Consider the following 71,383-nt stretch of genomic DNA (forward strand, 5'->3'; position numbering starts at 1 on the left):
CTCTCATTTGCTTGATTTGAAAACCAAGTGTCGGTGTCACAAAAACTACCAACTAGTGAATTTATGTTTGCGCATCGGAATCTGATGGTGAGACAAGAGACACAAGGTTTATACTGGTTCGGGCAGAATGATCCCTACGTCCAGTCCGAGCTCACGGTTGTGTTCTTTATCTCAAAACTTGTAAGGGGGTGTATAAGCGCAGCGAGAGAGAGAGAGAGAGATTCTCAGGTCTCGATGCAAGGGCGTTTTCGGGTGTTCTTTCGTGGGATCCCCTGAGAGCAGCCCGACCTCTCCCTTTTATAGTTCAAGGGGAAGCTCGGTCTTTACATGTCGCAGAGAGAATCGGCTAAGTCTTGAATGCTTTATTCCTTGTGCCCTTGTGCTGATATTCTCTTTGGCGAGGTCATTTGGCCTCCGTGTCGGGTCCGTAGCTGTTCCTTCAGTGGGGGCCTGGGCACGTGCTGCCCCCAGGTTATCCCAGGGCCTGGGTGCTGTAGGGGCCGACGTTCTCCAAGTCCACTGTTGGTATGGGTCCTGCCCTCCCTCCAATTCATCATCGGTCAGGCATCTCCCTTCTGCGATCATCATTTCGGTGGAGCGGGTTTCCCCTGCACGTCGGTCGGTAGGCATCTTCGTCCTATGGCCATTATCCTGACGGGGTTTGGTTAGAGTGCATGCTCGTGTGATGCTTCGTGGAGTGGCCTTGTACGACCCAGGTAGGGGCTGGGTCTTCGCTGTTCTCCCATACCTGGAAATTCCGTAGATCCCCGTCCTTTCGGGCAGGCGCTCTCAAGTCAATCTAGGGATTCCTTCATTATCCTATGACGTGCGGTGCAAAGTCAACTATACCGTTAGGCATGCCCGTTGTGCGCCACAGTTGCTAGGCGTTCAGGGCAGATTCTCCCAGCGGTAGGATAAGTCCGGGTCCTGGGCCTACCTCTGCTCTGGGTGTTCAGAAGTCGTACATTGCCCCACATCGGGCGGTACGGATTCCCTCTGCATGCGGTTCCTTGCCGGGTAACCCGCCCGACGTCGGATTTGGTTCCCACGTCGGGCGAGGCGGATCGACGTCGGGCGGGAGGCGACGCCAGCTTGAGTGGGCTCTGGGGTCCTCTTTGGTCATGGGTCGCGAGGCGATGGGGCCTGTCTTTGTTGTCGAGGCCTCCCTTCGGTGGGGAGGCCTGGCCCAGTTGAGAGCGGGTTTTAGACCCTTGCCTTAGCGGCGCGGTCGGCTTCCGTCCCTAGACGAGGGGTCCCAGATATGAATCCCCGACAGCAGCCCCGGAGATTTAGGAAGGTATTTTTACCTTTCTGAAGTTCTCCTTGCTGGGTCGTGTCCTACTTTGTCTAGTCCTTTCCTGGTGGGTGCGCATGAGCGCACCCGTCGGGTGTAGCTCCTGAGCCTGTGGGAGGGAGTTCTTCCTTGTGCAGGCTAACGGTCGTTTCTACGGCGTCTTTTTTCACCGCTACCCAAATCTTCGTAAAGAGCGACTTGGGCTCTCGGACGGCCATTTAGCAGATGGACCGGGGCCCGCTGCTTGGCGAACCTGGCTCAACCAGTGCGACATGGGCGTGGGCCCGATGGAACACATAGTTTTGAGGCATTGTTCCTGTTTATGACGGCCGTAAATGTTCGCCGCTCGACCATCGCCGCGTGGCAGAATCAGGGGGTCTAGAGGAGACGTCCTCTTGCGGCGTGGCTTACTGTGGATGTGATTTGCGCAGTCTCGCGCCCATCCCTCTTCTTGGGGCTGCCGTAGGCACTTGAGTGGATGGCCACGATGGGCCCCCCACGACGACGTGTCCCTATCGCTTCCCAAAGCGTTTTGTGGGTATGCGATCAGTCGGTCGTAGTAGATCATCAATGCGTGGCCCATCGAGGCGGGTGGCGCTTGGGGTTTTGCCGCGGCCTTCCTAACCCCCTATTTAAGGTGGCAGGGTTTAAGCAGTGCCACACCACCCTCACTTCTCTATCCTCATAGTGTCCCCCTGGTGTTTCCGAGATGGAGCGTGGCAAGCGCTTGGCCAGCGAGGGCTCAGGCTTTGGCGACGATTGCCCTCTCCGTCGTCTCATGCTGTCGGAGGGATGGTAAGCAATACATCCTTTGGCATTGACCTCTTCCTTATGGCAACGGTTTCTGACATCTTTTCTTATCTTTGTAGGACGTTCTCCTCCTCCGGTCAGCCGACGATCCATCCCTCGGTGCCTACTTCGGGATTTTGGGTGGTTCCCGTGGCGACCGCGCCCCCATCATCGGGAGGGATGACGTTCTCACCGACTCCGCATCTGAACGTGGCATTGTTGGTGGCTTTGGGAGCGGCGCCGAGGCCTGGAGCCATTGCCTCGATGATAGCGGCGTCTGTTAGATTGATCTCCCAACAAATAAGCCCAACGGCCTATTGGGCCTTGGTCACGTGCCCTGATCAGGGGCGCCCAACCCTACATGGTTGGTGGGCCCCCGTCGCACTGCGCTATATAAAGAGGTGGGGGCCGGTGGCTCAAAGCACGAGGTTCGCCGTGAGCCGCAAACCCCACCGACAAACCCTAGACCGATCTAAGAGGGCGTGCAGCCAACAACGGGAAGCTCTGCTGACTCTCGCCGTCGTCACTGCTACGCCCTGTCGACGAAATATGGTCGGCAGTCTACCTAGGGGTATGCCCAAGGTAGTAGATTATCGGCAGACAGATGTGCAAGCCCCAAACAAGACGGTGACGCAAGACAGACACGAGGTTTTATCCAGGTTCGGCCGCCAAGAAGGCGTAATACCTACGTCCTGCGTCTGATTTGTATTGCTGTATGTCAATGAGAGATGTTTTTTAGAGGGGTCCCCTGCCCGCCTTATATAGTCCGGGGGGCAGGGTTACAGATCTGGAAACTAATCCTAGTCAGTTACAATTGCCATATGTGGCCGGATAAGGATTCCTATTCTAACCGACCAGGATCCTGCTTGGTCACCAAATCCGCCTTGATTCCTTGTGCGGGACTCCGACCAGGTTAACTGGGCCGCACGTCGCCTTTTGGGTGGACTGAACCCATCGATCCGGGCCATCCCAAGCTTAGCCATAAGGGTATAGGGGTTAATACCCCCACAGCTAGTCCCCGAGCATCATGTATTATGCTGCGACACGCCATTTTAACCTTCTCCGACAAACGAGGCTTGAATCCTTGACGCCTCCGACCACCGTCATCACCGGAGAAGTAGGTTGTCCGAAGAATGTATGGTGCTCTTTAAGAAAAAAGAAAAAGATTTCTGTCCTGAGAAGTGTGCCCACTTGTATTTCTGAAAAGAAATGTAAGTGCGTCTTGAAGCGTAGCGTCCTTGAACATCATAAGCGTAGAGGTCAAAAAACAAACACATTCACCGCAAGGTGAAGTGTGCCCACTTAGTCCCCGAGCCTGGTAGTAGGTGACTTAGGCACGTGGTGCCAGGGTCTAAAAAGAATTCCCAGTTAAATTGAGAACCCAATCGTCGTACAAGCGATATGAAATGCACCGACAGGTGCATCGTACCGATGTAGTCCCCGAGCTTGCTGGAAGGCGAGGTATGAACCTTGTAGCAAGGTCTAAAGAAATGTCTCTTAACTGTATGTGAGTATAAATCACATGTAGCCAAGGAGAACCAATATTCAAGCAGTGGTCGGGGCAGTCCCCGAGCATATTAATAATCCGTATAATAATTCAGAGCACAGGGATCGATTTAAACAAACACATTCACCGCAAGGTGAAGTGTGCCCACTTAGTCCCCGAGCTTGCTGGAAGGCGAAGTATAAGCCTTGTAGCAAGGTCTAAATAAATGTCTCTCAACTGTATGCGAGTACAAATCACATGTAGCTGAGGAGAGGAAAACCATAAGAAGTGGTCGGGAGAGTCCCCGAGCACGGCGGTGGTCATAGTAGTTCCCGGGCACGGCCGTGGTCGGAGCAGTCCCCGAGCACAAAAGTGGTCTGGGAAGTATCCAAGCACAGTAGTGGTCTGGGCAAATCCACGATCACTTGCGCTGCTTGTACTATTATTTGGTGTACTTATTTTTCTATTCTTTGCCAAGTCCAGTCTGACACGTCTGGTCAAAAAAGTAAATAGGTATAGTACGTCATTCTGTCTCTTTTTTTTTTTGCAAATAGTCGGTTGACACCTGTATTAAGGTGTGTCAGTGTGGGCCCTCTTACACCATCAACGAAGAGGCGCGTACACTGTTAACGAAGGAGCGCGTTTATTGGCGCAGATTTCGAGGTTGTGTGAACAACCGTCTGCGGCGCGTGCGCACGACTCCCAATATTCTCGGGTGGACGAAACGACGGTGCTCTTTGTTTTATATAATGTAGATCTGGTAAGTTACTCACATCGTTCCCCATTGCCATCCGCCGCCACAATCTTCTTCTTCCTCCTGCCGAAACCCTATTCCCCCAAAAATCATCACCAATCCCCTCGGTCTCCTGCATCCACCCACTTAGTAAGGACGAACTAATGGCGAAGAGAGACGCCCAGAAGAAAGGCGGGGTCATGGTGAAGGAATGGTGGAAGTCGCGGAGCAACGAGCAGACCATCGAGGACCTCGTCGCCATGGGAGTGCTCCACAACAAGGCACTTGCGGGATGGCGTGCGCCGGAAGGAGAAAGCTTCCCCGATCCACAACCAGGTGAGATTGTGGTCTTTGAAGACTTCTTCAAATGAGGTTTTGGGATTCCAGTGCACCCTTTCCTTCAGGGTCTCTGCTTGTACTACGAGATTGGGATTTCCAATCTGCATCCCAACTCGATTCTCCTTGTCTCTACCTTCATCCATCTCTGCGAGGCTTATGGTGGCTTCCAGCCCCATTTCGACCTCTTCCGCCACCTGTTCTGTCTTCGGAAGAAAGGAAGCGGTGGCTCAAAGATCGCCGGAGGCGTCTACCTGAACCTACATGACGGCATGAAGGCTCAATACCTGCACTACCCCTGGAACACCTCACTGGACGAGTGGTACAAGAAATGGTTCTACATCCATGAAGAGCCGAAAACCATCACTCTGTGCGATGTGGGGCTGATTCCAGAGAAGAAAAGTAGCTGGTCGGAGAAGCCCAAAAACTTGGAGCAGATCGCCGAACTGCTTGGGATGATCCCGTGGGGAAGGCTTGATGGCCCGAGCGTGGTCGGCAACTTCATCAGCCGAAGAATTCAACCCTGCCAGAAAAGGATTCATCCTGGCTTCGAGTACCAAGGAGGCGCTGATCCAACGAGGACCAGGAAGGAGCCACTCGACAAGATGGAGATCAAGGCCAGGATTGGAGAGCTGTTCAACCTGGCCGATCCCAATTATGTTGCACTGAGCGCCATCGAGCACGCCTTCAAGCTGGCTCGTCCTCCCCCAAAGGTAAATGATGCCTCCTTTTAACTGTAGAGTCATGTTGTGTCAAGAAAATAACTGTCTTTTCCTTCATTTTGTGTCTCAGTGTAATGGCCGTGACCGAGCAGAAGTGTTCGTGTCGCCTCCCCCCGGTGTAGAATGGCCGCAAGCTACCGGCCTAGCCGCCCAGACCAGCGCCAGGACAGACGACGTTCACTGGGCGGTTCTCGAGACCGTAGAGGATGCCTTGACCAGAGCCGCTGGCAAGTGTCCTGCTGCCAGCAAACGACGTCAGGCCATCTTCCCCCTGTCGGATGACGAAGCAGAGGATGCGGACATCTTCCGGCTCGTCCCCCGAAAAAGGAGAAGGCAGGTGGGACCGTCGGAGCAGGGTGGCTCCTCTGGGCCAGCAGTGGTCACAGCACCGACCACTGCGACACAGAGGACAGATGAAGGAAACATGCCACATCATACTCCGACGCTCGTACCGAAGGTTAAACAAGTCCCGGTGGAAACTGCCGAGCAAGCGGAGCAGGGGCGGTCGAGGAGACGTTCCTTCGCCACATCCTTCCGCAAGTCGAAACTGTAAGTATCTATATTTTTTATGTAAGCTTTGCATTTTGCATTGGATGCTATTGTCTTCTAAATTTGTCTCTGAATTCATCAGATCGGCTTCCACCGAACGCCCCGACCAGCTAACTGGGTGCGGAACGTCCTCGCCAACAACAGCAGGACAAACTGCTCAGCAACCAGCCATGGAGGAGCCCATGGCAAGGACTCCGCCTGAGCCTCAGCAGGCGAACGACTAGACGCCAGTCCCCGAGCAGCTGGTCGGGAAGACAATCGAGCAGAATACAAGTGCTCCAAGCACGAAACCTGCTGAGGCGGATACCACGGCACCCAGGAAGCTGGATTTAGCCGAGGGGCAGCAGCCAGAAGTTGCCCAGAACATGGTTGCCGACGCGACGGCCCGTGGGAAAGCCCTTGTGGTCGTGGAGTCTGAGAACTCCAGACCAGTGCCACCTCCCGAACAGGAGGCTGAAGAGGAAGAAGTGGAAGAAGTCCTGGGCCGTCCCCAAGATAGGCAACAACATATATATGTGTCGCGCTATCAGAACGACGAATGGGTCATGCACGAGGAAATCCCAGAGGTCGAAGAGACCTTAAGAGTCGAACGGGCGGCCAAGCATCTGGTGACGGAAGTCCAGGTATATTTGGCTTGAGTCCTTTGACCCTATTGTGTAGTTGAACTGCCTGACGTAGCTTGTCTGAATGCAGGACTTGATGAAAACTACCAGATATCGAAAAAGGTGCTTCGACTAGATAGAAGGAATCACGACGACCAATAAGGAGCTGACGGCTGAAGTGGAACGCCTACGGCACCAACTTGAAGCCGCCGACCAGGAGAGGACAGTCCGAGAAGCACAGAACCAAAACCTGGTCGGCCAGCTCAAAAACAAAGAGCAGGAGAAAACAGGTAAGTGTTCACCGTATCATAACAAGTGCGGGACTTTGTGTTATTTTGTTCTTGACAGTAATAGCTGTAATGTAGGTTTAGAAGCTGAAGTGACCCGCCTCCAGGGGGAGAACAGCCGTGCGCTTGCAGAATGTGGTCGCCTGAAGGAGGACAACGAGAAACTGGCAAGCCGCCAATCGGAACTCCAAGACCACAATAACAGAATGAAGGACGACCTGAAAAGTAAGCACTCCAGACCACCTTTCTCATTCAATTGCCCACATTGCCTTGTCGTGTCATCACGTTTGATGTCTTGTACTGTTTTCAGTTTTGAAAGTCAATGCCAAGAGGCACCTTGAGGCCGTGATCAAGGAGCGTGACGACTGGAAAGCACAATGCCTTAAGGCCACCGAGGAGCGGGACACATGGAGCAAGCGGTGCCAAGAAATGGCAACTGGCATTGTGCCCGTCCTCGACCTTATCGACCCAGCGCTCACAGAGGAAGAGCTAAGGACGCCTCAGCTCGGACTGGTCGAGAGATGCAAGCAAGCATGGGGATGGTTCCAAGACTTCATGAAGGAGGCGGGTGAGTACACGGGTGCCCATGTGCTAAGCATGGTGCGTGCTCACTACCCCCTGATCGATCTCAAACGCTTGGAGGCTGGGTACCCGAAGGAGATAGACCCAGACAAGGCCGAAGAGCTTCGGACGGCCCAGCTGGACTTGTCGTCAAAAATAATTGGCGATATTAACCTGTGCGGAGGTGGGACAGCACCTGTGCAGGGTATGCCATCGACAAGCCAGCTGGAAATGCCACCAGCTGCAAGCCAACCAACGAAGCCTGCGGTCTCGACCAGCCAGGCATCGGCGGGGCCATCCCCTTCAGCTTGACTAGCTCTAGAGTCCTCGAGACTCGAGTAGGGTATCAGAGGCGGCGAGCAGTAAATGCCATGCGCCCCGACCAGCCAATGTAATAGGCTTAGAGCTGTAGAAGGAGGACATAGTTGTGTTATTGTAAACTTGAGCCTTTTCAGGCAAGCTTGTAATAACGTAACTGTATATCATTATAAGCTTGTTTGTTTTATACAAAACGCACTTTAAGCTTGAAATTTTTTATTGGTGTAACTAAGTGGGAACGTGTTAACGTTCTGTTTAGTTGTACCATTTTGCTCGACACGTCATCCTGAAAAGTTTGTGCGGCCTTAGTCTGGCATGTGGTCGGAGTATGAGGTACTATGACCTGTGCACATGTGGACGCAGACAAGTCAAACCAGTGGGGACCTGCCGATCACCCGCAACGTAGAGAGCGGATCCCGTGCACGTGTTGGGAGGAACCGGAGACAGGGCCTGCTCCAAAAACCGTAGAAGGAGTGGTGGTCGGCTTGTACTGGCTGTAAGACGTTGGACGTGTGACTTCCTTGATCATGAAGGGTCCCTCCCATGGGGTTGCGAGTTTGTGGACACCGGCCTGGTTCGTCTTCCACTTCAGGACTAAGTCCCCGACCACGAAGAAACGCTCTTTAACGTTCTTGTTGTAGTACCTGCGCAAAACAGCAAGGTATTTGGCCGTGCGTACGCAAGAATCAAGCCTTTTCTCTTCTGCGCTGTTAACTTCTAGCTCCCGTACTTCGTTGACCTTGCCTTCGTCGAAGTTTTCTACCCGTGCTGATCTGAAAGCTATATCTGGTGGGAGGACTGCCTCAGCGCCGTAAACCATAAAGTATGGTGAGACGCCGGTGTTACGACTGGGCTGAGTTCGGAGGCCCCAGACAACGGCTGGTAACTCCTTGAGCCATCTTCCAGGAGCTTTATCGTTTTCTCTGTACATCCTCTTCTTCAATGCGTCCAAGATCATGCCATTTGCCCGCTCGACTTATCCGTTAGCCCTAGGATGCGCCACCGAGACGTATTTTACAACTATGCTCCTTTCATCGCAGAAGTCCCAAAAAGCGTTCCCGGTGAACTGAGTTCCCAGATCAGTAATGATGCTGTTGGGCATGCTGAAACAGTGGATGACCTGGTCGAGGAATGTGACAGCTTTCACTGAAGATGCCTGTACCAGAGGCATGTATTCTATCCACTTAGAAAACTTATCAAGTAACACGAAGACGCATGTAAATTTTCTAGGAGCTGGTTTGAAAGGCCCGATCATGTCCAGTCCCCAGCATGCGAAGGGCCAAGAGGCTGGAATCGTCTGGATCTCATGTGCTGGTACATGGATTCTCTTGGAGAAGAACTGACAACCCTCGCAGCGGCGGACTAGCTTCTCTACGTCGGCCACTGCTGACGGCCAATAGAAACCTGCTCGGAAAGCCTTACCGACCAGTGTTCTTGAGGCCGCGTGGTTGCCGCAAGAGCCAGAGTGGATTTGGTCTAGGAGATGCTCGCCCTCCTCCTGGGTTATACACTTCATCAAGATTTCCTCCTTACCGTTTTTGCGCCATAACTTGCCATCGACGAGCAGATACTGCTTACTACGACGCATCAGGCGCTCATTTTCTGTTCGATCGACATAACCGCTACCATCTATCAAGTACTTGATGAAAGGCGTTCTCCAGTCCAGCTCATTAGTGGTCAGAAGCGGCCCGGTTGTGGTCGGCGCCGGAACCGTAGCCACTAATTGCTGGTCTGAAACTTTGTCGGTTGTTGAATCTTCGTCTTCAATGGAAGGCGCGAGCAGGTCTTGGACGAATACGCCATGTGGGATTTTGGCTCGGGATGATCCTAACTTTGACAACGCATCCGCTGCCTGGTTTTTGTCCCGAACCACATGTATGTACTCGATGCCATAGAACCTGCCTTCCAGCTTTCTTATCGATTTGCAATATGCGTCCATCTTTTCACTGGTCGTGTCCCAGTCTTTGTTGAGTTGGTTGATGACCAGAGCCAAATCTCCGTAGACATAGAGACGTTCAACTCCAAGCTCAACCGCAATGCGTAGACCATGCAGGCATGCTTCATACTCGGCGGCATTATTAGATGCTGGGAAATAAATCCTGAGGACGTACCGGAGCTGCTCCTTGGATGGTGATACGAAAAGAACTCCTGCTCCCGCACTGTCAATGTTGAGGGAACCGTCGAAGTACATCGTCCAATATTCGTCGGATCCCGGAGAGGCGGGTGTGCTTAAGTCTGTCCACTCGACGATGAAATCGATGAGTGCCTGAGACTTGATTGTAGTACGGCTTGCAAATTCCAAGGAAAAGGGGCATAGCTCCATTGCCCATTTGACGATGCGCCCATTCGCATCCTTATTGCGAATGATGTCCCCCAAAGGATACTCGGTCATGACCACCACACGATATCCGTCGAAGTAATGTCTCAACTTTCGGGATGTTATCAGTATGGCATAGAGCAGTTTCTGAATCTGCGGGTACCTGGTCTTGGATTCGTTGAGTACCTCACTAATGAAATAAATTGGCCGCTGTACCTTGTAGGCGTGGCCTGGCTCGTCGCGCTCGACCACCATTGTAGTGGAAACCACCCGATCGGTTGCCGCAATGTAAAGTAGGAGAGTTTCGTCTTCTCTGGGAGCAGTAAGTACCGGAGGTGACGTGAGGTATTGTTTCAGCCGCGTGAAGGCAGCGTCTGCTTCCTCCGACCACTCAAACTTCTCGGACGATTTGAGCAGTTTGAAGAACGGTAGTCCTTTTTCGCCTAATCTTGATATGAAACGGCTTAGAGCAGCCATGCAGCCGGTGAGCTTCTGGACATCCTTCACCTTTTTTGGGGGCTTCATGTCTAAGACAGCTTTGACTTTCTCCGGGTTAGGGCGTATGCCGTCGTAACTGACGACGTTGCCGAGCAATATGCCAGAAGGGACACCAAAGATGCACTTCTTTGGGTTTAATTTCCATTGGAACGTATTAAGGGCTGCGAAGGTGCGTTCCAGATTGTCAACAAGGGTATGTGCTTCCTTGGTTTTGACAACTACATCGTCGACGTAAGCCTCGACGAGGCCGTCTTTTATCTCGTTGTTGAGGCAGGCCTGTATAGCGCGTTGGTAGGTAGCACCGGCGTTTTTGAGCCCGAACGACATGGTCATGTAGCAGTAGGCGCCAAAAGGCGTGATGAAAGATGTCTTGATCTGGTCGTCCTTTTTGAGAGCGATCTGGTGATAACCAGAGTAGCAATCAAGAAAGGAAAGCAGCTCGCAACCGGCGGTTGAATCTATGACCTCGTCTATGCGAGGTAAGCCAAAGGGGTCCTTAGGGCAGTGTTTGTTGAGATCAGTGTAATCAACGCACATTCTCCATTCATTATTCTTTTTGCGAACAAGAACCGGGTTGGCTAACCATTCCGGATGATACACTTCTTTGATAAATCCGGCTGCCAAAAGCCGTGTAACTTCTACCCTAATCGCCTCCTTTTTGTCGCGAGCGACCCGTCGTAGCTTCTGCTTGATTGGTTTGGCTTTGCTGTTGACATTTAAGGAGTGCTCAATCAAGTCCCGAGGTACACCGGGCATGTCGGAAGGTTTCCATGCAAACACATCCACGTTGCCCCTCAAGAACCTGACGAGCGTGTCTTCCTATTTGGGATCCAGGTCGGCCCCGATGAGGGCCATTTTGCTGGGATCGCCCTTGACCAGCTAGATCGTCTTGTGCTCCTTGGATCTGATGTTCTTGCGTGGAGCCTTGAACTCTGGGATCTCCAAGTGGTCGGCCGGGGTCTTCTTAGCGTCGAGCATGGTCTCGGCCATGCGAATAGAGAGGTCGTGGGCCTCTGCTATTTTGAAGCTGTCGTCCTCGCAGGTATAAGCTGCGTATACGTTGCCCCTGACGGTTAAAACTCCTTTCTCAGTAGGCATCTTGAGCACCAGATACCTGTAATGAGGTATGGCCATGAACTTGGTGAGCGATGGTCGACCAAGAATAGCATGGTAGGTGCCATCAAAATCAGCGACCACGAAGTTGACGTAATCGGTGCGGAAGTGGTCTGGAGTCCCAAACTGCACAGGTAACGTGATCTGCCCGAGAGGTGTAGAGCTCTGTCCGGGGAGAACGCCCCAGAACTGTGCCTCGTACGGCTTCAGGTCCGCCTGGGCTATTTTCAGAGCGGGCAGGCTGTTCTTGAACAGTATATCGATGGAGCTGCCGCCGTCGATCAGTACCCTGTCGAATTGAACCTTGTTGATACAAGGATCGAGGACCAGGGGAAAATGCCCTGGCTCGGGTATGGTGGCCCATTGGTCCTTCCTGCTGAAGCAGATTTCACGGTGAGACCACGGAGGAAGCCGTGGATCGGTGAGAAGGTTGTCGGTCTTTGTCACGTTCAAGCAAGCGTGGGCGAGCAGCTTGCGTTCTCGTTTGGTCTCAATGGACACCTTGCCGCCGATGATGGTGTGCACGCGATCAGTCGGCTTGACGTATTTATGACGAGGATCTGCATCATCGTCGTCGTTGTCCTCGTTGCGCTGTTCCCCCGCGTCGTTAGGCTTGTCGGACGTATCCGGAGCCTATTGACACGTGTAGATAGTCTTGAGGACGCGGCAATTCTCCATGGTGTGGTTCGACTTGGGATGGAGCTGACAGGGTCCCTTCAATGCTTTGGCGTAGTCGTCCTCGTAGTTTCGACGTCCGCTGCCCTTTTTCACGGTATTGACCTCGCCGTCGTCTTCCCGAGCGCGCTTGCTTCTGTAATCGTCACGGTGGTTGCGCCGCTGATTACGTTGATCACGGTGGTCGCGGGAGTCGTTGCGCTGGTTGCGGCAGTCAAAATTGTCGTTCCGACCACGATTGCTGCGGTAATCGTCGCGGTGTGGAGGGTGGTCGGAGTGTGGAACCCTTGCTGCTTCTTCAACGATTATCTTTTTAGCGTCGTCAGTGTCCGCGTATTTCTTAGCGGTGGCCAAAAGCGCTGTGACTGATTCGGGTCTCTTCCGGAGGAGCTTGTCTCTTAGGGCGTCGTGGAAGCGGAGGCCGGTGACGAAAGCCTCGATTGCTTCATTGTCGGAGATTGATGGGACCTTGATGCGCATCTCCGAGAAACACCGAACGTACTCGCGCAGTGGTTCATCCTTCCGATCTCGGATCCGCTGCAAATCGTACTTGTTGCCGGGTTGTTCACAAGTAGCGATGAAATTGTCGATGAAGGCCTGCCTGAGCTCCTGCCAAGAGTCAAAATAGTTCGCTGGCAAGCTAACTAGCCATTGGTGACCTGCATGACCAACGGCGACTGGGAAGTAGTTAGACATGACGTGCTCGTCGGCCATGGCTGAGCGGCACGCAGTTTCGTAGAGCATGACCCATAATTCGGGGTTTTCCTTGCCGTCGTACTTCTGGAGCTTCTCGAGCTTGAAATTCTTGGGCCATATGACTTGGCGCAGGTGTGGAGTGAACTGCTTCAGACCCGATGGACCGTGGGCGGTGTCATACTCCATACGGCGATAGCTTTCATGGGATGCACGATCGTCGGCTCTCTAGTTGATGCGAGCACGCAGATCACGTCCGCCGAGGTAATGGCGGAGATCGTTATTGCCGTCGCGGCGATCTCGATTGCCATCTGGATTAGCCCTGCGACCGTGGTTATCACGGCGATTGTCGCGGTTATCTCGACGGTTGTCGCCTCGAACGTTGTGGCGGTTATCCTCCCGACGGCGGTTGTCGTCCCGACCACCATCATGACCACCGTTTCCGCCTTGACGGTTGTCTGACGGGTCGTTATTGCGCGAGCCACGTTGGTTGAGTGGTTGTGAGCGACTCGAGTATTGGCGGCTATGGCTTGATTCGACAGAAATGGATGGAGCCCGGGCTTGATTCATCTCTGCGGTCTGAGCCATAGCAGCTGTCAGATAAGCTTGTATGTCATCACGGACTGCTTGTGTCTCGGGAGTGTTGGGCAACCGCTGCATTGTCGCCATGGCGATGGCTACGTTGGCGCTTGGGGTCTTGAAGACTTGTTTGTCCCCCACCCTGTCGAAAGCATTGTTGAGGTCACGAGGTCGGAGCCTTATGCATCGTGCCTCCTGGTCTGCTTCAGCTTCGATTTGCCGGCGATTAAACCGGTCAATATTGCGTGCTTCGCATGCAGTCTTTTCTTGTTCTATTTCGCCAACTGCTGGCGGCTCGTCGTTGCTGACAACATGGATCAAATCCCCTCGTCTTGGCGGGAAAGACGGAAATTGGGGGAAACCCGGGGCGTGGTCTGGAAGATCCAGATCGTATTTGATGCCTTCATCTTCGTGACGCTAAAGCTCGGTGTGGATGGATGCGTTGGATGCGACACTGGATGAGGAGCTGGAGTCACCCTCTCGGACTGTGCGGACGGATCCTTCTTGATAATCTTCAATCCGGACCATGTTGACAATGTTGCATGGCTTTGGCCGAGATCGGTGGATAGGACATAGGTTTGAGCGGCGTCGTAGGTTGTACGCGTAGCTGGAGGCAGCGTTTCGCAGGCCATAGGGCTGGACCTGGTGGTTCTCTGTCGGGACTTCGTACTCGCAGAGTCGGAGACCCATCGCGAAGGCTGGCTGGCGACGAGCGGAGCGCCCCTCAGGAGTAGATACGACCACAAGATCTGTTCCAAACCGTGCAGGACGACTGGCCCGAGCTGGTCAGATAGATCTGTTGTGGGGAGCTGTTACCTGCTCATTAGGTTGGCTTTGAATCGTACTTACCAGAGCTAGGGTTTCAGCGAGTTTGATGCCGACCCGATCGATGGGGTCGTGCGGGTTGGTGTCGTCGATCTGCTTTCCTCTGTAGCGGGGAAGCGGATGACGGGTTGTCGGCGTGGCTGTGGGCGTGGTTGGAGCCAGATGTACCATGGTCGGAACCAGATTCATCGTGGTCGGAGCCGTGTTCGTCGTGGTCGGAGCCGTGTTCACCGTGGTCGGAGCCGCGTTCACCGTGGTCGGAGCCGTAGCCGATGCAGGTGAAGTAGTCGTCGGCGCGGGTTGAATCCACGCCTCCTCCGCGGTCATGGTGATGGAGACGCCAGGGCCGGTGGTCCAAGTGATCTGGCCGATGGTGAACGTGAAGCCGTTGGGCATAGCCATGGAGCCAGAGATGATGACCATCTTGTTTGCTTGGAGAGCAGTACGCACACCCCCTACCTGGCGCGCCACTGTCGATGAAATATGGTCGGCAGTCTACCTAGGGGTATGCCTAAGGTAGTAGATTATCGGCAGACAGATGCGCAAGCCCCAAACAAGACGGTGACGCAAGACAGACACGAGGTTTTATCCAGGTTTGGCCGCCAAGAAGGCGTAATACCTACGTCCTGCGTCTGATTTGTATTGTTGTATGTCAATGAGAGATGTTTTTTAGAGGGGTCCCCTGCCCGCCTTATATAGTCCGGGGGCAAGGTTACAGATCTGGAAACTAATCCTAGTCAGTTACAATTGCCATATGTGGTCGGATAAGGATTCCTATTCTAACCGACCAGGATCCTGCTTAGTCGCCAAATCCGCCTTGATTCCTTGTGCGGGACTCCGACCAGGTTAACTGGGCCGCACGTCGCCTTTCGGGTGGACTGAACCCATCGATCCGGGCCAGCCCAAGCTTAGCCGTAAGGGTATAGGGGTCAATACCCCCACACGCCCCATCTGCACTGCATCGACGTCCGTGCAACCTCTACTCCACCCATCGCTGCCCGTGTGCTGCCTCCATCAATGAACCAGCGATGGCCAGCTTAACCACGACTTCATCTGAAGACTTAGGTTCAACACCAGCATCTCTACCCTATCTCCCACACTCTGCATGTTCTAGTTCATCATGTTCAACAGCAAACCGTCTAGATCTACCCTAGTCGATCCACAGAATTCAATAATGGTATCGAAGACTTTTTCTAGCGGTAGATCTGGATCGGGGAAAGAAAGAAATCGAACCCTAATCCTCAATCGGGTACGGGAAAAGTGCGAACAGATTGAGACATGGTCTCGACATCCAAACCCTAACCCTAACCTAGGAAGGGGACTGACTGAGAAACAAAAGAACCACGCCGGGATCCGGCGACCGCTCGATGACTGACTGAGAAGGGAAAAGAACCGATTTCAAATCGGAAAAGCAAACCCTAACCCTAATCGTCAAATCGGGTCAAATCCGAACAAACCAATCAATCAAAAGAAAGAGGAAAGAGGATGGCCTACCTCGGCGTCTGTGCGGCACTGCAGTCATGTCGGCGCGGGGGGAAAAGAAAGGTCGGCCGAAGGGGGCATGGCTCGTCGGGATCCGGCCACAGGGGCGCCACGGCCAGGCCGCTCGACGGCGGCGCGCTCACCCGCTGGGGAGCGCGCACGCCGGCGAGGGGGCCGACGATGGCGCCGGGACCTCGCTGCTTCGTCGTTGTCGCTCGCTCGGCATTTGACTGAGGAGAGAGGGGGGAGCAGTGAGGCGAAGAGAGAGAGTATGCGAATGAAAATGAAGCTAGGGTTGAGGGAGGCGCGGTCGGCCGGGGTTTTTGATGCCCCAAGCTGCGCGCTCCACCATTCGATCTGGATGGACGGACGGAGATGATCGGGCCAGCGCCGCAGCCCAGGCGGGAAAGGGCGCGAGGCCGAATTCCTGGCCTAGGCCCAGGTTGCGGCCAGGGCGCGGGGGAGCGCTGGCGCACGCGGCTGGGCCACGGGCAGCTGGGCCGGGAGAGTTGGCGCGCGTGGCTGGGCCACGGGTAGCTGGGCCGGGTGCGCTGGCGCGCGCGCGTGAACAGGCCATGGGCCGCATTTCGCTGGGCCACGCACGCTGATTGCTGGATCGGGCCGAAATGGCCAAATAAATAGTAAAGTCACAATTTTGTTTTTTTCTTATTTTCCAGAAAACAATTTGATCAATTTGAATTGAATTTTTGTGATAATTTTCTGTACAAAATTTATCCAATGATAATTTTGTTCAGTAAATAGTATAGTTGCTTCTGGAAAATAGGAAAATGATTATTGAATGTTAATGTTTCCGCTGCGTATTTAAAGTAATTATGGACTTTTAGTTAAATTCGAACCAACGGGAGAATTTGATTTTAAGAGCCAAGAGATAAAAATGAGTTGATTATGATATTGTTATTTTTTGACCAACGTTGTTAATAGCAATATTATAATTTTAATGATTATGCATTATTTCTATTCCTGCCCAACGGTGATGTAGATTTAATGTATAAAATAATTATATGTTTTAATTTTGACCAACGTTAAACTAAGGCATGCAATTATTGTTGTTATTTCTGTTCTCACACTATTTGAATTGTGTTTTTAGGAGGATACAACTTGATGAGTTGTATCAAAGAGATCCCCACTCTAAAAGATGATAACTATAGTGAGTGGAAGAAAAAGATAGACCTGGCTTTTATCCTCGCTGAGGTGGACTGGGTTATCACCACACCATGTCCCAGAGAACCTGTGGCACCCGTGAGAGAGACAGATGAGACTGATGCTGCATGGCAGAACAGAGAGCGGGATTTTGCTCCCGTAAAGATGTCCTATGACCTTGAGCATAGGAAATGGGTCACTGCCAACAAGAAGTGTTTGGCAGTGATAAAGAACACGATTGAGCCTATTATTGTGGGCTCAATTCCAGACTGTGACACGGTCACAGAGTACCTAGATAGAATAAAGAGTCAGTTCACTGGCTCTTCAAAGACATATACAACCCAGCTGATCAAGCAGCTGGTTACAGAAAGGTACTCTGGTGGCGGCAGTGGCATTAGAGAGCACATACTGAGAATGAGCAATCTGGCATCTAAGCTCAAACCAATAGATTTGGCACTCAAGGATGAGTTTCTTATTCATTTGATTTTTGCTTCTTTGCCCAAAGAATTTGACACCTTTGTTGTTAATTACAACATACAGCCTGAAAAATGGGATTTAGAAAAGCTCATAGCCATGTGTGTGCAGGAGGAAAGAATAAAAGTTTCACAAGGTGGTTCTGTCAACTACCTAAAAGATAAGAAAAAGAACTATAATAACAGCTCTTCCTCCAAGTCATCTGGAAAAGGTCCCATGCAACAGTCTCAGAACTAGCAATTCCCAGTGGCTAAAGACCAGTGTCTCCACTGCAAGAAGACGGGACATTATAAAAAGAATTGTCCTGATTTCTGAAAGATGATTATGAAAAATAAAGGTGAGAACATCATTACATTTGTAAATAAATCCTTGTATGTAAAGTTCTCAAAATCTACTTGGTGGATTGATTCAGGTGCAACTATTCATATTGCTAATTCATTACAGGGATTCCGTTCGATGAGAACTTTGCAAAGAAGTGAAAGTTTCATTAAAGTCGCAAATGGAGTACAAGCAGATGTTGAGGCCGTTGGTGATCTTCCGCTAGAGCTTGCTGATGGCTTCATACTTTTTCTTAGAGATGTTCTTTATGTATCTTCTTTGCAAAGAAACTTGATTAGTGTATCAAAGTTGGACCATGATGATTATGATTGCCATTTTGGAAATGGCAAATGTCAGATATTGTTTAATAATAAATATGTTGGTCTTGCCTTCCGACAAGATGAGCTTTATTTGTTATCACTTCGTGAAAATGTAAATTCCGTATGTGATGTGAATGAAAATGTATCCTCATCGAACAATGGAAACAGAAAACGAAAGAGAGCTCACGATGCGTTGTCGAAATTATGGCACTGTCATTTAGGCCATATTTCGAGGGGGAGAATAGAAAGACTAGTTAAGAATGATATTCTTCCTCCATTAGAGCTCTCAGAGTTAGAACAATGTAGAGATTGTATAAAAGGAAAGTATGTAAAGAAAATTAAGAAAGATGCCAAACGAAGTGTAGGAATTCTACAGATTATTCACACAGACATATGTGGTCCTTTTCCTATGAAAAGTGTGGATGGTTATGATTCATTCATAACATTCACAGACGATTACTCTCGCTTTGGCTATATTTATCCAATTAAAGAAAGAACAGAAGCGTTGGATAAATTCAAAATATTTAAAGCAGAAGTTGAAAATCAGCATGATTTAAAGATTAAGATAGTCAGGTCTGACCGTGGAGGAGAGTACTACGGTCGGCATACCCCATATGGACAAGTTCCTGGACCTTTTGCAAGGTTCTTATAGGAGAATGGTATAGTCGCCCAATATTCAACACCGGGCGAACCTCAGCAGAATGGAGTAGCTAAAAGGCATAACCGTACCCTGATGGATATGGTGCGTAGTATGATAAGTTACTCCACTTTACCGATGAGTCTGTGGATGGAGGCGTTAAAAACCGCCATTCATATTCTCAATAGAGTACCAAGTAAGTCGGTGCCCAAAACACCGTATGAGTTGTGGATAGGAAGAGTACCCTCACTTAACCACTTGCGTGTGTGGGGGAGCCCTGCTGAGGCTAAAGTTTTTAACCCAAACATTGGGAAGCTAGATCCCAAAACAGTGAGTTGCCATTTCATTGGCTACCCAGAAAAGTCAAAAGGGTTTCGTTTCTACTTTCCTAATAGACATACAAAGTTTGTGGAAACGAGACACGCTGTCTTCCTAGAGGATGAAATGATTAGGGGGAGCATGGTAGCTCGAGAAATTAACCTTGAAGAGAAGCGGGTGTATGCACCCACTTCGATCATTCATGAGCCATTTTTCTCACTACCTGCTGTTGCTGCACCAATAGTACAAGACACTATGGTGCCAGCACCTGTTGTTATCCCGCCTATGGCAACAATGAATGATGATGAGGAACCTGTGCCTCAGGATCCTATAGAACCTATTGCCACACATAAGGGGGAGCAATAACAGCCTCAAACAGAAAATGTGCCAATTGAGGAGGCCCCTAGAAGGTCTCAAAGAGTTAGAAAATCAGCTATTCCTGCTGATTATGAAGTATACAACACTGAAGAATTTCAAATGGAGGATGATCCCACCTCATTTGAAGAAGCTATGAAAAGTGATCATTCATCAAAGTGGCTTGAGGCCATGGAAGATGAGATGAGATCAATGAATGCAAATAAAGTTTGGGATTTAGAGATAATTCCTAAAGGAGCCAAAACAGTAGGCTGTAAATGGGTCTACAAAACAAAACTTGACTCTCAAGGGAATATAGAGAGATATAAAGCCCGACTTGTGGCAAAAGGCTTTACACAAAGAGAAGGGATTGATTACAATGAGACCTTTTCTTCAGTCTCATGTAAGGATTCCTTCAGAATCATAATGGCATTAGTGGCACATTACGATTTGGAATTACATCAGATGGATGTAAAGACGGCATTTCTCAACGGAGACTTAGAGGAAAATGTTTACATGGCACAACCAAAAGGTTTTGTCATGGAAGGAAAAGAATGTTTGGGATGCCGCCTAAAGAAATCTATTTATGGATTAAAACAAGCTTCGAGACAGTGGTACTTGAAGTTTGATCAGACAATAAAGAATTTTGGGTTTAAAGATAATGTTGAGGACAATTGTGTCTACGCAAAGTTTAAGAATGGGAAGTTTATCTTCCTTGTCCTGTATGTGGATGATATCTTACTTGCTAGTAGTGATATCAGTCTACTACTGGAAACAAAGAAGTTTTTGTCCTTAAAATTTGATATGAAAGATCTTGATAAAGCTTCGTTCGTTCTAGGGATCGAGATTCACCGAGATAGAAGTAAAGGGGTATTAGGACTGTCACAAAAGGCATACATAGAAAAAGTCTTAAAGAAATTCAGTATGCACAAATATAGTCCCTCACCTGCTCCTATAGTCAAGGGCGACAGATATGGGGATTTTCAATGCCCTAGGAACCAATATGAGATCGATCAAATGAAAGTGGTTCCATATGCTTCAGCTGTCGGAAGCTTGCAATATGCTCAAGTGTGTACGCGCCCTGACTTGGCATTTGTTACCGGGTTACTTGGCAGATTCCAGAGCAATCCTAGAATAGAACACTGGAAATTGGTAAAGAAAGTCTTGCGTTATTTGCAAGGAACGAAAGGCCTCATGATGACATATAGAAGATCTGATTCACTCCATATAGTGGGATATTCAGATTCTGATTATGCGGGAGATAATAGAAAATCTACGTCTGGATATGTGTTCACTCTCGCAGGGGGAGCTATTTCATGGAAAAGCTCAAAGCAAACCGTCACTACATCGTCCACAATGTATGCCGAGTTTGTAGCATGTTATGAGGCAACGGGGCAGGTGAACTGGCTAAAGAAGTTCATACCCGGTTTGAAGGTGGTTGATGACATCAATAGACCACTGAAATTATACCGCGATAATAATCCAGCAGTACAGTATGCTCACAACAATAAGTCAAGTGGTGCTGCCAAACACATTGACATAAAGTATTATATTGTGAAGGATAAAGTCCGGGATCAAATGATAAGTCTTGAGCATATAAGTACCGAAAAGATGCTCGTGGATCCGCTTACAAAAGGCTTACCACCCAACGTGTTCAGAGAACATGTAGCTGGCATGGGTTTAAGGGAAAGCCTATGATTCTTGGACTATAAAGGGCCCAAAAGTTAAAGTAACTATTTCAGATCAGAGACGTGCATTGTAGCTGTTAAATCTATCGGCGATTGACCGTGACGATGAGACATGCTCTATGCATCATCTGTGAAGAAATGAGTAAGGATAAAAGGATTGAAGTTTAAAGTTTAAAGATAAAAGTAATAATAAGATCAAGGGGGAGAATGTTAGATTGATCTTCCAACCAATAAGCCCAACAGCCTATTGGGCCTTGGTCACGCGCCTGATCGGGGGCGCCCAACCCTACATGGTTGGTGGGCCCCCGTCGCACTGCGCTATATAAAGAGGTGGGGGCCGGTGGCTCAAAGCACGAGGTTCGTCGTGAGCCGCAAACCCCACCGACAAACCCTAGACCGATCTAAGAGGGCTTGCAGCCAGTGACGGAAAGCTCCGCTGACTCTCGCCGTCGTCACTGCTACGCCCCGTCTGCACTACATCGACGTCCGTGCAACCTCTACTCCACCTGTCGCTGCCCGTGTGCTGCCTCCATCAACGAACCAGCGATGGCCAGCTCAACCGCGACTTCATCCGAAGGCTCAGGTTCAACACCAGCATCTCTACCCTATCTCCCACTCTCTGCATGTTCTAGTTCATCATGTTCAACAGTAAACCGTCTAGATCTACCCTAGTCGATCCACAGAATTAAACAGCGTCGACACCATCGGTGGCGGCGGGTTCTCTTCCGGCGCTCTTCGGGACGCCGGTCGCGCATCTCCGCCAGCTACATGTCCCGGACATGCTCTGGGAGAACATTGATACCATCCGGGAGGCGTTGATGGAGTCAGAGGTGGCCGGCGGTCGTCTTCGCGCTTAGTTGGTTTTTGCTGACAGCCATGTCCTTGTTAAGCGCGCCTTAGCTTGTCGTTATACCTGGGGCTCTTCGTTTGCTGACGTTCATCTTTCAGTGTTGGAGGGAGAGCTGGAGACGCTTCGCCCGGCGGTTGGGGCGGTTGTTGATTTAGTGCGCGCTCGCGGCGGTTCTCTTGCCGAGCGTGTTCAGGAGGTCCCAGCGCGTATCCACGCCATTGCTGATCGAGGGGTCCTGCGCGGCGCGTCGATCAGTCTGGCCGCGATCCAGCTTCAGTCCGGATACGATCTTCGCGGCTTCATCGGCTTCCCAGAGGGTCAGGGCGCGGCGCAGCATGGATCTCTTATCGATGGTTTCAAGGAGGCTGCCGAGGCCGTCGCTGCGGAGGTGCCGTCGATCGAGGTCATAGAGGGCTCATTCTGAGCTCCCCATTCCGCCACCCGTTGTTTGCCGATGGTGAACACATCGCTCATACAGGCGGCAAGTCGGTGCCCAGGCGCATCCTGATTGTTGTCTTTCGTTGAGTGTCCTTAGTTCTTCTTCTAGGTCGTGTCGTCATGTACCCTGGGTTGGTGAAACATCCTCGATTTTCCACGAAGGGAAAATCCACATAATGAGTTACAATGCGAAACCACATTGTCTTATAACAGTTGATAGTCAATTCCATACATCGAATTAAACGAAAGAATACGATAGAGGGGTTTACATTACTCATTACATCGCCACCTGGCGAAAACAATGGATCACGTAACATCCGGAATAGCTTGAGAAGGCGGAAACGTATAGCGGAAGCAGCTTCAATCTCCAACTTGAGTGTAGGCACGAGATCTTCTAATCCTCCTAATCTCAACAACTCTGAGAAGCAGGAAATCTACACACCGTCAGATGTGTGTAGGCCATGGTCAGCACCGATGAGCTTTAGTGGAAAAGAGAAAATAAAGGAATCTGGCCATCCTATAATTTGGTTGTGGTTTGCAACCTTAGCGCATGCGAAGCAGCAACAAGTGATAATAATAATAATCAAGTTTTAATCTTCCTCATTCCCACACACACACACACATCCATCCACCATCCCATTCATCCCATCCACACGACTCCACACCCCACATCCCACCACGCTCTCACGTGGCCAGCAAGATAACTCTCCACTCATCTTGCCTCAGCGGCCTAGGCCCCCGTGGCCTACGGCCGGAAAACCCAGATCCCAAGAAAGGTAGAAGACTCATTTCCTAGTCTAGCAAGCATCACACATGACAGGTCCATAGCCGACATGTCGGCATATGTATCGATCGATCAACCATACACTCTGCAGAGGTTTCACTATTCCACAAGATAGCCATCATAGGTGCACTAGTTCACCTAGGCAGATGCCGATCGCCATAAGCCTAGAGCAAATACCATCCTGCCACTCGACCCTGGCCGTCGAGAGTGTGAGACATAGTACCAGGCCAAAGGGGTCACTATGTTGGTTAAGGAGGGTGTGAGCACTCCGGCCCGTACCTCCCGACACATCTGCTTACACCAAGCAGTGATGGCATTCGTTCTACCAAATGGTTAGACCGTCTCCCCCCCATGGAGAGCGAGTGGAAAGCAAGGCGTCCAATGATCCGGTCACTAGCACACAAGTCCTTAGGTGTTGGCCAAACAGGGATATCTTCTCTTTAAGGGTTTCCACTTAACGTGCCACCACAGCACCTCTTTCCCGGAGCTCCACCCCTCAGGGGCTCACACCCCGGGACCACCTCAGTCACCACATGTTACCCGCCACAGGTACTCAGTAAACGGGGATACCCAGGCCGTACCCCCTCGGCAAGACTCGCTCGAAGCTCGTCGTGATCCCTGTCCAGCCGACTCAACCCTCACCACGCACCCAAGACACACGCAGCACGCTCTCCAAAGCCCAGTCCACCAAGTCCGGCATCCCAAGCCAAACCATTCCCAGGGGTTCACCACCAGCATCACATCCCGGATATAATGCGAAGTGGAGTTAAAGTAAGTATAGTAAAATATAGTGCAAGCAAGCAGGTATATATATATATATATATATATATATATATATATATATATATATATATATATATATATATATATGAGTAAGAGCGCAAAGCTGGGTGTCATAGTGGAGTGGCTTCAATCAAGGTAATTAGCGGCTCAGGCAATATTCATGCATCATATACTAGCAAAGGAATAAATATAAAGCGCTAGCAATTCTATTATGCAATGTCTATTAGGGTTCTCTAAAAGAAGGTGCTGCCATGACACCTGCGATGTCGAGGTAGTAGTGGTACAAGTCTTCCTTCGTTGGATGTAGTCGATCAGCGGGATCTCCTCCTCGTGTTCGTAGTCTCCTTCCTTAGGTCGCTCCTCCTCGACTTGTCTCTGAAATCGAGACATAATAGTCGCGTTAGCAACTCCTATAGAATCCACAAAGAACCAAATGAACAGCAAAAAGATCCAAATGCACTCAAACATAGACTCATGACGTAGAGCTCGATTTATAGAAAATTTAGACGCTTGTTTCATATTTTTTCGAGTTCGTATGAATTAGTTATGAATTTTTGAAGTTTAATTCGTATTCTGAAAAAGATAAAAGGCTGGATTATTATGGAGATGACACGTGGCAGCCTGGGATTGGGCCACGTGTCGATCTATGATTCATCGGGGCTGTTACAGCGCATGATAGGCGGGACCAGGATGACGTCATGCTGACGCGTATGGTGATGTCATCACGGGCGTGAGGGTCCAGCTGACGTGGCACGATTACTGATGTGGCGATGATGTGGCCAACACGTGGCAGTGATGTGGCGGATGCGTGGCACGACGTGTTGATGACGTGGCCGAAACATGGCGAACGCTGGCGTCAGCTTGACGTCATGATTACGTCACTGTTGACCACGGTCAAGCCCAAATGGGCCGATGGAGGGCCTTTAACGGGCCAGATGGGCCGGACATGGGTTGGGTCAAGCCTTACACGTGGCACGTTCTGGTGAAGCCACGTCGTCAACTGGATCCCTATCGGGCTCAGATGGGTCCATGTTCACGAGTCTACGGTCCATGCTGGACTGTTATCAGCGGCCTACAAGTCATACTCCCAGCTCACGTACACCGTGTCCATAGGCAAGGCTGGGGTTCATGTGCTTGGTCCATGATGGTCAGACAGCCGTGGGTCGGCTTGTCAGCGGCTCAGGTTCGGTGGACCGCGTCCACCTCTTCCCCACCAGGCTATCACCACCCTCTCCTTCCCCAATTCCTCTACTCCACCGCGGCGGTGCTCGCCGACGGCGAGTTCAGCCAACAGGGTGTTACTGGCGCTATCCGATGGCATAGACTAGGGAAAAGGGGCTCATCTCAGCTTGGCAAAATGGGGTAGGCTTCACCAGCAAGGCAGAGTGGCTGGAGGCGGCTAGCGCACTAGCCCCGGTGGACTTCGCCGGCGAGGCCCGCGACGAGGAGTCTTCCAGGGCTGGTTTTAAGGGTGCGCTAGCACCGTGGTGACTGGGCGAGCTTATCAGGGACTACGACGGTGGCTGCGAGGTGCCAAACGCGGCCGGCCACGGTGATGGCGGCACGGCGGCGCGGGCGAGCATCAAAGTCACGGCTACGGTCTCAACTCGGGTAAATTGGCGCATCATCCAAGCAAGGAAGGTCTCCAGGGGGCTATTCGACTCATCGGCGGTGACCAAATCGCCCGGTGGCGCCCGCGCGAGAAACGGGCTCGCGGCAGAACTCCGACGAGAAGGGCAGTAACACGGTCAAGGCGATACAGGGGGTTCTGGGTCTCATCTTTCGGTCGGGTAGGGCAACACGAGGCGAAACTAGGAGGTTCACTTGTGCAGCGTGAGGCGACCGGAACGGTGCAGGGTAGGCGCGACGCGGCGGTGCTCTAGATCACGCACCGCGGCGACAAGGTTCATGGTTCGGGGCATCTAGTGGCCAAATTTCTGGTCTAGCGTGCGCACGGTGCTTGCCACGACGGCGCGCAGCAGCGCGTGGCCATATCCCAACTAGGGCGGTCCAAGGGGCAAGGCTCGGCCCTGAGCTCTCCCGAGTTGGGAGAACGCAGCGGCGACCAGGGCTAGCGCGGTGATCAAGGAAAGGCAGAGGGAAGCAGGGAGCTCACCGTGGGTTCGTGATGGCAGGTTGGTGATGCAGAGCATCGATGGCGGTGTGGCCGTGCAGGGCGAGCGGGTTCGTAGGTGTAGCCGATCATGACGGTGATGTCTCCTCCGGCGAGTGTGGCCGGCGGCTGCGCGTCCTCGGCGGTGTTCAGCGGCGTCGGGGTATGGGCGAGGAAAAAAAGTGCAGCCATGGAGGTCGTGGGCTCCAAGTCGGTGTCATGGGTTCATGGCGAGGGTGAGGGTGTGGATGTCATTGCGGCGTTCCCGTGCTCGGCGTAGCTCCGGCGGCAGCGGTACACTCCGGCGGCGTGCTCCGTCTTCTCTGCTCCTCTTCCTTCCTCCTTACCTCCCTCCTTCTCCCTTCCTTCGTCTCGGGGCAAATGGTGGAAGGCCGCAGGGTGGCAGCGTGTGGTTTGGGAACCCCAGGGTGCTCTGGTGTGGGATTTATAGGCGGTGGCGCCATGGGAAGGGGTACGGACGGCTGGTGATACCGCCCAAGGCGATCCGGCGGTCGAGGTGCTCCTGTTCGTGATCGCGAGCGTCGCACGAGGTCCAGTTGTCAGCGAGGGGCTCCAATTCATGGGTGCAGGAAAGATTTCATTGGGTGCAAGGCCGCGGCATCATCACGCCTCTACCACGGCGGTTGCGAGCTCTGACAGGGTCACGCGAATCGCGTGATCCGTGGGACCCGCGGTGGCGACGTGGAGGGCGCGGAGCCAAGCGAGGGGCGCGAAGGCGGGAACGGGGTGCCATAGAGGTTGCGTGAAGAATCTGTGGATGCGAGGGCGGGTACGTGTGCTCTGTCTCTCGTGAGGCAGAGGATAGGGGAGGTGGAGATCATGACAGGCGGGCCCGCATGGTCAGTGGCTGTGACGGTGTTTGTCGTTTCCTGGGGGCGGCTTGTCTGATGTGGTTACGGGCCGCGGTTGCTGGCTCGCGTAGCAGGCCGTGTTCATGGGCCGCGGCGTTGTGGCCGGCCTAGCGCGGGCGGGGGATGGGGAGCAGGCGTGTCCATGGGCCGCAACGGGCCGATTCTGCTGGTTCGGGCCGGAGAAGAGAGGAAAGGAAGGGTGAGGTAACAGGCCAGGCTGGGCTGGTTGGGCTGGTTTGCCTTCTCCATTTCTTTCCCCTTCTCCAAAACCTTTTCTGTTTTGCTTTATGATTAATTAGCTTAAGCCATGGCTTATTATGTGGTTAGGGTTCTGTTAATTAAGTTAGTTGTCATGGTAAGCATATACCATAGTTTGGGGTCCAATCCCCAATATTTATATATTGTGATTTATATATTTGTTATTTATTGGTTTAATCTAATGTAGGCACTTATAATTAGTATTAAGGATTATTATGACAAATATTTAATAGAGGCTTTAATAAATATTTAAAGGTTTACTTTGGCATCACAAAAATCCAAGGAAGATCCAACTCATGATCTAAGGCATATTGCATGTTATAGTTAATTATGCACATGGTGATGTATGCTTTAAGAATTTTAAAAGCATGAAAGGATATGTGTGCATCTTAAGTTTAGTCCCAACTCATATAAGCCATTTGTTAGTGAGTAGTTGGGCAGGGTAGGATTCCTAGGGTTAGCACTGGATACACTTGTTAGGTTGGTTAGATTAAGTCATCAGGATACATGTGTTCAATTTAAGATCCTGATCTCATGTGGCTTAAGAAATATATTAAGACACATGTGATGATGGTGCAACTAGGTAGGGTTTTCTACATGCCAAGCAACAATCATGGGTTTGTTTTGAAAAAAAAATTGTTGGTTGCATTTTTCGGTGTTTGTAATTTTTAGGGTTGTTACAGTTGGCGTTCCTCCTATGGTGAGGCTTTTTTTTGTAATGGTTACTTTATGTAGTGCGCCATCCCTGGGCTGGTGTTCAAGCCCCCCGGGCATCAGGAATTTCCTTTTTAGCAGGTTGTCCGCCTTGCTTGTGTAAGCTTTGTATGTTCTAGAATGGCACTCGAGCCCCCGGGCCTCGTGAAACCTATCAAAATTAACCTTGTGTCACTCGTTGTTCCAGAAAGGTGTCCAAACTCCCGGGGGTTTAAGAGTAATCCCCCAGTATTCGTCGTGCGAGGCCCGAGCCCTTCGTGATTTCTCCTGCACGTTCCCGTCCGACCGAGAAGCAGGGGTGAGCCGCCCTTCATTTTTCCTCATTGGACGAAACAGGACCCTCAGCGAGCTAATAACGGGTAGTTCGAGTGAAACCCCGGTGCCCCCCCGTGGGCGCTATCCGACGTAGATCCGCTGGGGATCGGTTTCAGCTTTTTGCCAGTCAACAAGTCTAGTTCCCGATCACCGTTCGTTAGGTGTCGAGGGCCCATTGCCTTCCACCGTGGGACCAACCACACGTACTGTTATCTGACAAAACTCGAACGCGCATCAAGGTGCCTCCGATGTGAAGACGTCAGAGGTACTGACCGCTGGGGTCCACCCATCAGCGCCCCTCACTCTTCGTTTTTTGCCAAGGCGGCTGTCGAATCCCTGCGGTGGGACCAGCTCTCGTACCTCAGTGAGCGCATGTCAAGCTTCCCCCGATGTGGAGACGTCGGGGGTACTTACCTCTGGGTCCTCCTTTCGGCGTCCATTCGAGCCCCCAGGCCTCGTGAAACCTATCAAAATTAACCTTGTGTCACTTGGCGTTCCAGAAAGGTGTCTAAACTCTCGGGTGTTTACGAGTAATCCCCCAGTATTCGTCGTGCGAGGCCCAAGCCCTTCGCGATTTCTCCTGCACATTCCCGTCCGACCGAGAAGCAGGGGTGAGCCGCCCTTTGTTTTTCCTTGTTGGACGAAACAGGACGCTCAGCGAGCTAATAACGGGTAGTTCGAGTGAAACCCCGGTGCCCCCCGTGGGGGCTATCCGACGTAGATCCGCTGGGGATCGGTTTTAGCTTTTTGCCAGTCGACGCGTCTAGTTCCCGATCACCGTTCGTTAGGTGTCGAGGGCTCGTTGCCGTCCACCGTGGGACCAACCACACGTACTGTTATCTGGCAAAACTCGAACGCGCATCAAGGTGCTTCCGACGTGAAGACGTCGGAGGTACTGACTGCTGGGGTCCACCCATTAGCGCCCCTCACTCTTCGTTTTTTGCTAAGGCGGCTGTCGAATCCCTACGGTGGGACCAGCTCTCGTTCCTCGGCGAGTGCGTGTCAAGCTTCTCCACGTCGGGGGTACTTACCTCTGGGGTCCACCTTTTGTCGTCCCCTGCTCTTTGTTTTTGGGTGTTTCGAGTTTGGCGGGCTTTCTGTTGGAACATAGCTCGTGCCCATTCCTAGCCCCCGAGCAAGGTTTTTCCCTGCACATTGGTAGGGATGAATCTTGACTACGATAACTTTTTTTACAGAGTCGTTTACATAATTGGTTCCTGTATGGGATTGAGGTACAGGGTCGTGATGGCTAAATTAGGGATAGAAACGTCGCAGGTGTTGAATGTTCCATGCGTTGGGGAAGATGCGATGGTCCACGAGGGTCTTGAGTCGGTAGGTACCTGGTTTTATCACTTCATGGACGATGAATGGTCCTTCCCATGGCGACGTGAGCTTCTTCCGGTCTTTGGTACTCTGTATTCGACGCAGCACGAGATCCCCTGGTAGTAGCTCCCTGGGCTTTATTCGCCGGTCATCGTAATGGCGCAACGCTTGCTGATACTTGGCCAAGTGTAGGAGGGCGGCTTCCCATGCTTCGTCTATTTGGTCAATAGCATCTTCGAGGAAGCTTTCGACCTTCTTTTTGTCGTAGGCTTCCACCCTTGGTGACCCATATTCGAGATCGGTGGGGAGAACGGCTTTAGACCCATAGACCATGTAGAAGGGGGTAAACCCTGTGGCTCTACTTCGGGTTGTTCTGAGGCTCCAAACGACGGCGAGAAGTTCTCTAAGCCATCTCTTCCCGTACTCCTTCAGTCGGCTAAATATCCGTGGTTTGATTCCTTGTAGGATCATTCCATTTGCCTGTTCCACCTGTCCATTCGACTTTGGGTGTGCGACTGACGCCCAATTCACGCGGATGTGGTGGTCGTCGCACCATTCCAAGAATTCGTTGGCCGTGAAGTTCGACCCATTGTCCGTGATAATGGAGTTCGGTACTCTGAATCGGTGGATGATGTCAGTGAAAAACTTGACGGCTTCCCGAGCTCTGGTGTTGGTAAGGGGGCGGACCTCGATCCATTTTGTGAATTTGTCCTCCACGACGAATAGATGAGTGTAGCCCCCGGGTTCCCTCTCGAGGGGACCCACCATGTCGAGGCCCCAGACTACGAAAGGCCAGGTGATGGGTATTGTCTGCAGGGCCTGGGCCGGCAAATGAGTCTGCTTGGCAAAGAACTGACATCCCTCGCACTTGCGTACCAGGGCTATCGCGTCGGCTACCGCCGTCGGCCAGTAGAAGCCTTATCAAAATGCGCTCCCTACTAGAGACTTCAGCGCAGCGTGATGACCGCAAACCCCGCGATGTACGTCATCTGGCATTTTTCTTCCTCGTTCGATGGGAATGCACCGTTGTAGCACGCCCGTGATGCTGCGTCGGTACAACTCCCCTTTGGTGAGGACGAAAGACTTGGCACGTTGGGCCAGACGTCGCGCCTCTGCCTGATCCGAGGGGAGGATGCATCGAGCTAAGTAGTCAATGTATGGCTTCCTCCAATCCAGCTCAGTCTGGGGTGGAGCTTCCTCTTCTATGTCCATGACGTCGGCACCCTCGTCGGCGGTTGGTCCCGATGTCGATTCTTCTGTCTTCGGGGTGGTTCTGGTCTGGGCCGCGCCTTTTGCTTCATTGAGCCAGAACGAGGGAGCCTCCTAGTCATTGGCGAAGACGCCTGGAGGGGGCAGTTCCCATCCTGAAGCCGCCTTAGCCATGGCGTCGGTGGCTTCGTTCTACCGGCGTGGTATGTGATTGAGCTCGAGGCCATCAAACTTGGATTTGAGTTTGCGGACCTCCTGGTAGTAGGCTGCCATCCTTGGGTCGACGCAGCTCGATTTTTTCATGATCTAGTTGACCACGAGTTGCGAATCTCCCCTGACGTCGAGTCGTCGGACTCCGACGTCGATCGCCGCCCGTAACCCGTTGAGGAGGGCTTCATATTCTGCTTCGTTATTGGAGGCCGAGAAGTGGAGACAGACCATGTATTTCATCGGCACTCCCTAGGGAGTGACCAGGACGACCCCAGCCCCCACGTCGGTTTTCATAAGAGACCCATCAAAGTACATGGTCCAATATTCTTGGTTAACCGGCATGGCGGGGAGCGTCATTTTGGCCCACTCGACAAGGAAGTCGGCCAACGCGTTGTCGGTGAGCCTAGGCTTGGACGGGATGTGCCATGCTGCGGGGGGGCCTCGAGGCACGGAACAGTGCAGGATAAGGTGGTACAGTGCCCTGTCAGCCCTTTCCTATAGCAGTTGGAGTGCACGGCTCCGTGCTGGCTGAGTCGAAGCAGCACAGCAATGAAGCAGGGACAGATGTTTGTCCCGATATGCAATGTCTTGGTATGCGACGCAGGAATCGCGCTGATCCGAGGCTGGGTCGAGACTGCAGGAGTCGATGCTGAGCCCAGGCGCATGGGAGCTTGGATGGAACGGGTCATGCAGGATAAGGTGGTGCAGTGCCTTGTCAGCGTCCGCACGACCTCATCATGAGCAAGGAAAAGTTGATGGGACACCGGTCTTGTCAGCCCTGTAGCGGTACTGTGCCCACGTGAGTTGGTAGGGGGGATGGCCGTTAGGGAGGGTTGACCGGGCTCGAGCCCGCCTCGTGTGAAACGGAGATTTTCCGTAGTCGAGGGGGTGTCGTACGAGGCGGAACATTGCTCGATATGGGGGCAACAGTACCATGTAAATCGTCATAGTACTTTGCTCCTGTTGGTGTCGCCGTAGCCATGAAGGTACGAGGTGGTTGGCAATCGCATTAAATGCCTCTGATTTCGTCCGCAGGTAGGTGATTGAGGGGAGTCGGGGTGAGTTGTCCTGGGGTCGTTCGCTCCTGAGGCCCTTCCGTAACTCGAGGCACCTCATCGAGGGGGGTTGGGCGGATCGACCCGGGGTCGTTCGCACTCGAGGTACTTCCGTAACTCGAGGGTCCCTGTCGAGGGGGCCTTGTACGGACTGAGTCGTTCCGTTCGTGAGCCGACTCAGTGCAGCCCGGCGGCTGGGCCTGTTTTGGTGATATCTCATGGATTTTTGGGCCGTGTGCTCCTTGAGGATTGGTTGTAGGATCCTTTAAGTGGAGTTTTTAGGATACGGTTTTCTCGGGGGTTTGTTGCTTTTAACCGGTGGTTTTGGGTACCCCTAATCTATGTACTTGACAATCTGGTATCAGAACCGATCGATCACGCGCAACGCGTCGAGTTTGATCAACCATGGGTGATTGCAGGAGCGGCGACAGAGGAGATGGCGGCAGCTGGATCCAATACCCACCTCTGACCTCTACCAACTACACAAGTTGGAGCATCAGAGTTTAGGCGATTATGGAAGATCAGGGCATGTGGGAGGTGGTTGAGCCGGTGGGGGAGCTATCGGATGAAGGCGCGATGGCGATTGCAGCGAGGAAAGCGAAGGACATGAAGCGCGGGCGCATCTGCTCCAGTGCCTGCCCGATGACTTGCTGATGCAGGTTGCCACGAAGCAGACCAGGAAGGAGGTTAGGGATTCGCTCAAGGCGAGATTTGTGGGGGAGGAGCGTGTCAAGGAGGCAAGGTTGCAGATATTGAAGAGTGAATTTGATGGATTGAGGGTGAAGGACGATGAGTCGATCGACAGTTATGCTGGGAAACTGATGAGTATGTCAGTGAGATATGCTAACTTGGGTGGATCGCTTGATGATGCTGCGTTGTTGAAGAAGATGTTTGACACCGCGCCAGAATGTTACATCAATGTTATCGCCGGGGTCGAACGGTTCTATGACCTCCAGAAGATAGCCTTCGACAAAGCAGTGGGTCAGCTCAAGGCATTCGAAGAGAGGACTAGCAGGGAGCAGAGGATCTCAGTCAGAACAGGGCCAAGTGCTGCTGACACAAGCTGAGTGGGAGGCTCAGCAAAAGAAAGCCACTGGAGAGGGTTCTGTTGGTGGGAGAAGCCATGGTGGTCGCCGTGGACGGGGTCATGGCCACGGTGGAGGGAGCAGTGGCTGAGGTAGTCAATCTGATGGTGGCAAGGATGGCGCGAGGAAGCATGACAAGAGCCACATCAAATGTTTCAAGTGCAAGGACTATGGACACTATGCCAACAGGTGTCCTAGTGAGAAGAAGGAAGAAGAAGCGCATCATGTCAGGAAGGTGGAGTATGAGCCTACGGTTCTGATGGCTGAAATGGTGGAACCAGGACATGGCCTATTGTCAGAAAAAGTTCAGACTTAGGGGGAGCTGTTTCTCAATGAGCTGCATATTGATTCAGAATTGCACTACACTGATGATGGGAAGTCAAGTGGAGATGTGTAGTATCTGGACAATGGCGCCAGTAACCATATGACAGGTGATATGCAGATGTTCAGAGACATCGACACCACCGTTGGTGGCAAGGTATGTTTTGGAGATGGATCAATAGTAGAAATACATGGTAGAGGCTCTATTTTGTTCCAAGGTTTGTCAGGAGAACAGTGGATTTTGTTTGATGTTTAATTCATTCCAAAACTGAAAAACAATGTCATTAGCTTGGGTCAGTTAACTGAGATAGGATACAAAGTAGAAATGGATGAAGACTTAATTGAGGTGACAGAGAAAAGAACAAGTAGAGTAATCATGAGAGTTCAAAGAATAGTTAACAGAATGTACAAGATTTCTTTGAATGCTGTTGAACCAGTTTGCCTTCTTGCAAATACTAGTGATCAGTCATGGCTTTGGCACGGTAGGCTAGGTCATGTAAATTTTCACTCTATAAGAATGTTGGTGGAAAAGGAGATGGGTGGGGGTGTACCTATGATTGATCATCCAGATCAGGTATGCCATGCTTGTCTAGCAGGAAAGTAGACAAGAAAATCATTTCCACAGTGTGCCAAGTGGAGAGCAGATGAGCCTCTAGAGTTGGTGCACATTGACTTATGTGGACCAATAACACCTGAAATAGCTGGTGGAAACAAGTACTTCATGCTGATTATGGATGATTGTAGTAGATGGATGGCAGTTTATATTATGAAGACAAAAGACCAAGCTGTTACTACATTTGCCTAGTTCAAAGCAGAGGCAGAGAACAGTGTTGGGTACAAGATCAAGATAGTGAGGTCTGATAGAGGTGGAGAATTTTTAGCAGCAGCTTTCAATGATGTATGTGAGAAAGCTAGGATAAAAAGGTAGTTCACTGCACCTTTCTCTCCACAGCAGAATGGGGTTGTAGAAAGGAGGAATAGGACTGTTATGGAAATGGCTAGATCAATACTGAAGAGCGTGAATGTTCCTGGATGTTTCTGGGGAGAAGCAGTTAAACATTCAGTGTACCTATTGAATAGGCTACCAACCAGAGTCATGGGGTACAGGACTCCATTTGAAGGTTGGAATTGTAGAAGACCACAACTGGGGCATTTGAGGGTGTTTGGGTGCAGAGCAAATGCAAGACCTGCAGTACCTTATCTGAAGAAGCCAGATGACAGAAGTGTGACCATGGTTTATTTTAGAGCGAAGGAGGGCAGCAAAGCACATAGGCTGTACAATCCTCAAACCATGAAAATTGTGGTCAGCGGGGATGTTGTCTTTGAGGAAGCAGTGGCTTGGGATTAGAAATCTGAGTTTGGTGAAGGTTCAGATTTTGTTGTTGAAGACAATGAAGAATTCATGCATCAACCATGGACTAGGGGACAATTTGATGGGGGTCATGTTGATGGAGATAATCACAGTGATCACCATTTAGGGGGAGCTGAGAATGGTCACTCTGATGGAGCATCAAGTGGAAATAACTTTGATGGTGCAGTTGCAGATTCAGGTGAATCAGGAGAAAGCTCACAAACTAGTATTGTTCATAGACAGGCAACAGAAGCAGTAGCTTCAGAAAAGGAAAATGCAGGTGATGTACCTACAGAGATGGATGTTGATGACACAGTGGACATGGATGATGGACCTATGAGATTCAGAAATTTGAATGAGGTGTATCAGGATGCAGTGGAGGTGGAATTAACCTATGACAATGAACTTGAGGCATTGCTAGTAGTAATGGAAGACCCATCTTGCTATCAAGAGGCAGCTGGTGATGGTGAATGGATAGCAGCTATGGAGAGTGAGATTCATTCCATCAACAAGAGCAAGACATGGGAGTTGGTGAAATTACTAGCTAGACACAAGCCAATAGGGTTGAAATGGGTTTTCAAACTGAAAAGGAATGCAGATGGAGAAGTGGTGAAGCACAAAGATAGGTTAGTAGCTAAAGGATATGTTCAAAAACAGGGAATTGATCTTGACGAAGTTTTTGCACCTATGGAAAGAATTGAAACAGTGAGATTAATTCTGGCATTGGCAGCTAATAGAGGTTGGGAAGTGCATCATCTAGATGTGAAAACTGCTTTTTTGAATGGAGAACTCATTGAGGATGTGTATGTGTCATAACCTGAAGGTTTTGTGAAGAAGGGGCAAGAGAAAATGGTGCTCAAACTGAGTGAGGCTTTGTATGGGCTGAAGCAAGCTCCAAGAGCCTGGAATGTCAAGTTGATGGCAGTCTAAGGAAGCTTGGTTTCATGAAGTGTGTAACTGAACCAGATGTATATACTAGAGGTGAAGGACTGTCAGCATTGATTCTTGGTGTTTATGTTGATGACATGATAGTCACTGGTGGTGACCCAAGGGAGATTGAAGTCTTCAAAAAGTAGATGACCTCTAAGTTTGAGATGAGTGACTTGGGAAAATTATCATTGTATCTGGGAATTGAGGTTGAGCAGATGCAAGACTATATCTCCATCAGACAGACAGGGTATGCCAAGAAGATACTTGAGCAGTTTGGGATGTCTGAATGCAATGCAATGCTACAAAGTTCCCTATGGACCTTGGAGCAAAATTAGATGCAGATAAACAGGGAGAGAGGATAGATGCAACACACTATAGAAGAATCATTGGATGTTTGAGGTATTTGTTGCATACTAGGCCAGATTTGTCTTTCTCTATTGGAGTGGCTAGTAGATTCATGGAGAAGCCTACTAGAAAGCATCTGAATGCAGTTAAACAGATAATGAGGTATCTGAAGGGAACTCTGAATTTTGGATTGGTTTATACTCAAGAAAGAAAGCATGAGATGTTGGTGGGGTACACTGACAGTGACAGTGGAGGTGATGTTGTGGGAAGGAGGAGCACTGGTGGTATGGCATTTTATTTGAATGAAGGGCTAATCACCTGGAATTCTCGCAAGGAGAAAACAGTTGCATTGTCATCATGTGAGGCTGAATTCATGGCCGCAATAGCAGCAGCCAAACTAGCTTTGTGGCTCAGGAACATGTTGAGTGAGATTACAGCTACTAAACCACAAGCATTGACTTTGTTTGTTGACAACAACTCAGCTATAGCACTGCTGAAGAACCCTATGTTTCATGGTCGAAACAAACACAATGATGTGAAATTTCACTTCATCGGGGAATGTTTAGAGAGGGGACAAATTGTTGTCAAGAAGATTCACACTTTGGAGCAGAAGGCAAATGCACCGACAAAGCCTATGCCTGTAGTCAAGCTTGGAGTAATGAGACACTTGCTTGGTGTCAGAGAGCTTGAAGAACATCAGGCTTAAGGGGGAGATTGTTGGTGTAAGCCTGCTGTGAGATGACGTGGGGAGTCATGGTGGCAGCCAGAATGGCAGGAAAGGGCGAGGTTTGAATCAAGCCTGGAGCGGGAACGGTTGTTGCCAAGACAGGAGCATGGTGACCGTGTTCAGTGCACGGTTCAGCAGAGACAGTTTGTTTTGCATATGTTTTTATCGCGTTTTAAAACTATGTAATTGTGTTAGCGTGTGCTGTGGCTATGGATATAAATAGCTGGATGTAAGAGGAGCGTGTTAGCGCCTCGGGTGTGTTGTAACCTCCATTGTACTTGAACTTTCGTAAGGTGAAAAGGGGCACTGTCAACCCTGGTGACAGTTGCCAGTTCGTCGAGTTCTTGTGTGATTTGTGTGCGCGATCTTGTTCTAGGCATAGCCACCGTGTATAATTGTGTGTGATTGATTGATCTTGGCTAACAGACTAGCCTGTGGGACCCAGCCGTGGCGGCTGGTCCCTGGAACGAACGGTCAAACGGCGGTGCTGAGAGAGGTCACCGCGGCGATAGCATGAGGGCTGGAATACACATGCTAAACTAGATAGGAAACATATGAATACACACGATGTCACTACTTAAAGGGTGCAGCTCTTTTGATTCCACTTTTCATTTCATATATGTCAATGGATACACGGACTTGGAGCCCTCCGTCTCTGCAACGATGCAGCCACAGTGTGGTACGTTCTTACCTTTCGGATCGTCCATGGGACATGCACGGTGCTCAATGTCGACAAGTCACACAACATTGTGGTCACGACATGATCAACGCACATCCTGCGACATCTACAGAAAAACAACAAAGGAATCTAACTAATGCAACTAACTAATGCAGGAACTCGACTGGATTACAAGATAACATATCCCACGGCAGCCTGTACGTGAGGTGGAGCCGCTCCCGTTAGCGGCGGCCTGAGCTTGACGCTGAGCTGCGACTCTCGCCCACGGTGGCCAGCAGGCGAGACGGAGTGTCTCTTGCCCGCAGCGGGTGAGCACCGAGTCATCGCCCCCTCCTCCAAGGTCGCGTGTGGGGGACACGCTGGGCTTGCGAGATCCTGCTCACTGATAAACCGGGGAACCGATGTGATGGTGTGGCAGCCGCACCCAGCTCGAATGCCATCGAGCGAGCTGTGCGGGATATATGGGATGGTGGTGGGGACGTGGTGGCTGGAGTGCAGCTGACGAGCATGCGGGTTGACGCTGGCCCACGAGAGCATGGTGAGGAGTCATCTGCGTCGAGGTGTTGTTGACTGCGTCGGCGAATCACTGGGCCGTGCCTTCTCCTCCCCATGGTGATGATTATCAGTGGCGAATCTAGGATTTTAACTTTAGATATGCCGCTAAAAAAACATTTCATATATAATTTGGTAAATCTATTTTAGTAATTCAGTAACAATTGTAAATTTTACAACTTAATTTGGTATACATGCACTAAGTAATATGATAAGGCTTAAATTCAAGGATTAAGTTGAAACCATCTACTAGATACAATATAAATAGTTCAAAAGTCATACCGATAGTTTAAATATAGGCATAAAAGAGTACTAGAGGCTTACAATGCTATTTTTTAGACTGTTTTATTCGACGTTTTCTAAGAAATATGAATGGCTTACTATATCTTCTTCATCAACCAGATCAACTACTGATCTTCCACCACTAGTTCAACCTAATCAGGTGGAGGATTAGAAGGTTCAACTGGCTATAAATGTTACCAAATAGCTATGAATGTAGAAAATAATTTTCTAAAAAACACGAAGAGCAAAGATTAAAATTTACCTAACAAAAATAGTGAATCAAGACGATAAACCCTGGCTGGCGCAACCGTATATTCTGCAGATAGGACGTGGGAATAAGATGGCGATCATCCGATCTAGCATTTAGAGCATGGTGGAGGGTGGCAGGGCACCAGGGGTCGTGGCCGGCCGACTCACCTGTCAGGCGGCGACGCACGTGTTCCTCCGTGGCTCCCTGTCTGATCGAGATTAAATTAGGAAATTCGAACGTATATGGAGCGCACGTACCGGACGTTTGGACTTTAGAGAATTGGAGTTCCCTTGCCACATGGGCCACGTCAGTGCATCATATGGGCCTCTCGTCATCACGCAATGGTGTCCACGTATGTTTTTTTTTCTTTTTTTTTCTTTTTAACAAATACAACATATATACAATATAATAATGGAAAAAGTCTACATCACCCCCTCACCTTTCATACTTGGTCTACTTCACCCCCTCAACTATGAAACCGTCTGTTTTACCCCCTGAACTTTCCAAAACCGTCTATTTTACCCCCTGGGTGGGTTTTCTGATAGCGGTTTTGATACAGTAACATCGGATTTGCTACAGTAACGGTGGTTTGCTACAGTATCCGGTGGTTTTGAATTTCTTTTTATTTATTTATTCTCGGTGAATCTTTGAAAAATCACAGTAAATCATAGAAAAATCATAAAATGAAAAATCTAATTTTATTGGACTCTACATGAGTAGATCTACACAGTGAATATATAATACGGTATGCTTTAGTACAAATTTTTTTTGTAGATTTAGATTAATTGGAAAATCCAATTTTGTCTGTAATTAATTAGAATTTATCTATAACTAAGTTATACATAGTCCAATGAGTACGAAATTTTTACTATAGTTCAAACATACAATAATTAGCGTGCCATAAAAATTTTACCACAATTGGACCATAGAAGCTACAACTATAAATTATTCCAATTAATTACACACAAAAATAGATTTTCCAATTAATCTAATGCTACAGTAAAAAAATTTATACTAAAGCATACCATATTATATATTCACTATGTAGATCTACTCATGTGGAGTCCAACAAAATTAGATTTTTTATTTTATGATTTTTCTATGATTTACTGTGATTTTTCAAAGATTCACCGAAAATAAATAAATAAAAAGAAATTCAAACCATCGGATACTGTAGCAAACCATCGTTACTGTAGCAACCGCTGTCAGAAAACCACCCAGGGGTAAAATAGACGGTTTTGGAAAGTTCAGGGGGTAAAACAGACGGTTTCATAGTTGAGGGGGTGAAGTAGACCAAGTATGAAAGGTGGGGGGTGATGTAGACTTTTTCCATATAATAATATGTATACTACTGCTGACCAGGTTTGCAGGGTATGCCGGTGCATACCCGGCATACCCTGTGGCTACGCCACTGATGATTATGTGTAATAGTGTGGTGCGGTGGTAGAGGGGGTACGCGCGAAAAGGAGGTCGCAAGTTTGAATCCCACTGGCCGAGTAGCGTGCAAATTTTCAACGAAAAATGCTACGACTTGCCACTTCGACGGAGACGAGTGGGCGGTGGGCGCTGGCCGATGGGGGCCTCCGCAGATTTGAATTTTTTTTTGCTATTTTTTGACTTTTTTGCCTATTTTTGGTAATTTCCTAAAAAAGACCACGTCACTGCCGGTATGCAACTGCCGATTCAAAATCTGGCAGTGATGTGGTGTTTTGAGTGGGTAGTGATGTGCTCAACTAGGGAAGTGCTAGGTCTGCTGGGCAACGTAGTTCTGCAGTTGCCGGCGAGCACTCTAGCCTATTTGAACCCAGCCGTGGTGGCCCGTCCATGGAATGAACAGCCACATACCAATAAGCTCTGGCTTGTGCGCAAGCCGCCACAGGCGAGAGCCGTTGCTCAGCCTCGCGGGCTAGCCACCGTGGGTAAGAGGTGCTGCTCGACCTCACGCGCTGGCCACCGTGGGTGACGCTGCTTGGCCTCACGCGCTGGCAGCTGCGAGCAAGAGAGTCAGCAAACATTGGAGTGAGAGAGAAAAATAGAGCAGGGGGTTTCTGCAAACTAGGCAACAGGCCCACTTCCAGTAGCCAACACTACTACAGAATGTTATTGTAGGGGCGGCTCTAGAGCCTCTGTAGGGGCGACTGTGCCAGCCGCCCGGCAACGTAGTTCTGCAGTTGCCGACGAGCACTCTAGCCTATTTGAACCCAGCCATGGTGGCCCGTCCATGGAATGAACAGCCACATACCAATAAACTCTGGCTTGTGCGCAAGCCGCCACAGGCGAGAGCCGTTGCTCAGCCTCGCGGGCTAGCCACCGCGGGTAAGAGGTGCTGCTCGACCTCACGCACTGGCCACCGTGGGTGACGCTGCTTGGCCTCACGCGCTGGCAGCTGCGAGGAAGAGAGTCAGCAAACATTGGAGTGAGAGAGAAAAATAGAGCATGGGGTTTCTGCAAACTAGGCAACAGGCCCACTTCCAGTAGCCAACACTACTACAGAATGTTACTGTAGGGGTGTTCCTACAGAGGGTGCCTCTGTAGGGGCGGTTTCCTAACCGCCCCTGTAGTGCCCTCTATAGGGGCGGCTGGTGTTTTCAGCCGCCCCTACAGTTCTCTCTGTAAGGGTGGCTGGTAACAGCCGCCCCTGTAGTGTACTTCTGTAAGGGCGGCTGTATCACCAGCCGCCCCTGCTGTGTGTATTTGTAAGGGCGGTTCAATCAAGAACCGCCCCTACAGTGGATTTTCTAGCAAAAAAATAAATAATTCAAATTCAAATCTGACCACATATATATATATATAATTCAAATTCGAATCTAACTGCCACAAATATACATATATACATCCATAAACACAAGACCATCATCACAAATCATAATTCACAAAAGTCCATCATTACAACATAATCCATTATGAAGTCCATCATTACAACATAGTCCATTAAGATATCCACAAGTCCACATGCAAAACAAAGTCCAAACCGTTCCAAAGTCTGATCCAAATCATACCACAAGTCCACATTATCATCAACGGCCTAGGGCTAACCTATCAGTCTCCCGAAGGTGTTGGTACAGAGGATTACTACCTAAGTCGGAAAGAAGATGATGGTAAGTGCCTTTATGATACACAATCTGGTCCATTATAAAGTTGCAAAGGTCGCTGACCATCTCTAAGAGCTCGTCATCCTTGTATGGGTTCCTTCTCATGTCTTTATCTTTCTCCAACTACAAGAGAACAAGTTTAGGTTTACTATATCACAACATATGCGAACTTTTCATACTACGAGCGAAGAGGTTCAAACTTACCAGATTGGGGTTTCTGTTGTAGCCACCGATGGTACTCATCATAATACATGTGTAGTATCCACAATGTAGACTCCCAGGCTTCTGCTTGGGGCACTATATGTTTTGCATATGGAGATGTTAAGTAATCCTATTGACAGACACGTAATATATGAAGTACCAAAGTAAATGACACTTACCGCACATAGAGTTTTGACATACAACTTTTTCTTCCTATTTGGATGATGCCTCCCCTTATGTTCCTGGACATAGTGCCTGAATGCCCTGTTCCAATGGTTTTAGCAAATGCAACTTGTTAGTATCCCACATTGAACCTTACAAGTATGTATACAAACATAGTAGCTAAAATGAGGATTGTTAATATGTATACGTCTTGACAATCGTTATGAAGTCTTTGTATGTCTCGACTGGAAAATCCGCTGAATCAAAGACCCATGCCATGCTATGTGAGAGCCAGACGCCTATGCAAATCCAGTGATCGCTGCATGAATTTAGTCATAGAAGGAACACATAAGCTCTTTTGCATCGAACAAAGTATATTGAACAAAGCTAAGTATACAGTCGAACTTACTTGAAGTGGTATGGTATCCATATATTATCGTGTTGTTGGAGATTTTTAAAACATAGGGCAATGTATGCCGCAACCTTGAGGGACTCTTCCAATATTTTCTTGTTCCTGATGTCCTCTTTCTTCTTAAGTGTCTTTCCAGCTCCTAGTTCTTTGCAATCTAGTTTCCACTCTTTAGGGTAATTAAAATTTGTTGATGCTATAGGTGAAGGGTCTATATACCCGTGTTTCAGAGCTGGCCTCTTTTTCACAAAGTCCGCTTGCATTCTACAAATCACGGCGCGGGTTAGTTACAACAAAATTAAAAGATTACATTCATATCATATTGAGAGGACAAGGACTTACAGGCACCATATGCAAATCAGATTCATTTCCATTCGTCCGAGGTGGAAGCATGCCTGGATATCCTTAAACTCAACGGCAATTTGCCCACCTGGCGCTCCAAATGTGCCGGCAGGGATCCATGCTTGTAAGATTTCTAGTTCTGTTATCTGAGCACGCAAGTACCAATCGTGGAACTTTCTCATTCCACGTGGCAAGCACTGTATGACTCGGTTTGGTAGGAAGTTCGTGCCTTTTTCATATTTATCCGGGCAATCATCTAACCATTTGATGTTATCAACAGCTGGATACTTGTTAAACCCTTTGTGCAGTTTGCTAGTGGTGCCTCCTCAGTGGTGCCCTCCTCAGAAGCTGGTGCTCTGAATTCTTTTACTTGGTTCTTAGGCTTGAACTGGTCATGAGCCATCCACTTGTGCACCGACGAGACGTCATTAATGCCCACATATGATGGCCTTATCTTGATTGGGATTTTGTTTCGAGCTTCCCATTCGGGCACGTCCTTGTCAACTTGTGCATCACCTGCTCCAGGGGCCACTTGTTCTTCACGTATCGGCTGTTCACGAGGCAATTGCTGTTCATGAGACACTTGTTGTTCATGTATCGACTGCGCTTGTTGATAAGAATGTTGCATCTCATCATGCCTTTGCTCGGTACGAGCTGGAGAAGGACGTGGCATGTCATCATGCCCATGCTCGATATGAGGTGGAGAAGGATGTGGCATGTCATCATGCCCTTGCTCGGTACGAGGTGGAGAAGTCTCTAGCGTGTGGTGGTCATGGTCATGGGCCGGTGAGTATACCTCCCCGTCCTCGACGGGTCGCTCCCGAGGATGAACTTCAGTCGGAGTTGGCGAAGACTCGGTCAATACAATGTCCCATCTATGCCAGAGGATGAACTGGTTCATGACGTCTCCGAGTAACACGAGCCCCTCGGGAGTAGGGTGTTCTATCTTCCAAGTCATGAACTTGGGCTTCACGGTATGCACCTCGACCCGAATGTAATCCTGTGGGATGTCCCTATTGTGCCACGTGCCGCCTGGAGGATGTGCCACGCCCGTTGCCACCTCAATGATCACGTTTTGCCTGCCCATCGGAACCACCAATTTACAACTAGTTGGCGCCCGTATGCGATCGACGGGGGTTCCGATTGCATTGGAACCTTGACTGCTGGGAACATCCGGAGGGCTGCCAACTACCACCAGTTCTCTGGGCGGCCCCATTGGTGTCTGTGGCTCCATCATAGATAGTCCTTTCTCCACCAACATCTTTTCAACTAGAGCCTTCACTTGGCGCTCAAGATTAGACTCTCGGTCTCTGCCATGTTTCTTGTACATGTGCCTCTCCTCTACGAATCCGTGCTTCCAGGACATCCTCTTCCCTAGCCCCCTGGTGCGTCCTGTGTGCTCAGGGTTTCCCAAGGCAACGGTAAGCTCGTCCCTCTCTCTGGAAGGGTTGAATGCACCATTCTCCTTGTCTTCAGCAAGTTTCAGTATTTTTGATACTACCTCTTCGGTCTCTAGCTTAGCAAACTTGAGGCTACTACCGGATGAATCGACACTCCTTGCGTATATCCACTGTTTAAGGCATGGCTTCAACTTTGGCACTTCCGTATTCCCGGTAGCTTCGGCCTCTGCGTCCATCTTCCTAAAGACCTCTTGCTTGCCAGCGTAGCCACCGGGGCCTAGACGAGGGTAGTGTTGGCTCTTCTTCGCCTGCTCGCTGTTACGGGCACTGAGGGACAATGATGCCTCTGAAGTCTTCTCAGCCACGAGCTCCTCCCATTAACTAGGAGTTATGTTGCCATACTCGTGGAAAGGAGTTAACTTCTGTTGGATAAAGTTCTTGTTCAGATCTGACCGCCAACATCGGAAGCTCTGCCCCATTATCTTAAAAGCATTTTGTTGTACCAACTCATGCGTTCCCTCTGAAAACCTAAAGTTCTGCTTCAGCTTCTCCCATAGGTCTACCTTTTGGCTCATAGGTACAAGATTCCAGCTACGGATAGCTGGGTTCAACTTATCTCTAACTACAAACCCGATGTGATTACGGAATTTCGCCCTGTATGTATATGGCTCAAGGATCTGCCCGTCTGGTCCGACCTCCGTTATCACATAGCATGCCTTGTCGTGATATTGGTTTGGCTTTCTAATCCCCTCTCGTTTCCTCTTTGGCTGGGCAGTCTCAGTCGTGGTTGTGTCCTGAGGTTGTGGAGCGGAGGCCTCATTGTGAGTACCTATGGCTCCTTCCTTTGATCTCCTTTGCCCTGCTACATATTGTTCGGCAAGACGAGCCGGAGGCCGACGTCGTCTTTTCAGAGGTTGAGTAGGGACGACCTGTGTATCCGACAGGTCAAAAGTGTTAGCAGAGGTAACATAAAACCATAGCATTAGCCAAATTTACAAGCTACTAAGGCTTTATCCGTACCTCATTGTTCGGATTAAAATCCTTGTCCAACTCGTCCTCCGTTGGCCTCCGTCTGGGTTCTTGTGGGAAAGGATCCTCGGGACTTACATATCCCCCTGATGAGGTGTCGTCATCATCATCTCCTTCTTCGCCTTGGGCATCCTCTCCGCCTTCTCTTCCCTGGGCTCCCCCCACTGGATCATCATCATCGACAAGGTCCTCCTGAGTAAGCATCACTTCTAGACCCTTTTCTAACTCGTTATCGAACTGCTCCTGAGTAAGCTGGTCATCTAGTTCTTGCTCTCCATGGGATGGCTGCTCATCATTCACGGGGCATCGAGATGCACTCTTTGATGTTCGTGACATTTCATGCCTTGTTCTAAGATATGCAAGAAAAAAAGTAGTATAAGTAGTAGAAGTAGTAGTACTAGTGGTAGAAGTAGTAGTACTAGTAGTACAAGTAGTAGTACTAGTACTACTAGTAGAAGTAGTAGTACTAGTGGTAGAAGTAGTAGTACTAGTAGTACAAGTAGTAGTAGTAGTACTGGTAGTAGTAGTAGTAGTACTGGTAGTAGTAGTACTTGTAGTAGTACTGGTAGTAGTAGTACTTGTAGTAGTAGTAGTAGTACTGGTAGTAGTAGTAGTACTGGTAGTAATAGTAGTACTTGTATGATGTAACTGTAAGAAATGAAACTGAACCTTTTTTAAGAATCCACTGGCACTTCGATGTTTCTCATGAATTGCACTTCATGCCAAATGGAAAGTAAAAAAAGACGATTACCAGTGACTAAAACTACAACCTGGCTCCTGTATGCACCTTAATGTAGTCCTACCACAATTGTGAAATTAAAAGCGTGCTTTTGGCAGAGTAACTGAGAACAACTTTAACTTCATAACATCTGCCACCACTCTATGCTTTCAAGCTGCAACTTAAACTTGACGCTGCGGTCACCTAAAAATAAACAAAATCTCTGATCACTGACTTTCAAATGCCCTTTCAGAGTTCGATCAAACACCTGAAAGTTTGCTATCTCAGCTGAAAGCTTTGATGATCAATTACAACTCTTGACTGTCTAGGAACTCAATTTTAAGCTTCTACATCTCACTTAAAAGTCTTAAGACTTGATAGCAGTCCCTGAGTTTATGTACAACACAGTAGTTAGCACTTTGCACTACTGCACTGTTATAGATGGAAATCCCGCTCAGCATCATCACTGCCAAAAGCCAAAGCGACACCATAACTAGTTTCCCTAACCATAACCATATCAGACCCAATCTGCCCTTTCCCCATCTCCCTCGCTCTGACAGCCATAATCTCAAACTAACTCATGTCTCATCAATTTATTTATTCATGAAAAAAGAACAAAAAAAGATAATCCAATCAAGATTGACCCAACAATTCAAAATCACCCTAGAAAACTACATATAATCAATCAACCCATAGAATTGCATCTTTTAGTGCCACCTGGAACCTCAGATTATCTATGAGACTTGTTATGACTTAAGAAGGTTAGATCGTAGGAGACCCACCTCACAATTCCTCACCTTGCGAGTGGCGGTCATTAAAATATGTAAAATCACTACAAATCAGGACATGGAAAAACAAAAAAGAGCATGTGAATTCAACATGTAACCTGTACGTGGAATCAATATGTAAAATCACTATATAATCAATGCTCTCCATTTAGAAATGGCAGAAAAGAGAAATGAGTGAGAGAGAGTTGAATGCATATGCATAAACAGGTGAGAGTCCTCATGTTACATCTAAAGGAAAAGCAAGTATGCTTGGCCCTAGGAATTCCAAGCCCAAAAAACTGTCAACAGTGTCTAGCATAGTCTCTTGGAGACAAATGATGCTTGGGCCGAGCACGACAGACACAATAGCTGGGCAGCAAGTTGCACGGTACACCTGCCATCAGGCCACAGCCCCCAAATTCACAGCGTCGCGTTCTGGGAACACACACACCAGCCAAACACTAACCTCCTGCTAAAATGACAAGCACAACTGATTAACAAATCTAACCGAACCGGTAGAGGACCGGCTGGCTTTGGCTCTATCCTAAGATCACTGCTCGGTGCTCGCTCCAAACAAAAACCATGCATCCAATCCAAACAAAACACATGCACACACATACAGCACAGTGCGTATACCCAATTATTCACATTCACATAGGAGGGAGGGATTCAATAATTCAGAAGGGATATATAGAAATCTCGAGGGTCAAGTCTGCAGCAGACAGGTAAAAACTATGGGCAAGTGACAACAGAAGCGTATACTCACTGCTGTTGATGAAAAAAGGAACATGAGACAAGAGACGAGACCCTGTCAACTGTCATTGCATCACATGGTTATGTGGCTGTAAGGAGTAGTGTAGATATGCGCAGTTGCATCACATGGTTTTCTGATCCACGATTGGTATTTGCAGTTTTATTCAAGTATAAAACTGCAGCATCAGTTAAGCTTGAGAATACTGATGGTGATAATCTAAATAGATGCATCACATAATAGTTATTCTGCTAATTCAAGTAACTAGTGGGAATACTGATAGCCTCGGGGACTGCAAGGACAGTTCTGAAACAAGCAGGTTGTATCAAAGGGGCATTTGGCTAACTGATGCTGTAGCAAAATTTAGAAATTATTGCATGGGTATGCACTGAACATTAAGTGATGCTGTTGACACATAGAAAACTATATAGGTACTCCAACGAATAAAAGATTAGTTTTTCCTTGAATTGGAAACTTCAGCTCAAACATGTAATTAAGAAACTGCCTACAGAAGAAATGGATGAATTTTACCAAATTCCCACTAAAATTCACAAGATCCACTGCAAAGCTTCAATTATGCCAACTTTCCATTTAAAATCCATGCACTGAAACCATAGAGAAAGACAATCATTTAAGGCAGTATCTTAACTTTCGTGCATCCAATAATTCCAGCACAAAACAGTTAGTCCTCAAATGATTGTCACGAGAACTCCACTCAAAGGAAAGCCTTAAATTCTCAAGACTCGCAACTAAAGAAGAAAGAAGATTAAACAGGGAAGAGGGAAAGAATTGTGAACTTTCCAAGGAGCAGCAAATCTACAGTAACAGACTACAGAGCATGTTTGTCTGAACTCTAGTTGGATATAAGAAGTTGCAAATTCCCAGAGATAATTATTTCTTTTGTTTGAACAAATTTCTTAAGCTCATGTTATAAGTTAGAAAATCTAGAAACCGTCAAAGAGATACGCAAAAGAAGAAAAAAAAGGTTGTGTGGTACCCTTAAGGCTAAGACAATTGCTTAGGTGCTATTAGAAAACCAACTTCCTTGGATTTGAAAGGCAGAAATATGCATCAAAAATTGATAAGGAATGATGAACATTGCAAATCACAGCACGTACCTTGATTTTGATTTTTCAAACTTTAGAGAAGATAAGCATACTAAAGATCAAGCATATTCCGGTTTATATACCCTACAACTGGAAGCAATACAGGGCCAAAGCAGTGAGGCTAGATCCAATGCTAGATACTTTTTGTATAGCGGTGAAACAAGTCAAAAGTCTAGTCCAAGTAACATGATTGGATCTGACAATTGAGACTACCAGTAGACACATGTCTGAACTTTGCATCCCAAAATTTCAATCCAGGACGCATTGTATTGTATCCCAAATTTCACACCTCAATTCATCCCCACCGAAGAAAACTTTAGAGAAGATAAGCATACTAATTTCTCTACAGAGACATGGGTTTACCAAATTTCCACTAAAACTCACAAGGGTCACAGCAACTGCTACAATTTGCCAAGTTTTGCTCTAAAACTCATCCATTGGGGTTATAAAGAAAAACAATCCTTCAAGCACAAGACCTTAAGCAAGCTTCATGCCCTTACAGAGTCACGCAGCGGCGAGATCCACCGGGGTACAGGAGGAACGGATGCGCACGTACCTATGGTTGGCGCGATGTCGTCGTCGATGTGGGCAACGGAGACGAAGCTGACGAGGAGGCTGCTCTTGCCGACGGCGGAGTCCCCGATGAGCAGGACCTTGAAGGAGCAGTCGTAGCTGCTCGCCGTCGCCGAGGAGCGCTCCCAAACCCTAGCTGCCGTCGCGGCCTGGGGAACGGCGGTTGGGGTCAGGGAGACGGTGGAGGAGGCGGTGGAGGGGTCAGGGAGGGGCAGGCGACGGCGGTGCAGGTGCGGCGGTGCAGCGGCGCCGGCGGCGAAATTGGGCAGCCTAACGGTGGAAGTGTCTGATTTCGCCCAAGTGTATGATTTCGGCGGCGACGGTACATGTAAATACCTAAGAGCCGCTGTAGGGGCGGCTGAGGTTATAAGCCGCCCCTACAGAGCCTCTATAGGGGCGGCTGAGTTTATAAGCCGCCTCAACAGTTGAATCTTTTTCAAAATACCTCAGAGCCGCTGTAGGGGCGGCTGAGGTTATAAGCCGCCTCTACAGTTAATTTTTTTTTTCAAAATTTTAAATCAAAATTAATTATTCACTAAATGATCTCAAATAAAAATTTGATAAACATCAAAGTTGTAGAGGTCATGAAGATCTACAACTTTTATTTTGGTCATCTTGTCATTTGACAAAATTTGAACCTTTCAAATTTGAAATTTGAAAAAATGACAAGTTCGAACCAAAATTTGAGACCCAAAATGATTTTAACATAAAAAGTGATGAATACCAAAGTTGTTCAACTCATTAATATCTAAAACTTTCATTTTAGTCATCTTGTCATTTGACAAAATTTGAACCTTTCACATTTGAAATTTTGAAAAACGACAAGTTCAAACCAAAATTTGAGACCCAAATTGATTTCAACATAAAATGCGATGAATACCAAAGTTGTTCAACTCATGAATATCTACAACTTTTATTTTGGTCATTTCTTCATTTGACAAATTCTTAGCACACATTGTTCACTAATCTTACACATGTCTCATATAGTTTATAAAACCTTATGAGAGATGTGTCACATTTGTGAACAATGTCATTACCACTTTGTTATATGAAGAAATGACCAATACAAAAGTTGTAGATCTTGATGAGTTATTCAACTTTGGTATTTATCACTTTTTCAGCTGAAATCATTTGGGGTACCAAAATCTTGTCTGAAGTTGCATTTTTTTTAAATTCAAAATTTAAATTGCTCAAACTTTTCATTTGTATATATTGACAAAATGATTTCAGATGTAAAAGTGATGAATACAAAAGTTGTTCAACTCATCAAGATCTACAACTTTTATTTTGGTTATCTTGTCATTTGACAAAATTTGAACCTTTCAAATTTGAAATTTTAAAAAATAACAAGTTCGAACCAAAATTTGAGACCCAAATTGATTTCAACATAAAAAGTGATGAATACCAAAGTTGTTCAACTCATTAATATCTACAACTTTTATTTTAGTCATCTTGTCATTTGACAAAATTTGAACCTTTCAAATTTGAAATTTGAAAAAATGACAAGTTCGAACCAAAATTTGAGACCCAAAATGATTTTAACATAAAAAGTGATGAATACCAAAGTTGTTCAAATCATTAATATCTAAAACTTTCATTTTAGTCATCTTGTCATTCGACAAAATTTGAACCTTTCACATATGAAATTTTGAAAAACGACAAGTTCGAACCAAAATTTGAGACCCAAATTGATTTCAACATAAAATGTGATGAATACCAAAGTTGTTCAACTCATGAATATCTACAACTTTTATTTTGGTCATTTCTTCATTTGATAAATTCTTAGCACACATTGTTCACTAATCTTACACATGTCTCATATAGTTTATAAAACCTTATGAGAGATGTGTCACATTTGTGAACAATGTTGTTACCACTTTGTTATATGAAGAAATGACCAATACAAAAGTTGTAGATCTTGATGAGTTATTCAACTTTGGTATTTATCACTTTTTCAGCTAAAATCATTTGGGGTACCAAAATCTTGTCTGAAGTTGCATTTTTTTAAAAATTCAAAATTTAAATTGCTCAAACTTTTCATATGTATATATTGACAAAATGATTTCAGATGTAAAAGTGATGAATACAAAAGTTGTTCAACTCATCAAGATCTACAACTTTTATTTTGGTTATCTTGTCATTTGACAAAATTTGAACCTTTCAAATTTGAAATTTTAAAAAATGACAAGTTCGAACTAAAATTTGAGACCCAAATTAATTTCAACATAAAAAGTGATGAATACCAAAGTTGTTCAACTCATTAATATCTACAACTTTTATTTTAGTCATCTTGTCATTTGACAAAATTTGAACCTTTCAAATTTGAAATTTAAAAAAATGACAAGTTCGAACCAAAATTTGAGACCCAAATTGATTTCAACATAAAAAGTGATGAATACTAAAGTTGTTCAACTCATTAATATCTACAACTTTTATTTTAGTCATCTTGTCATTTGACAAAATTTGAACTTTTCAAATTTGAAATTTGAAAAAATGACAAGTTTGAACCAAAATTTGGACCCCCAAATCAATTCAACTGAAAAAGTAATGAATACCAAAGTTGAATAACTCATGGAGATCTACAACTTTTATTTTGGTAATTTCATAATTTGTTAAATTCTTAGTACACATTGTTCACACAAACATACATGAATGTAGTCTCACACACACATACATGAATGTTGTCTCACACACATACATAAATGTAGTCTCACACACACATACATGAATGTAGTCTTACGAACACTGACACACTTACATAAACTAGCTAGCCCACCGTGACAACTTTCCCCTTGACACCTTTTCGTTCCCATGGCAATACATCTTTGGGCAGGTTCTTTTCCACAGCCTCGATCTTCTTACAAAAGTCTATGAATAGCAGCATCTCATCACACTTATTGTAAGCTTCAACATCGTCCACGCCATCAACTCCGATGATATGTTATTTTCCAGAGGCCACCACGTGCTTTGTCTTCTTCTTTGGGGGGAGGTTACTTTGCGGGTCGGGCATATAGAAGACTTGCGCGACTCGCTCAGCGAGCACCCAAGGGTCATCCTGGTAGCCTACATTCTGGAGGTCGACGACTCTCTGTTCGATCCCATTTAATTGATGTTGCTTGATCCAGCGGCATCGAAATAGGGCCACCTTTATATCCCTTCCATAGTCAAGTTCCCATATATCTTCAATTATGCCAAAGTACAGCACCTTTCGCCCCACTCCGTCGAGAGCCTCTATTCGGACGCCGCTGTTCTGATTCACAGATTTCCTGTCCTTTGTGTCGGTATAGTATGTGTACTCATTGATGTCATAAGCATTCTAAGACGTCACTTGTTTCGATGGCCCGGCCACCAACCGACTGATGGTAATAGAATCTATGGTTTCTCTAGGCTGTATGTTCTGGTCCTTCAACCATGATGTTAGGCATTGCTTATGCTGTTTCATGACCCAATCATCTGAACGGCTATTCCTCTCAGCCATAATGATAGCCATGTGTTCATCAATATACGGTTGCATCACTGCCATACTCTGCAAGACACTGTAATACGCCTGACTCACCTCTCTATAATCATTATCGAGGAACACTTTCCTACCACTTGTGCCCTTCCTAGCTAGCCTTCCCTTGTGACGAGAATCAGGATTACCAATCCCTCTCTGTACTTTTAGCCACTCTTGGCAGCACTCGACGACTTCTTCAGAATTGTAATCCTCTATCATGGAGCCCTCTAGGTGTGTTCGGTTATGCACGTATCGGCTTAGAACCGACATGAACCGCTCGTAGGACCACATTTCATGCAAGAAGCTAGGGCCCAGCGCCTCGATCTGATGAACCAGGTGAATCATGAGATGTACCATTATATCAAAAAAAGCGGGAGGTAAACACATCTCTAGCTGGTTCTGGGTCTCCACCATGAATTCATGTAGGTCACTCAGCTCTTGCCAATGAATCGTCTTCTGTGAGATCTTCGAAAAGAAGTAGCACATGCGGGTGATGGCCATCTTTAGGAACTCTGGCTTTATAGCCCTGATTGCAATTGGTAGGAACACTGTCAGCATCACATGACAATCGTGAGCCTTGCAGTATGTTAATGATAGGTCCTTCATCGACACTAGCTTCTTCGGGGTCACCAAAAACCCAGTTAGCACTCTTACCCCCCTAAGGAAATTGCATATAGCTCTCCTCTCGTCTAGGGTTAGGTTGAAGCTAGCCGCGGGAAGACTGTACTTGCCATTATCTTGCTATACCGGCCAAAGCTCTCACATCACGTTCAGTTGCACCATGTCTTTCCATGATCTAAGACCATCCTTTGACTTGCCCGTGTCCATCAAGGTAGCCATGAGACTCTCAAAGATATTCTTCTGCACGTGCATCGCATCAATGGCATGGGGGACCTCCAAGTCTGGCCAATAAGGCAGGTACTGAAAGAAGATCGATTGCTTCTTGAATGGTACGCCTTCGATGGGAGGTGTGCTTCTATCTCGAATCGTTCCATCCGAATTCTTCTTTCCATAGACGACGTGTATGTTTTGGACCATTCTAAACACATGTTCTCCATTACGATGTCTCTCTGGAGGGGGTTCATCCTCCGAGATGTTGTCATAGTATCTTAGGTACAATTTGCCACGGTACTTGTGACCTGTCTTTAAGAAGCGTCGGTTCCTTATGTAAACTATCTTCCTGGATCCATCTAGGAACACCCATTTAGTACCATCCAAACAGACTAAGCATCCAGTCTTGCCTTTGAACTGTCCAGACAGGGCAAACAGCGTGGGGTAATCATTGGTAGTAATAAATATTATTGCTTTGCATATAAAGTCCTCCCGCCGGAACGCATCGTACATCAGCTCCCCATACCTCCATAGCCTCTCCATTTCTTGCATCAGAGGCTCCAAGAACACGTCTATATCAATGCCTGGTTGTTTAGGGCTAGAGATAAGAATGGTGAGGAGAAGGTACTTCCTCTTCTGACACAAATATGTTGGGAGGTTGTACATGGTCAAGATGACTGGCCATGTGCTGTGGTCGGTCATCCTCTCATTGAAGGGATTCATTCCATCGGTGCTCAAGCCGAACCGTACATTCTGTGGGTCATCACTGAATTCTGCTTTGTACTTGGCATCGAACGCTTGCCACTGGCTACAATCGGCCGGGTGTGCGATCGTATCATCATCCATCTTGCGCTCATCATCCCACCATGTCATCAGTGCGGCTTCCTTAGGGTTTAGGAACATACGCCTCAAGCGGTCGGTCACTGGCAAGTACCACATAACTAGGGCAGGAATTCTTCTCTTATTTGCATCGTTGCCTAATGGAGTTTCCTCTAGGGGTTGAGATTCTTGCACCACCTTCTTCCCACCCTTCTTCCTCTTTCCTATGGAGGCTTCCACCCCACTTTGAAGGTCATTGTTCTTGTACCGACTAGCCCCACACCTAGGACATGTATCTAAAGTCTCGAACGATGTGCCATGCCAAAAAAGGATACAGTGGTTGGGACATGCATGGATTTTTTTTCAACCCCCAATGTGAGTGGACTTATAACCTTCTTCGCTTGGTATGTGTTGGCGGGAACTATGTTCGGCTGTGGGAGCAACCGTGACATGAGGCACAACAGATCATTGAAACTGCAGTCCGACCAGCCGTACTTAGCCTTCAGGATGAGTAGCTCAAGCACAAAACGTAGCAGTGTGAAGTATGTCGGACAGCCCTTCTCAGCATCATACACAGTCTTCTTCGATGCTTTTGTCACCCTCTCAAGATTTTCTAGACCTCTCTTGCTCTTTTCTAATATTTCTGGTCCAAAGGCCCCAAGCATTTCGTCCAAGTTGTCATCGTCATCTGCATCCCCCTCACGTGCTTCGCCATCATTGCTGACACAACCAGCATCATCACCACCTTGTTCATTGCCAAAGCCACCACCTTGTTGATTGCTATAGTCACGATCCATTTGGTGCTCAAGATCGTCTATGAATCAGGACAAGTATGCTTGGGTTTCAGCTTCATCAGCTAGATCATCGTCATTGTCATCAACAACCACTGTTTCACCATGATGAATCCACACGGTGTAGTCCGGAATAAATCCTCTCCTAATCAGATGTTCTTTGATGGTACTCACATCTCGAAATGCAATAAGATTCTTGCAATCTTTGCAGGGACAAATAATCATGTCACTATTCTCTTCCAACGTCGTTGCATGCTTCTCTGCGGCTTTGATGAATTTATCCACCTCATCACAGAAAAGAGCGTCGTGTCTTAACGAACCATACATCCAAGAGTTCCTGTAGTCCATCTTATAGAAACAAAACAACCAAAAAAAATATTACTCGAGAATAATTGTATATACCTGAGACACGCACCATGGTAGTAGAGGATAGTTAATTAATTGACTATTAATGCATAAATATTTTAAAATATAAATTGATAGGTTCAAATAAACAATTTCAAATAAAACAATTAGCAATATTTAATATTTCATCCACTACCTTTCATGCAAACTACATTCCAATTTCATGGTAGAGGATAATTAATTAATGGCCTATTTATCCATAACTAATTAAAAACACACATTATAGAAAGGAATCAAAATAAATATTAAATGATAATTAGTAGCCATGGTAGAGGATATTTTACACATTAGCAACAATTAAAATCTTACACATTCACCTACATGCAAACCCTAGTCACATAAAGAAAAAATTGAAAAAGAATAAAAAAACAAAATCCTAGATCTAGATCTAGATATAGGGTTTCATGACACATGCATCAAACTTCACTAATACTACACTAAAATCAACAAAGATGTACTAACAAAGGGTGCAATCTTACTTCCCTACCTAATTACCCTAGTATAGTGAAAATTAGAGTCCAATTTCACTCATAACTAGCTCAAGCTCCATGGAAGAAAGAGAAAACCAAAAATCAAATTACTCATTAACCAACGAATTAAACTTCAAATAAAGAGTTGTAGAAGCATTTCCTTACCTTTTAGAGCCTCTTCATCAAAGGATTTGAGATCAAAACCTTCCCCCTTTGTAGAGCAATTTTTAGGAGGAGCCAAAGGCCTCCCAACCTTTTTTTGGTAGAAGAGTATATCCCGAGGTGGAAGAAGGGGTGGATGCTGCTATTTATTCGTGCGTCGTCAGTAGAGGCGGCTGGTGATTCAGCCGCCCCTACAGTAGAACAGCAGGGGCGGCTGGTGGCAGCCGCTCCTACAAAATGGTCACTACAGGGGCGGCTGGTGATTGAGCCGCCCCTACAGATCAGCCCCAACTGTAGGGGCGACTCAGGTTACCAGCCGCCCCTACAGTGCCATCTGTAGGGGCGGCTGGGCTGCTGGGGCCCGAGGACGCCCACTGTAGGAGCGCCCCCAACCCCAGCCGCCCCTACAGTAAAAATGGCCCCGTTCCTACTGCGCGAATCTGGCGTAGTGCAAGGTGGCATGTCCACATCAGTTGTAGTCGCTCTCGTGGGATGTTCTGGACTGCTGGTGCACGGGGCATATAAATACCTGACTTGGATGGTAGCATTTTTGTTTTGAGGACCCAGACAGGAATCCACTAAAAGGTTAAGGACCTATAGTGCAATTTACTCTTAATTCAAAAATGTTTATAAAAAAATTTAAAATCATTCCCAAATTGAAACCAGTTTGTTACAATTCTAGTGGTGAACTTCGCCTTTCTTAGAATTAGAACCATACATGGCAACTGAGGCCACGTTTAGTTCGCCCGATTCGGCGACGCCTAATTTACTGTAGCGAACTGTAGCATTCGTTTGTGCTTGGTAATAATTGTCCAAACATTGACTAATTAGACTTAAAACGTTCGTCTCGTAAAGTACAATCAAACTGTGCAATTAGTTTTTGATTTCGTCAATATTTAGTACTCCATGTATGTACCGTAAGTTTAATGTGACGGGGAATCTTTTTTTTTGTATAGTGCCAAATTCAGAAGTTTGGGGTAACTAAACACCCCCTGATAGATATTTTTGTTTCCTAGGGCAGTCAAAAAAATAGAGTTAAATGCACCGTAGGCCCTTAAACTTGTGCAGCTGTGTCAAATAGGTCCATCAACTACGAAACCAGGTATCTAGCCCCGCAAACTTGTGAACCCGTTCACTCCAGGTCCAAATGCCAAAACTAGCCCGGTTTTGCCGACGTGGCGTGGTGGTTTTGCTGATGTGGTCCATAAACTTGCGCTTCGGTTCACTCCAGGTCCATAAACTTGCGCTTTGGTTCTCCAGGTCCGCGCCGTGTACGTAGCCGCCCGCGTGCTCATCGTGCCATCCCCGGCGCCAAGCTCGCGCTCCTTTCCAACTTCAGCGCCTACTAGAAGGCAGTCGTGATCACTTACTTAAATCTCCAGACGTTCCCAATCGATGTTGGCGTGGCGATACAGACCATGTACCAGTACAATGTCAAAGCCAGGCAATTTTGCCCCTTCCAATCACCTGCCATGGAGCCGCCACAGTAGCATGCACTCGCTGCGCCGCCGTCCTCTACCTCCTCACCTGTGCGTCGCGCCCTGCAAGCTCGTGCCGCTGCCAGCAGCTGTGGCATGGCCTACCTCTCTCTCGTCGTCGCCAGACCGGGAGGTCCTCGTGCTGCTCCACCCCAACGACTATGCGCACGTGCCCTCCGTCGGGTCGGTAGGGACGGCGAGTAACGCTATGTGCGCTTTCTCAGGCGATGAGATGGAGCAGAGTCGTCGCGAGCTGCGGCTCTTCGCCATCGTTGGCGCCAATGCGCGCGACCACGGGGGTGCCGCGCTGGGTGTCTGCACTGTTCACCCGCTCAGCCGCACTCGACGCCGCAGTCACGGACGCCGGCAAGTCCACGTTTGTGGTAGCTACGGCAAGGTTGCGGTGGGGGCTTGGAGTGAAACAAAGTGCAAGTTTATGGACCTGGAGTGAACCGAAGCACAAGTTTATGGGCCACATCGGCAAAACCACCATGCCACGTCGGCAAAACCGGGCTGGTTTTGGCATTTGGATCTGGAGTGAACGGGTTCACAAGTTTGCGGGGCCAGATACCTGGTTTCGTAGTTGATGATCCTATTTGACACAGCCGTGCAAGTTTAAGAGCCTACGGTGCATTTTACTCAAAAAAAATGAGTTGGCGTAAATTTGGATCATGCCAACACATGAGACTATCCAACATGCAGAACGAAAGGGCATACCTTGCAGCGCTGCCCCGTAAAACTGGAAGCTCCGGTTTTCAAAAGTTACATGGTCTGATTTCACTGGAGAGCCTAACAAAAACCCATGATCCCACACCTAGGAGGGATACCATCGTGGCAAGAACACCTTGCATTGCTCTAGCATTGGTGGGCCATCTAGAGTGCTTTCAAACGCTCAAAATCTGATTCTAATGATAAAAACAAGAATATCCGTTTTTTTCCCTTGGTATAGATTTCATAATTAGCCTAACTCTCTTACCCAAATCTAAATTGAGTGATCTATATATGCATTTGGATGGCTCAACATGACCTATGCAATGGAGAAATCCAATTTTCATTTCAAGAGAGGCCCTATGTTTTTCTTGACATGCCAATTTTGATCATCAACATTATTTGCACAAGAAAATACAAATTTATTTTGATCCGCAAGTCCACAACAAAACATAAGTAACGAGCCGGTATGTACACTGAGTATAGTATGTTATATATTATTATAAGACCCGAGCTGGGATGGTTCAGATCATTGTTCTGGCGGGGATCATTATATCATTGCCGGGTCGGATGGTCGCATGGTCTGATTTGGCACCAACATTGAAGATAGTCACAGAAACCACCAGAGTACTCGCTGCTTTCGCCAATGCATGTACGGTGGCAGTCGTCTTGGTTCAAATCCCAAAAGCATGGCCCATGAAAATACCATATATCCCAACGGATACTGACTCTGCATGGTTCAGAACGAGGTAAGGACATTTACGCTACAAATATATTATCGAAGGCACATCAAACAACTTTTAGCAAAAGATTAATCAAATGATGTCATTTGATTAATCTTTTGCTAAAAGTTGTTTTAATCAATTCCCCAAGTAGAAATAGGTGCCTGTCCCCTGGTCTGACGGAGGATCTTAGGTCGTGAATATCCCTAACATTCTAAGACTATAGTCTGATTGACCCATTTGTCTTGTCTCGCTTCGAATTATGAATTTCTTGGTGAGGTTTTAGAGCAGCTAAATTTCTCCTCTACATGCACATATCTATATATTGCTATAAATTTCTCCTCGGTCCCTCACTCATCCAATCACTTATTATAAATAATAAAGACTCGACACCGACAACTTTATCATGGGAGCTCCAAATATTAAACAATAGGGATGTGTGTATCTTGGTTATGTAGATGCTGGAAATCATTTTTTTCCATGGTCTCGTATCATATTGATGTAAAACCTTGGAAAATAATAAAATTTCCCTTATCAGCAAAAATAAACAGCTGACAGGGTTCAGTGGGACCTTGTACACAACACTTGACATATAGACCCATGCTCCGCGTGGCTTGTCGGAGTTGTGGTACCGTGACCAGAAGCTGTGGTGCACGAGCAAAGAACTGGTGTTCGGCATCTTCATTGAGCCATATTGTCCAGAGGGGGTGGCAGTTTGGGCATGCGTAGGTCTTTCCCCTTCCCCAACTTGAGCTTGACCACGGGCATTCCTCTATATGTTGTCATCGTGTTATTCATAATTCATTATTAACTGTATTTGAAGGGTTATAAGGATGCTATGCTAGCCGGAAAACAAAAAATTTTCGACCCCATAAACCAGGATCTACTGCTAGTTACAGGTTAAGGGATTACCACTAAACACGCAGGAGTAACGGAAGCGACTTGATGTAGCCGAACGCGTCGCAGCAGTGCCGTGCAGTTGCGTGGTCATCCGTCACGTCCGTCCGTTGCTCGCAGATCGTCCCTCCCATGCGGTTCGTCCTTGTGCTCTAGATGCAGCACCTCCAAGGTATCCCACACATGCAGGGAAGAAGCGTTGCGCCTCCGGACTATTAGGTCCGCAAGGAGCAATAGACGTGAGCGTGGGGGGCGACGGCAGCTGCCAAAAGGCATGGATTCATCCCTGGCCGCGCCCACCCCTTTGCTTATATTGGCATCCTAATGTGCTCCCGAGTTGGAGGCCCATTAGAAACTCTAAACCTTTGTCTAATTCGGGTCCAACCCGTATTAGGCTTCCAGCCCCTTAAGCGTGCGACCCTATGGGTTCACGCACACATAGACGTGGCCCGAGTACCCTTACTCGTCCATTAGTTGATAGTGGTCTCTAGCAAGACGTGTCAACTCCTATGCGTACGCAAAGATTATATCAGACGAACCACCACAGACCACATACATATTATTCCCTTGCCACACAATATTTGGTCCAACTCATGAGTTAACACTTAACCCAAGCACGGGCATGCATTTATTGATCCAATCAATAGAGTGATCTAGTGATATCTCTCTCACATAGAGAGAGGCAAATTCCATCTTGATTGTCTATGTCTCACAGCATGTTTCCCGACAAACCCGAAGATCACCTTTATAACTACCCAGTTACGAAGTAGCGTTTGATAGTCCCTAAGTATACAAGCCACATGCCTTCGATCCAATAGGTTGTTTGGCGCACTGCACGATCGATATAGAAGCTTTAGAACACATATGTACGGAAAGCACGATTGAACCTTTCAAATATGTACCGGGAAGTCGTGTCGGATTTTGATGTGGTCCTTATTCTTGGCCTTGCACTTTTCGGTCCTGTGATCCCAGCAATTGGGATCAGTCAAGTATTTCTTATAAGCCCTGCACGAAATGTACTAGTGTTAGCAACGATTTGAATAACTGTAAATGATGAAAAAGTTCGATGACTTACACTTTCAAGCAATCTTCAAAGGCCTTGTACCCTTGCTTATTTTGTACCATCGAGGAGTCAAATAAGACGGCCCTACCATCTTGACGATGGATGATATATGCAACCCAGTGGCCGTCGAGGCCGTAGCTGCACCATTGAAAAAGAATATAGGTTATGACGATGAGAAAGCATGATCTTAGCCACTTATTATCTCTACGGACATGTTTTCGACTTACCCAAAGTGGTAGGCAGCCATGACACACAGTAGCCCATCCTCCTTGATCTTCTTCATCACTAAGTATATGTAGTCTGACACTTTCTTCTTCTCTTTCCTCATATTCTCCTTATATATCTTTTCTCTCTCCCACACTATCTTCTTTTTATCCTTTGGCATGTGACCCTTGATGATACTCTCAGAAATATGCATTGGAGAGAGAGGAAGAGAATAGGATGTTTCTTTTTGTTGCTTATAGCGGCCGTCATCCTGCATGGACAAGTCATCGTGGCATAATAAGTATAGAGTTGACGTATACGAATGCAGAGATCTATGAAATTAACTCGCAAGTCGTCACTTACATTGCGTACAGGGTGAGTTGGACGATGTCAAGGTCTTCTCCCCGCAGCAGCCTATACATATCTTTGAAGTCCACGGGGATATTAAAATCGTTACCGGGCAAGTGGAAGTACTCCACTAGAATCTTTACATTGAAACTTGACATGCCTCTTTTTGACGCTTCCATGAACCAAAGATTAAACCTCCTTGTATCCCACAATTCTTCTTCGAGGAGCGCACGCTTGGTTATCATGAACTTCCCGCACTCGTAGTGGCCGGGACAGTCATCCGACTCTAGAAATAGATGATGAGGATCTTCTTCAGGCCTGGAAAAGCAAGGATAGAAGTGTTAGTATCAAAAGTAGGCCTGTAAAAGGGTAGGTGTAGGACAGTAGTGTAGTAGTAGTAGGCAAAAAAAACTTTCACAAATCAAAAGTAGTAGAGAGTAGTGTAGGGTAGTAGTAGTAACAAAGTAGGACAGTGGACAGTGAGAGGCATGTAGATAGTGAGATTGCAAAATCAAAATAGGACACTGTATTAAAATCACAGACATTGCTCAGATTCAATGAAGTGTATAGAATCAAGTGCTCAGTTAAAAAAGTTTCATCTCAATTCCATCACCAAATTCAGAGGACTAAATAATTTCATCTCAATTCCATCACCAAATTTCATCTCAATTCCATCACAAAATCAAAATAGGCAGTGGCATATGCTCAGACTAAAAAAATCATCCCATTGTCATCTTAATGGCATCATAGGTAGCAAAAATTCAGAGGATGTCATCTCAAAGTTAAGCATCATTTCAAAGTTAAGCATCATAGTACTAGCTCAAAGTAAAACATCAGGCATCAAAAGACAGTTAAGCTCAGTGATATGGAGCATCACAGGACAGTTAAGCATCAAGCATCAAGATATATGGAGCAGGGGACAGTGGACAGAGTTGGAGCAGAGGACGAAGCAGTGGACGAGGTCAGGGATGGAGAGGACGGCGGCAGCCTGAGGTCCTCGACAGAGTGGACGACGGCGGGCGGGGGCGCTCGAAACGGAGGTCGTCGAGCTCACGGAAGGAGGCCTTGACTTCGTGGGAGGGCGACAGCGGAGCTCCCGGTGGTGGCTAGTGTTCTGACCAGGCAACGGTGGAGCTCTTGGTGCCGCTAGGGTTCCGACCGGCCGGCGGTGGAGCTCCCGGTGGTTGATGGTGGCGGCTAGGGTTCCCAGCCAGCTGCGGTGGAGATCTCGGTGCCGACTAGGGTTCCCAGTGGGCAACGACGGAGCTCCCGGTGCTGGCTAGGGTTCCTAGCGGGTGATGGTGGCGGCGATGGCGACGGCGGTGGGCGCGGGAAATTTTGGCAGCCCTTTGGGGTCAAATTGAACCGCGCAGAGGACTTAGTTTTTTCCAAGGGATTAACCGCAGCCGGCAACATAAGGGCCCGCTGCGGTAAATATTTTCCCTTTATCTGATATTTGTTTCTTTCTAAATAAAATTAGTTGTAGTTGTTTCATTTAAAATAAAATTAATGTTTATTTCCATAAAAATTTTGATATTTATTTCTACCTAAACAAATTAGCTGTAGTTGTTTCATTTAAAATAAAATTAATGTTTATTTCCATAAAAATAAAATTGATATTTATTTCATCTAAATTAATTAGAACAACAATAATATTTATTACCATGTAAATAAATTGCACTTTAAATTGACGTTTAGTTCCATCAAACTAAAAAAGAACAACAATAAATAGAAATTGATGTTTAGTTCCATGCATGGTCAGCATAAGGTACCTGTGCTTCTGACACACCCAAGGAGGTAGTTTGTAGATGCTGAGGATGACCGGCCAAGTACTATGAGAGCTGCTAAGCTCACCGAACGGGTTCTTAGCGTGATCCAGATGTGTCTGGGCTCGTCACGAAACTCGTGGTAGGCCTTGTCGAAATCCTTCCACTACTGTCCATCGGAGGGGTGCCACAGCTTGCCATCGTCCTTGACCCGCTCTAGTGATGCATGCCAGGACATGAGCTTCGCATCCTCTGGGTTCCCAAATAGTGCACGCAGGCGGTCCACCACGGGCAGGTACTACACTGATAGCGCAGGGCTTTTCCTCCATGTGTTACCCTCTTCTTCCTCATCCTGCTGAGCCAAGATCTGCTTGGTGTCACAGAACCGCCCAATCCATTTAAGCTTACATTCGAATTAACCTGCCAAGACAGCTTAAGTCGAATATAAACTCAAATAAATCCGGTAGTCCACGAAATCACGAAGGATTTCGAACTTTCAACATACACAACCTGGATCTTTGGGTTTCACAGTCACAACCCACCTGCTGACATACATTCACACATAGTTCTCATACATCACAATTTGCAACTTAAAGTTATTACAATACCAAGTTCAAAGTTCTTAGCAAAAGCAAAATAAGTTTTGAAACTTCACCCACACATACCCACTTAGTTATATTACAGTGCCAGCATAGTAGTCAAAAGTCCAACAAAAGCATTGGGTGAGCAGATAACATAGATAACAACCATGCCCAGTAGTTTACTCATCGCCGAAGGCGGGATAGAGACAGTTAGCATAGTAGCCATAGAACATATGTCCATTTGCAACAACAATTGGGAACAACGCCCTGAGTACAAGGATGTACTCAGCTAGACTTACCCGTCATAAACTAAAAATAAAGTGACTCCTCAAGGATAACGCAAGGCTTTATATAAGTGGGCTAGGTTGACTCTTTTTGCGAAAAGCATAAGTGGATCCTTTACAACATTATTATTATTAGCATCAGCTTAATATTGGAAACTGCTTTAGTACATGATCATCTATTCTAGTTCATTGTTTTTAATCAAAATTGAACAGATATAAAGATCAATTATAAGCTTTCCAAAGGTTACCATCTTTTCCAATTGGAATTTCCAAAACCATCCTTATAACCAACATCAACAATGATTTCTTTAGGTGATGACGCTGCAAGTCAAGTGTTCACTATCCAAGAACGATGGCGACTCGAATCGATTACTAACCAGCTGGTGAGGTATTTCCCAAACAAACCAGGCATGCTTTGCAAGGGCAGCCTTAGTCACCGTTGGTACTATTCGGGTAAAGTCGCGGGATCGTCCACAAGCCACAATACCCAGGGGCCGCCCGGCTGCCTTAGCCAGAACATAGCTGGACCTCGGACTCACTCTCCGTGCCCCTGGAGTCCCCCATACATCTCCAATATGGTGCGCAAAGTGTCGATTCCCAGCCCAAACAAAGCTACTAGGCTTCGCGGTCCCATAAAACTAACTAAATGTGGGACTGCGTTCAACATGACTTGAGTAGTCGTTAATTAAGGAATTTTATCATGGTTATAACCAGGATCCAACACATTGCCATAACCTCCAAGTAACCACCTAAACCTCGCGAATGACATAATCACCCGACTTCTACCGTCTAAGCAAGCTAAGCAGTCAACTCGATCCTATTCTAGCAGGGTATCAAGAATACGATATCAAGTGCCAAGGAAGGTAAAATGCAACAATAGGGTTACTCCGATCAACTCCTATACGTAATGCATAGAAAGATAAACGACGCAAGGTGAATTTGTAAAACATAGGTAAGAATGCACCGGGGCTTGCCTTGCTCGAAAGAGTTGGGATGATGGTCAGGACACTCAGGTAGCTCCCCTTCTGGATCCTCCTCGGGCAGCTCCTGCACGGCCACCTCTTGTGGATCTCCTTCTGGCTCCCCGAGAACTGCTACCGGCACTTGCTCCTGCGATCCTGGTATGATGCAAATGCATATATATGAGTACCACATCATGGTCATAAAGGTGCAAATATGAAGAATGGTCATGTATGCTTATGGATAGATGAACCATATTTAAGTGTCTACAAGGTATTCAACATCATTCAAGAACATGTACTTAAAGCATTAAACAGCAAGCTACCATCACCTTGACTTTATCATCACCAAACACACAAACTTGGCTTCAAGAAACATACACTACACAAGACATTTCCCAATTTTGAGCTAGCACCGAAATAATTGGACTTATAGATTAAATATGTTATAGATTGCTAACTAATCCAAGCCAACACTGTGAACAGGTCATATACATCCCAAGTACCCCTAAAACTATTTATGGCACCCTCCAACTTAATATTTAAGCCAATTTCATGCAATTTAAGAAATAGCTATAACAGGAGCTATTATTTCGACATCACAGAAAAATCCCAGAAAATTACAGTGGATTATACATGTCAACTCAAGGATACCACATAAATTTCACCTCATTTAGACAAGCCTACTGTCCTACACAAAAAAGACAACTAACAGGACAGCATAGCACCTAAAAATACTTTGTACTACCAGGTATGCAAAACATCAGGTTTTATCACCTCATAAGCTACATCATGGCATATAAGAAGCCCACAAAAATTATCAACTCCATACCATACCTAAATAATTTATTTATGAATTATTCCAAGAATAGGCCTCTCATCACACTTGAACTACAACTTTATTTTCTTACATAACAAGTGCTCATGATAAGTATACCACAGCAAGGACATGTCAACATAAGACCAATGAAACAAGAATCATATTTTTCTGATTATCCTAGAATTACTTATGAATTTCCTAAGATATCAAACATTTAAGCAATTACATAAATCTACACAGAAAAGTTCTACAAACATGTCATATCATATTTTTTATGCATAGATCATCTCATAAGAAAAATATTGCAAGTTGAATCACCCTAATTGGACCAATATTGAGCCAGATATGAATTTTGCAAGATTTACAATCAAATCTGAAAAATTCATTTTCAAAAAGAACCGAACCCAAAATGCTATGGTCACCCAGATCTGCACCCAAACTCGATAACCAGCTAAGTCCACTCAGATCGGTGCACCCGAGGCACAGACGACCGGGACCCGCGGTCAACCCAGGCCCACTGGTTAGCCGGCTGGAGGCAGGGGAGGAGAGTTGACCGGCGAGAGCTCGCTAGCGGGGAGGTCTCCGGCCAAGCTATCACCACCGATGAACTCAACTCGACGACGCGAATCCAACGGACCAAAAGACGCGAGCCGCGGTAATCGGAATCGCGAACAACGACGTTCGCCGGCGAGCGGCGGCGCTGCTCACCGCGGGGTCGCGGATGCGGGCCACGGCGAGGAAAACGGGCGGAGGCATGAGTTTCCCTATGCCTAGGCGAAGCGCGCACACGAGAAAACGAGGAAAATGGTGGCCCGGATCGTCCTAGCCGCGGCAAGCCATGAGCTCGGCTTCTCCGGCGACCGCTGGACGCGAAGAAGAAACGGCCGGGGTGTCACTACCTTTGCCGATTTCGAGCTGCAGTTGGTCGCGAGGGTAGAGCGGATGGAGGCGAACTCAGTGGTGGTGTTGGTGGTGAAAATGGTGGGGTGGATGGACAGGGCGACGGTGGCAACGACGATGGAGCTCCCGCGGCGGCGATGAAACGCCCGCGAGCTCCCTGAGAGTGACTAGGAGGATGGGAAGGGAGTGTGAGGTGATGTGGATGCCACAAGTTTGCCAAATTCATGACCAAACGACACCTGGACGGGTTGGGCACGCGGATGGCATGCCCGCCGCCGGCTGTCCACGGCGGTGGCAAACGGCCTGTCGGCCATGGCCAAGCCGACACCCCCCTTTTTTTCTCTCTTGTGCACGATTTTTAAAGTGTCAAATTCTCCTATTTCTACGCTGATTCAGCCAAACCCCAAACTGAAAGATTTGTTGCTTATGAAAAATAGGACAAAATTCCCAACACAAGTTTGGCCTGGTTCTGCTTTGAAAATAAAAAAATTGGGGCACCCAAAAGAAAAAGGTTTTGAAATCATTTTAAATTCAAATTTCAGCACTCCCTTTTATCCTTTTCCATTGATTTGGGAATTTTGCATGCATTTTCATGAAACATGAGTTTTGGGACTTTTGTTTGTTATGAAATTCTCCACAAGATTGGTATAGAAAGAAAAAGCTAGTTTTGAGTTTTTGAAAAGGTCAACAAGGTAGCTTTTATGGTCCAACTTGGTCAACCCATAATTAAACATATTTAACCAACTTTCATTATATAAACCTAGGGTCATTTTATGTCCTAAGTGAGTCTAAGGTTACTTTAGTGATCAATCACCAAACACTTGGACACCTTTATCATGTTTTCACATATAGAGCAACTGGGACTATAGCATTGCATATCAACATAACTCAAATTCTAATTGATGATCATGAAATGATGCTTATGCCAATGCAATGCATATGATTATGGAAAGCTTAACACCAGAGTGTTACACTTGGCCACAACACTGCTCTTCTTAGCCCCCTTCTTCTTCTCCTTTGGACCACCCCGCAAGACTTCGTTGTCGTCTGCATCCATGCGACAGTCGGCATTCCTCTTGTACCGACTAAAGCCATAGTGCGGACAACTGGTCAACTTCTCATACTCCGCACCTCGGTACAAGATGTTGTGGTTAGGATAGACATCGAACTTTCTAACTTTCATCGCCACTAGCCGGATCAGCTTCTTCGCTCGATAGGTATTGGCTTGCACCTTGTTACTGCCCATTGGGTACGTGGTAGCAAGGTAACTTAACAGCTCGTTGAAGCTATTGTCCGACCAACCATGCTGAGCCTTCATCATCAACAGCTGGAGGTTGAAATAGAGCGCTATGCACCCCTTCGGACATTTGCCACTGTCCTGATATAGAGGATCAATTGCCGCCTGCTTCATCTCTCTGAAATTCTCTAACCACTTCGGGCTGCCAAACATGGCGTCAACCTCGTCGATGTGTTTGACTAGGTCCTCAAACAGCTGGACATCCGCGGGTTCCCTCAAAGTAGCCTCCTCCTCAGCGTCGCCGATATTGGCACCATCTTGCATGTTCTCGAGTAGTTCCTCCACCGTGATGTAATCACGAGCAATGTTGTCATACCGAAGGTGGTGGTCCAACAGGATCTTGGTTCACCGTCGCCATCGATGAGCTCTCTCTAGATGCACCGCAACTCACACCGAGACTTTTGCCGTGAGAAGTCCAAACCGTGTAACCCTCCACAAAATCGCTCTCAATCAAATGAGATTGCACCTTGCCATCTGGGTAGCCTCTGAGGTTCCGGCATCTAGAACATGGACATATGGTTGTCGTCCGCTTCAGACTCTCACGATGATCTTTCGCAGCGGCCATAAACATCCTCAATTCGATGAGGTACCGAGGAACAAGCACTCTATCGATCCGCTATATCCATTCGGATCTATCCATCATAGCTTTACACAACAAAAGTAGCAAAATAGAGAAGAATTAGAAAAAATTGATGCAAAATCAAGAAAAAGAGAGAGCAATGACGATGGGAGAGAGCTTTTATGCATCCATGGTGAATCTAGATTAAATAAACATAAGCTTTATCTCTCTAGTCCATGAATCTAGATCTAGTTGTAGACCTAGACATAGAGGCACTAAAAAGTGAGGAAAGAGAGAGAAAGGGGGTGGGAGAATATTTACATACCTCTTATTGTGTCCTCCTCCCCCAAATCGAAGCTCTAAAACTCAATTTGATGATTTGGTGAAAAATTAAGGCAAAGCCTTCCCCCCCCCCCCCCCCCCCCCCACCCCACGTTTTGGAAGAGAAGTCGTGGGGCAGAAGAGGGGCTGGCTGCTGCTTATAGGGCCATGGATTTACCGTAGTGGGCAACGTAATATGCCCGCTGCGGTTAATCTGTTTACCTCGGTGGCCAGCCTCCCGTGGCCGGCCACTGAACTACCGCAGCGGGCAACCGTCCTCTGCGGGCAGCCAAAGTGCTGCGCTGCTGTAATTCATTTGTGGCGTAGTGGTGTTCAAAAATTGAGCGGAATCCGATCCAAAACAAATTGGGATGCATGGTGTCATGACTGATAAATCTCTAAACCTCTGGTACCCATACAATTTAGAGCAGCACGAATCAAGGAAAGGTATGAAGTTCTGTTTGCAGACGAATTAGAAGGCATGGTATGATCACTGAATAAATCTCCTTGCCTAGTCTAGATTACCATGTAAAAACTTGGCTCAATGTCCCATTACAATGTATGGGTATGTTTGCTGGTCAATTAACAGAGGTGGACATATTTAGATGCTGACCACTATAATTTGTCGTCACCAAACAATTTATAACTTTTGTATGCACGGTCCAATGAAAATAAATTTTGTATCAATGTAGTAGAGCTCAACTTAAAACTTGTTTATGTTCAGATATTTTGAAATCCAAAAATTAGAAGTTTAGAACAACCACAAATGTTGACATGATCTATATACTAAAGTAGTAGTTCTGAATGCGATCTAACATTGTAGCCAATAAGTTTTTAATTGAAAGTATATATTAGGATAAAAAATGTAAAACCAACCGATGCAGTTGTAAAAGAAAGTATTTTAACCAGCCAAAAATACAAAATGGTAATAAGCCAGATATTGGAGAATATCAACTTCGCATTTATCAGTAAAATCATTAGAAAAATAAACGAAGTCTATAAGGACCACATGATCATGAACTGGATATTCACATATTTAACTTTCATATCTACGGAGATATGCATGTAATATAACAAAACCACATTCATGAGTGAGATATGCATGGAAGCACACTGGTGCTGGATACGCTAGACCACCACAAATTTTGTGACAGAAAGCATTTATGTGCAGATGGATTCTGTTCTTCTATATAAGGTCCTGCACACTAAATTGGAGAACAAATACATATCCACATACTCGTCTCTGCAGCACATCAGAAGAAACAAATTACTTACTGAACCTGATGGCTGAACTTGCCTCTCAGAAACTGATTTAGTCACTGAGATAACTCATGGTCGCAGCTACTCTGAAGATTCTGATCTGAACATTTGTATAGAGTGCCTCTGCAAGCAAATGGAAATAGCACTGCTTACCTTCTTACTGATTGCCGAAGTGCAGCTGCTGTTGCTGGAGTTGGATCCACTCTCACACAGTGTTGGGGGAATGGAAATCGGAGCAGCGGAGGCAGCATACCTCCCTTATTTTGCTTAGGCCGCGTTTAGTTCTGGCTAAAGTTGGCACCGCCGGAAATGCAGGGGGCACTATAGCATACTGTAGCATTTCGTTTGTATTTGGTAATAATTATCCAAACATTGACTAATTAGGCTCAAAACGTTCGTCTCGCAAAGTACAATCAAACTGTACAATTAGTTTTTGATTTCGTCTACATTTAATACTTCATGCATGTACCGCAAATTTGATGTGACGGAGAATCTTCTTTTTGCATGTGGAGGTATTTACCTGTGCAGTGAAGGCGCCGAATCTGGCCGGAACTAAACGCGGCCCAAGTGGAGGTATTTACCTGTGCAGTGAAGGCTTCCTAGGGCGGCGCGAGAAGAACATCGCTATGGGTACCTGGCGGTCCAGCAAGCATCCGTAGGGCGCAAAAGCTCCAGGAAGGACTTGAGGCCCATGGGCCAAGGCCGGATAAAGAAAGACTCAGACCCCCTCCCGGGCCCACGTGTAATAGGAAGTGGCCTTTAGGGCTCTAGAATCTGAGGAGGGGCATTTAGGTCTTCTTAATTTTAGTTAGGTAGGTTACTATAAAAGGCGACAACCCCCTACTGTAACAAAGAGAGTTGTCCTCTGGTAGTTGAGATCTCACCTACTCGGGACCCATGCTGTAACCCCTCATTATCATCATTATAGTCTGGCTTCTGTTCGACTATTCCTAAACCTGTTGGAACCGTGTTCCAACAGTTGGCGCCCACCCGTGTGTCTGGCCAAGGATAACACTCACAGATGCCGACAAGAAGACAGGCCTCCGCGCAAAGGCGCACCGCCGCCGAGGCGGAGGTGCTAGACCTTCCAGTGCGCGGAAGGCCGAGAAGATCAACC

At 47.4% G+C, this 71,383-nt stretch overlaps 3 protein-coding genes and 2 long non-coding RNA genes across 7 annotated transcripts; 2 read left to right on the forward strand and 3 right to left on the reverse strand.

The window, feature by feature from the left end:
• Positions 1-22,604: 22,604 nt before the first annotated feature.
• On the reverse strand, positions 22,605-26,648 carry LOC136549489 (uncharacterized). Of its 3 annotated transcripts, none has more exons than XR_010781926.1 (3): positions 26,101-26,518; positions 24,243-24,359; positions 22,605-22,835 (listed from the first exon to the last, which is right to left on the reverse strand). It is a non-coding gene; the product is annotated as an uncharacterized lncRNA (long non-coding RNA). The 3 variants fall into 3 exon arrangements; XR_010781928.1 differs by having other exon boundaries at positions 22,605-22,851; XR_010781925.1 differs by having other exon boundaries at positions 22,605-24,359; positions 26,101-26,648.
• A 5,918-nt stretch (positions 26,649-32,566) lies between these two features.
• On the forward strand, positions 32,567-33,120 carry LOC136548151 (uncharacterized). The gene is made up of 2 exons (XM_066539773.1): positions 32,567-32,602; positions 32,713-33,120. The coding sequence occupies exons 1-2, from the start codon at positions 32,567-32,569 to the stop codon at positions 33,118-33,120; spliced, it is 444 nt and encodes a 147-aa protein (XP_066395870.1).
• Positions 33,121-36,053: 2,933 nt separating this feature from the next.
• LOC136548152 (secreted RxLR effector protein 161-like) lies at positions 36,054-36,791 on the forward strand. Its single transcript, XM_066539774.1, has one exon. The coding sequence runs from the start codon at positions 36,054-36,056 to the stop codon at positions 36,789-36,791; it is 738 nt and encodes a 245-aa protein (XP_066395871.1).
• Positions 36,792-38,745: 1,954 nt separating this feature from the next.
• Positions 38,746-42,867, reverse strand: LOC136548153 (uncharacterized). The gene is made up of 7 exons (XM_066539775.1): positions 42,782-42,867; positions 42,440-42,703; positions 42,239-42,349; positions 42,048-42,132; positions 41,872-41,964; positions 41,612-41,790; positions 38,746-38,779 (listed from the first exon to the last, which is right to left on the reverse strand). The coding sequence occupies exons 1-7, from the start codon at positions 42,811-42,813 to the stop codon at positions 38,746-38,748; spliced, it is 798 nt and encodes a 265-aa protein (XP_066395872.1). The 5' UTR covers positions 42,814-42,867.
• A 17,741-nt stretch (positions 42,868-60,608) lies between these two features.
• On the reverse strand, positions 60,609-61,106 carry LOC136552996 (uncharacterized). The gene is made up of 3 exons (XR_010782907.1): positions 60,980-61,106; positions 60,807-60,909; positions 60,609-60,735 (listed from the first exon to the last, which is right to left on the reverse strand). It is a non-coding gene; the product is annotated as an uncharacterized lncRNA (long non-coding RNA).
• Positions 61,107-71,383: the final 10,277 nt, after the last annotated feature.

This window comes from Miscanthus floridulus, chromosome 4, assembly GCF_019320115.1.
Source record: "Miscanthus floridulus cultivar M001 chromosome 4, ASM1932011v1, whole genome shotgun sequence".
Classification (NCBI taxonomy): Eukaryota; Viridiplantae; Streptophyta; class Magnoliopsida; order Poales; family Poaceae; genus Miscanthus; species Miscanthus floridulus.

Coding starts and splice junctions, on each gene's coding strand:
- LOC136548151 (XM_066539773.1), top strand. CDS start 32,567: ATGGAAGATCAGGGCATGTGGGAGGTGGTTGAGCCG. Junction 32,603..32,712: donor TGTGGGAGGTGGTTGAGCCG/GTGGGGGAGCTA, acceptor TTGCTGATGCAG/GTTGCCACGAAGCAGACCAG.
- LOC136548152 (XM_066539774.1), top strand. CDS start 36,054: ATGGACCTTGGAGCAAAATTAGATGCAGATAAACAGGGAGAGAGGATA.
- LOC136548153 (XM_066539775.1), bottom strand. CDS start 42,813: ATGGAAATGAATCTGATTTGCATATGGTGCCT. Junction 42,704..42,781: donor CTGATTTGCATATGGTGCCT/GTAAGTCCTTGT, acceptor CGTGATTTGTAG/AATGCAAGCGGACTTTGTGA. Junction 42,350..42,439: donor TGGATACCATACCACTTCAA/GTAAGTTCGACT, acceptor AAATTCATGCAG/CGATCACTGGATTTGCATAG.